This window comes from Triticum aestivum, chromosome 7B (genome assembly GCF_018294505.1).
Source record: "Triticum aestivum cultivar Chinese Spring chromosome 7B, IWGSC CS RefSeq v2.1, whole genome shotgun sequence".
NCBI classification, from domain to species: Eukaryota; Viridiplantae; Streptophyta; class Magnoliopsida; order Poales; family Poaceae; genus Triticum; species Triticum aestivum.
The window spans coordinates 575,469,077-575,541,165 of NC_057813.1; the positions used below are offsets into that span (position 1 = coordinate 575,469,077).

The window sequence follows — 72,089 nt, forward strand, 5'->3', positions numbered from 1 at the left end:
AACAGGGCGGACAATCCGAACAACCAATCCCCGGGAAAGATAATAGCCCGGACGACCTCACGCCAGACAAATTGCTGGAACATCAGAACCTCCACCAAAGGCTCGTTGCCACTGCACGTAGCCTGAGAAAGCAGAAGCGGAGGCTCAAGACAGCGGAAGATGCACTCAGGATCAGATGGGGCAAAGTACTCAATACCGCACACAAGTACGGCAGTAGTCGCCACACAAAGAGCTATCCGAAGCGGAAACTACTACCGGAATTTGACGAAGAGGCCATAAAGCCCCCACAGTCAAAAAATAAGGAAGCCACAAGGTCGGATAGACGACCCTACGATCAATCTCACGCATCAAAGGACGCCGCACTCAATATGGCGCGTGATCCGTCCAAGAATTCGCATCAGAAAACTGGCCCAACCAGATCCATCTATAGGCCAAGAAAGCAAGCTCCAGTGAGTGATGCAACGCAAAAAATACCCGAACATCGCGGCACGCCTAAATACAGGGGCGCCGCACACCCCCTATGTTTTACCGATGAGGTGCTGGACCATGAATTCCCAGCCGGATTCAAGCCAGTGAACATAGAAGCATACGACGGAACAACAGACCCTGGAGTCTGGATCGAGGACTACATCCTCCACATACACATGGCCAGAGGAGACGACCTCCACGCCATAAAATACTTACCCCTTAAGCTCAAAGGGCCAGCCCGGCATTGGCTTAAAAGCCTTCCCGAAAACACCATGGGAAGTTGGGAAGTGCTTGAGGATGCTTTCCGGGCAAATTTTCAAGGGACCTATGTCCGACCCCCGGATGCAGATGATCTGAGTCATATAACTCAGCAGCCCGGAGAGTCAGCCCGGAAGCTCTGGAACAGATTCCTTATCAAAAAGAATCAGATAGTCGACTGTCCGGACGCAGAGGCCCTAGCAGCTTTCAAACATAGCGTCCGAGACGAATGGCTCGCCAGACACCTCGGCCAAGAAAAGCCGCGAACAATGGCCGCGTTAACAAGCCTCATGACCCGCTTCTGTGCAGGAGAGGATAGCTGGTTGGCAAGAAGCAGCACCAGCGACCCGAATACGTCCGAACCCAGAGATGGGAACGGGAAGCCGCGCCGTAACAAAGAACCGCGCCGGATAAAGGACAACAGCCCGATGAGCACGGCAGTAAACGCCGGATTCAAAAGCTCTCGGCAAAATCAGAAAAAGCCGCCCCCCAAAGACGATAGGGACGAGCTATCCAACCTCAACAAAATTTTGGACAAAATATGTCAAATCCACAGCACTCCGGGGAGACCTGCAAACCATACCCACAGAGATTGTTGGGTCTTTAAGCAGTCCGGCAAGCTCAACGCCGAACACAAGGGGCTCAACACACCAAGCGAAGATGACGATGCACCCCACAAGCAGAACACCGGAGAACAAAAGAAGTTCCCACAAGAAGTCAAGACAGTAAATCTACTTCATGTGACAAAAGGGAAGAGCAGAACGGCACCTACGAAGACACGCGCCGTACAGCCAGCCCCGGAGGAGCAACCCCACTGGTTGTTACAACCAATCACCTTCGATCATCAGGATTACTCCAGAGGAGACCAGAACGCAGGCTGGACTGCCTTGGTCGTAAATCCAATTATTAACGGACTCCAATTTACAAACGCCCTTATGGACGGCGGCAGCGACTTGAACCTGTTATATCAGGACACAGTCCGCAAACTCGGGGTAAACCCAGTTATAATCCACCTCGGCAACACTTCCTTTCAAGGAGTAACGCCAGGCCCGGATACCCCAAGTATGGGTTCCCTTACGTTAGAAGTCACGTTCGGATCACCCGACAACTTCCGAAGCGAAAAGCTAACATTCCACATCGCCCCATTCGTAAGTCGCTATCAAGCGCTACTGGGACGTGAAGCTTTCGCCCGCTTTAACGCAATACCGCATTACGCATCCCTTACACTCAAAATGCCCGGCCCAAAGGGCATCATTTCATTACAGGGGAACATAAATTGACCCCCAAAGTACGGGCAAGGGTGCGGCTGCCTAGACAGCCGCCCACAAATCCAGCCCTACTATCCCGGACACGGCTAGACGAGTCCGGCGTCAACATGCTTAATAGCCGCATACCCCCGTGCAAGGGGCTCCGTGTGCTCACGCCCGGAGACAATACGGCCCACCTCCTGCTCCAACTATATTTTATTTATTTCGATATAGATTTCTCGCACGCTTATTTTTTACTAAGTTCCTCTCTTTCGCAGACGAACATCGTGCTACGCCCGTCCAGGATACGGCACAACGGAGACACAGGCGCAGACGTGCAGCAGGGACCCGTTTCAAGGATTCTTTTCAGATTAAGACCCTGCGTAAACCTTTTTTACTGTCTCTTGTTGATAACATCCCCCGGTTTTCTCTATAGCCGAGGAGGAGGCTGGCGTCTTGGCATGTGGCCACGCCAGAATTTTTGCACATACCTGGACACTAGGGGCTTTTTTACCAAGGGCTCTATTTCGGCCCGTCTTCATAAAGACCGAATACCTTAGGGAGTGTTCGGCGTCGCGAGTTTGGCCCTATATGCATCAGCTCCGAATCATGTCTTTGGTCAAATGTTGGGTTTGCCCGGCTCCTGTGTTTTGCTGCCTTACGTTCCGTTATATCGGCTAACGCGGCACCAGGAGAACTACTGCGATTGTGCCCCGGTTCGGCCAGGTGAGCACCTCAGTAGAGAAAGCCGAAAACTGACTGTCATGATATAGCGAGAGACTGGTCAACCACTCGATGACTTTCGGAATCTTTAGGATTCCCCCGCATTAACGAAGGGCCGCTTCCCGGTCAGGCACACTCGCGCCCCGAATTCGGGCGAGCGCGGTGCCCCTAGGGGCTATTCAGTAGCCCCACTGTCAAACTCCTATGGCTAAGTGAAAGTGATAAAGCATTATAGTCCGGTTGCCTAGTTCGCCGCGCCACCACCTCCTTTGTAGGACCAAGACGTTGGATTAAGTGTGAAAAGGCGCCTTTTTGCGAACACCCCCGCATTCTATGCGTGGGGGCTGAAGCCAACGACTGCCATCTTTCAGGTTATATACAAATATATACATTAAACGGCCGCACAGGAGGCATCATGATTCTTGCAAGCACAAGTATAAAAAAGCTTTTTTCATAAAAACAAAATTCGTTTTACAAATAGTATAAGCTATTCGAACACAACATCCTTCGAGCACTGCGACTCTATTATACGAGCGCCAGGAAGAACTTCCTCAAAATAGTGCTTGGCAGGTACTCGGCTTTCGTCCGAATCCTGGGACGCAACAATACTGGCCTTCATATCTGCCCAGTATGTTTTGACACGGGCAAGAGCCATCTGTGCGCCCTCTATGCACGCCGACCTCTTCATTGCATCAGCATGCGGCACCGAACCAAGGAACTGTTGCACCAAGCCAAAATAACTCTTCGGCTCCGGCTTCTCCGGCCACAGACGACTCGCAACATACCTCATGGCGAGTCCGGATAATCTGTTCAGCTCCGCCCAGGCGGCTAAATGGTCGGATACTGACAGTGGGCGTTCTGGATTGTGGTACTGCGACCAAAAAAGCTCTTCCAATTCATGGTCACCTCGGCTGCGGAAGTGTTCGGTCGCGTCCGCCGCACTTGCGGCCAAATCCAGATAAGCGTTTTCCGCACTCCACTGCCGGTCTAATGGAACATAATTGGGGTGTCCGAACTTCATCCGCAGCATATAAGGCTTTCCAACCGTGATATCTCTGGCCTGACGCAGCTCCTCCTTCATCGCTCTCATGGCAGAGCGAGTATCCTTGGCTTCGGCAGTGATCTTTTCAAGGTCCTTCTGAGCCGCCCTATCTTCTTGTTCAAGAAATTTACAGCGGTCGGTAGCATCCTTCAATTTTATGGCCATCTCGGCTATTTCCTTCTTGCTCTGGCAGTGGGCAGCCTGTTCGGCTCTTAGCTCTTCAGCCGCTTTAACGGCAGCCGCATCACTTTTCCTTGCTTGCTCCTTCGCGCGAAGGTTCTCCACGGCAGTAGCACCATCTACATAATATATATATATATAAGGCCCGAGCATCAAGCTCCTATTACTGGGTGTCTTTTGAACATACCTTGAGCCTCGTCTAGCCGCTTATTTACAAGCGCGATGTCGGCATCTGCTACGTCAAGTTGCCGCTTTAGTTCGGCAGATTCATCAGGTCGGCTAGCCACCAAACGCCTCGCCACCTTCATGGAATAGGCGACATATTATACCTGGGGTTATGATCCTCTGTGCGCCGTCACTCGTGACGACACACAGAGTCTCAGGGGCTACTATTCATACAGGGCACATTTAATATGCGGCTCTACCAAAAGGTACACCTTTTTACATACCTCAAAGCCTGTTAGTAAACTCCTGGCAGCCTCGTACAATCCGCTTTCCGCGGATGAAATCCTTCCAATCACCGTATCCATCAACATACGGTGTTCTTCTGAGATGGACGCCCTACCAAGCAGATCCTTCAGCCCCTCCGCCGGCGCGCAAGAGGGTGCCGGACTAGTCTGACGACCTTTTCCAGGGTCCGGACTTGAAAAAACCCTCCGGGACGATACCTCGGGGTCGCCAGCCTCGTGAGACGGTGGAACAAGGGGAGGCGTTTCGCTCTCTATCATCTCTGGACGAAGATCCCCTGAAGATGAGCTCTGCTGAGAAGGGTTGAGATCCGAACTGCAAGATAATGTTTCGGTTATTTTTCTCAGGAATAAAACATGAGTGTGATTCATTATGGAACCCCTCCCTTCACTTACGCCTCGGGGGAGAGCGGGTCCCCTTTAGGGGGCGTTTCGGCTGGGGGGTTCTCCGGTGCCGAACCCTCTGACGAAGATTTCTTTCCCTGTTTTGAGGTTATCACCTCTGGGTCTTCAGAGGTAGTCCTTTTCTTTCCCTGGTCGGGAGAATTTTCGATTCTTCCCTTCCTAACGGCCTCCTTCGTGGAGGCGGTAGCTCCTTGGTTCCCCCTTCGCCTTCCGTCAACGGCGCGGCCTCCAGCATCCTGGTTAGCATGGGATTCGGCACGGTCTCGGGCCGGGGGGCTGGACACCTGATAAGCTTTGCCTTCGCCATCCACTCCTGTTTAGAGGACAACTCTGCTAAAGGTATATTTGATAAAAATATGGATGGTGTATTCAAATACAGGGCTACTTACTTTAGCATCCGGGCAATTGCAGCTCAGACCCGCGTCTTCAGACAAATCCGTACACCTTGCTTGTGATCCGAAGAACAATTTGTACATCTCCATGGGTGTCATTCCCATGAAATGTTGTAGGACTCGTGGTCCCTCCGGATTGAACTCCCACAGGCGGAGAGGTCGACGTTTGCACGGCAGTTTGCAGGGCAGTGTGCATTGATATCTCTTTCTAGAAGATCTCGAATACGGCCCTGCAGCAAGGGCACGTCTTTGAGCGGCCCCCAGATAAGTCCTTCATTAACCCATGACGCCAGCCGTGGTGGGGGACCCGAGCGAAAAGTAGGTGGTGCCACCCATGTGGTACCCCTTTGTGATGTAAAACCAGTCCCATTGTCATAGGCCGAGCTCCTCTTGAAAAGAGCCTTTGGGCCATGGAGCATCATCCATCTTGCTTATTATAGCCCCTCCGCACTCAGCGTGCTGCCCCTCGGTCATTTTCGGTTCCACTTTGAAAGTTTTTGGCCACAATCCGAAGTGGGGGGTGATATGGAGGAAGGCCTCGCACACGACAATGAATGATGAGATGTGGAGGATGGACTCCGGAGCTAGATCATGGAACTCCAGCCCATAGTAAAACATAAGCCCCCTCACAAAGGGATCGATCGGGAAGCCTAGCCCCCGAAGGAAGTGAGATGCGAACACCACGCTTTCACCGGGCTGGGGAGCGGGAATAGTTTGCCCTTGAGTAGGCAGTCTACGCGAGATTTCGCCGGTTAGATACCTGGCATCTCTTAGCTTTCGCACATCTTCTTCCGTAATGGAGGAAGGCATCCACCGGCCTTGAAGGTCGGAGCCAGACATCTTCGAAGGTCTGAAGCACCTAAAACTAGAGCTTTGGGTGTTGGAACTCGAAGCGAGGGGCGGATTTGATTGGTTTGAGAACAAGGGAGCCGGGCCTTGGTTCCTTTATAAAGGAGGTGAATACCAAGAGCCCTCCCCGTAACCGTTTGAGACTCGCTTTCAATTAGGGAGTCATACCTAAGTCACGGTTGGGTTACCCACGCCCGTATTGATGAGAATCCCGGAATAAGGGGACACGATCTCTGCTTTGACAAGACGTGCCAAGAAAACCGCCTCGCTAAACGCGCTGAGGTGTAACAGTAAAATGAATAAAAGCCTGGCCGTGGCATGATGTCACGCTGCGGAATACGTCAGCAGATTCGATTGATGCAAATATCATTCTCTCTACGGTGGAATGTGGAACTTATTTTGCAGAGCCGGACACTACCCTGGTGTTCAACATCTTCTACGGAATATTCGGAGGAGGAACCCGCCTTGCAATGCCGAAGACAACTTGCGCGCCGGACTCGTCGTCATTGAAGCCTGGTTCAGGGGCTACTGAGGGAATCCTGGATGAGGGGGTGTCCGGATGGCCGGACTAAGACCTTTGGCCGGACCTATGAAGATACAAGATTGAAGACTCCGTCCCGTGTCCGGATGGGACTTTCCTTGGCGTGGAAGACAAGCTTGGCGATACGATATGAAGATCTCCTCCCATTGTAACCGACTCTGTGTAACCCTAGCCCTCTCCGGTGTCTATATAAACCGGAGAGTTTTAGTCCATAGGACGAACAACAATCATACCATAGGCTAGCTTCTAGGGTTTAGCCACTCTGATCTCGTGGTAGATCTACTCTTGTACTACCCATATCATCAATATTAATCAAGCAGGAGTACGGTTTTACCTCCATCGAGAGGGCCCGAACCTGGGTAAAAACATCGTGTCCCTTGTCTCCTGTTACCATCCGCCTAGACGCACAATTCGGGACCCCCTACCCGAGATCCGCCGGTTTTGACACCGACGTTGGTGCTTTCATTGGGAGTTCCTCTGTGTCGTCGCCTTTAGGCCCGATGGCTTCTTCGCTCGTCAATCGCGATGTGGTCCGGGATGAGACTTTTCTCCCTGGACAGATCTTCGTATTCGGCGGCTTCGCACTGCGGGCCAACTCGTTTGACCATCTGGAGCAGATCGAAAGCTACGCCCCTGACCATCAGGACAGGTTTGGGAATGGGAAGAATTTCTAAAGGCACATTATCCAGAATGGTTTTTCCAAGCAACCGAATCTTGAGGACTAGATTCATTCTAAGTGGGAGAGGTTTGTGACAGCCTGGTTTTTGCCCTCTCTTCTTTACCTGATTCTGAGTTGATTTGGAATTGATTTTTGGAGTTTTGAATCTTTTCATAATGGACTTAAACACTTGGGTACCCCTTGGCTTTCACCAAAGTGCATCATTTCCCTCTCTAACCCCATTCCCTCTCTGGTTCTACCCAAAAAGATATTGGGAATATTTGTCTTTAAAGAAAAATATTCATTTCCCTCTCTTAAACCCTAGCTAGCTCAATGTGCTCCAAAGCAACCCCAATTTTTATGGCCCATAAAAATCTGAGAAAAATCCCAATTATTCTTTGAACCCTAGGGCACCTTTCTGAGCAAAAAATATTTCGTCACTTTTTGGAATATTTTAGCTACAGAAAATATTTTCTATTCTGAGCAGAAATGGTAGTTTCTACAGCAACTACCATTTTACTTGCTCTTTTGTGGCTGATCTTTCTTGTGCTTCATCACCTTAGTAAATGGTTGCTAACCTCCAAATGCCAGCCCCCAACTCCTAGTAGATTGACCTCAGTAAACTCTCAAAGTTACTGTCCAGGAACTTACCTAGCGTATGAAATCTTTTCTACTGCACCTGAGACCAAACCCAAGCATGGTAACACTCAAAACTACCACAAACAACATGTCAGACATGAAGTTTGGGCTTAGGTCGGCCTGAGGTCATAGTTCATGCGGGAAACGCGTTCGTCCAGGCGTGCTGGCATGCAACCGACGCGCTCTGAGGGCCGCCCAAGCCTCTGTTTCGCGCGTGCTCGCCGCCCTGCCTGCCTGAGCATGCCAAACCGTGCCACCATCATCGTCCGAACCCCCTTAATTCCCCTTGGCACTCGCCGACGCCAGAGCTCGCCGTAGCGGGCACGGGCGCGGTCCGGCCAACGCAACAGTGCGGTGTGCACTATGCTCATCGCCTTCCTCTCGCCCCTGTGCTCGTCCCCGTCCGCCCACAGTTCCCGCGTGAGCTGCGTCTTCTTCTCCCCCTCTCTCTGACGTTGTTCGTCATTGGGCGACGTGGCCAGGTGTCCACCGGTAGAGCCCGAACCATCCTTGTCGCTCGGCTATAAATAGAGTCATCCCCAACCTCCTCGAGCACCAAACACCTCTCCCACACACTCCACAATCGCGTAGATAGCTATAGCCCGGCCGGGCAGCCCGCGGGCAGCCGTCCCCGAGCTCAAGCTCGCCTGCGATCCCCTTGGGTCATCTTCGTAGCTCCAGCCCCTCCCAGGCCAGGGCAACCCTTCCAGGGCCTCTTCCACTCTCCGGTGGTGCTGTTACGCCTGTTGGAGCCCCAGGAGTCTCCTCCGTTTAACGTCGTCTTCGTCTCCGGTGACCTCCGCACTCTGCCTCCGCTTGAGAGGTCGAATCCGACAATGTCCGACCACCCCTAGCTACTCTACGGGTATGGGCACGTGCGCCTCCGTCTCCTCTCTTGATCCCCCCCTCTCGTTTTGACCAAGGAGCCCTCGTTGCCGGCGTGCACTCCGGCGAAGCTGCGCCGCTCTCTGTTTCCCTCTCTCTCTCCCCCTCACCTGACTAGTGGGGCCCACTAGTCAGCCAGTCTGTACGCCCGTGAAGCGGTACGAGTGGTGGCGCCCCGAGGCTTTTACGCCTTCGACGTCACCCCCCCAGTCTGTTATTTAAATTCAAATTTTCCAGAGAGCTTCAAACGGCCAAAACTCTTTAACCACAAGTCCAAATGAATTTATTCTTTTTGCATTGTGTTCCTTGTTCAAAAATCTAGCAGCTCACAAAGATGGGAATTTTCCTTGCTGTCTAGATTTTTTGGTGAATTTCAGAAGGTTTATTGATATTTTCTTCTTGTGTTTAAATTTATTTTCAGAGGGTGAGGCTTGTCTTGAGGATCACTAGGAAGCTTGTGAACCTCATTTGCACTAAGACAAGCCAGAACAACATTTTCATGGTGTCATTTCAATATTTGTGAGTTTCTTACTTGAACAGATGATTTAGTCCTTGCATTTAAATCATTATGATATTTATATTCTGTTAATTGCTTGTTTCGGGTAATATGCTTGATTTACAGCAAGTATGAAGTTAGTAAAGAAACTAGGATATATTTTTGAGTGATGGAAGAATAATATGGTTATGATGATAAATAGTTAGTAGAGTTATTTTCTTGCATTAATAAATATGGTAAAAGTTACTATAAAGATCATGTTAAAGTGAGGTTTTACCTAAACCAGAAAAGTTTCATGATGTGATTGATGTTGATGCTTAGAGTGGATATAGTTGACCCAGTCATTCACGTTGTTATGTGATGCATATGTTAGTGTTGCATGTCATGGCATTATGACACCGGTTATTTTTCACTTTAAGTTGAACCTGATAATAATACAACTTGAAGATATTGTTGACCGAGTCATGGTGCCACTGAATCGAGTTTTTTCCAGTGCAACCACATTTGCTGGTATGGGACAACCTTTATTATTTCCGTTGTCATGCCTCTTGTCAGTGCCTCCAACTAGGGAAGGTTATGGGCGTGCTTGCCCTGGCCCGGTAATCAGACATAACCTTGTGTGCCCACTATTGAGTTTTCAGTACCGGGTCCCCGAGTGGGATCGTTTATGTTTTGGCCACGATAGTGGTCGTGGTGTCTTTCGTAGACACGGGGCCACCCATGACTAGCCCAGTGGGGAGTGAGTCTTAGTGGACGGGAGAGTGTCATGGCAATGGAGGGGTTTCATCGGAATGCCGTTGGTCCACCCGAATGGGAGTGCGAGGCCATGGGTTCCGTGGTGTGGGCACAATGTGCTACCTCTGCAGAGTGTATTAATCTATCGATATTCGAGTCCACGGTTACGGACACGCTCGTAAGTAGGTCACACCATGGGTCAATGTTTAATAAATCTTGCACACTAAGTTATAAACTTTGCACTGTTGATGATGTCGTAAAGATCATCTTGGGTTTTAAAACCCAATGCTGGTCGTGGTTGTGATCGCCGCAAGGGTCACCGTTTAAGACCAAATGTTGGTTGTGGTTGTGATCGTCGGAAGGATCACGAGATATCTTTAGTCATGACCACGAGGGTGGTACATTAGTTGGTAAGTCAGTCCAAGGGACTGTTTTCACAAGGGTATGATCACAGCATGAGGGTTATGTTGTCGCATTATTATGAATTGATTAATTGTCCTGACATTGTCTTGTCATTATGTTTATGCTTGTTGTGAGCTTGCAAGTACATTCAATGTAATGACCTCGCGTGTCATGCCAGATTTCAGGAAAGTCTCGTTGGAAAGGAGTGTTGTCCGAGTCTAGATCGTGTCCACATCGGTGTCCCTGTGCTATGGAGTTTCCGCTACGACGTTGTTCCACTGCCGCGTAGTTGTGATGATCGAGGCCCCTTTATGTTCACTAAATAATGTACATATTGTTCGGCCACACCGTGTGTGTCGTTTGGCCTCGCTATCTGTTGTAATATAAACTTTGATCCGCTAGCATCAATAAGGCGGTTGTTTTTCTGTACCAAGATGTTGTGTGTTACCAGAAGACATGGTCTTTGGGCTGACAATGCAAGGTAAACCGGTTGCTCTGAGCCGGGGTGCCACAATGTGGGACCAAACAACCACTGAGATGACATATGGGCACCACCAAATTGACATGCAGGACCCACACCGACCTGACAAGCAGGCCCCACCACCGACCTGACAAGCAGGCCCCACCACTTACCTGGTGAGCGGGACCCATAATGCAAGGCCTGAACCAGAAAACTACATAATAAAAGAAATATGAGGTTGTGGGAATCAAACCCACGCCCTCGTCCACCTGCTAGCAGTTCCAAACCACTGCACCACCCCATTTTACGTGAAACAAGGTAAGAGGGATTTCTTTTGTAGTCTCACTGTCCGCGTTGGGCCAAAGCCCATTTCCAAAAATGGGATCTCCTATATCGCACGCTCTATTTCCTACTCTCCTCTCTTTTGGGAAGGCCCGTATACGGTGCCCTGTTTTCTTAATTTATATTGGTCTTTCTTGATATTTTGTTTTTTCAACAAATGATATATGAAAAGAAAATGATTGTGTATTCAACAAATGTTATATAAATTTAAAAAATTGTTTTCAAAAATTATTCACAACATTTTAGAAAATGTTGAGAAAATTGAAAAATATTGGTTAATTACAAAAAATATCAATTAATAAAATGCTTAGGGATTCAAAAAAAGTTTATGCATTGCAAAAATATTCATCAAACCCCAAAAATGTCCATGAATTTAAAAAATGTTTAACATGAACGAGTTGGCTATTTATACATGAAATATTTTCTAATATTTTTCAATTGGTGTGGTCCAATTCGAAACAAAGATTTGGTAGGTTGTTCACCAAAACACATGGCTTTCAAGACACAATGTGAAGGTTTCCCAATTTTTTGATTTTTTTAAAAAATTCATGCCCGTTTCAAAATATTGTCAAAACGGCAGGCATGACCTTTCCTAGCTAGTTGTTCAATCTTGGAAAACTTTTGATGTTTCTCTAATTAAAGAGATACTTATGTACGCAGAAATGAATTTTGGAAAAAATAAAGAGCAAACTATGAGGCAGTTGCACTTCAAATTTGACCCATTTCCTACTAAATCGGCGAAAATTTGTCATTTCCACCAGAGGTGGATCAAAGCTTTTGATACCCAACCATTTTTTCAATTGTGAATTAAATATGGCCTAGTATTTTATAAAACTGATTTGGTCCAATTTTGCAACAAATATATGGCAGGTCTTTCACAAAAAACTCATTTTGGGCACTCAAAAAATGGAAAATCGATTTTTCGTCCAAAGGAAATGAAAACTCCCTTAGGCAACACTGTTTGGAATTCCAAGATGTACCCTTATGCACAATATGAGATCATTTGGACAAACTATGCCATGAATGTGGCCATAAGATTGATCATTTGGCTTGAAAGCCGTGAATCTTCACACATGATAGCTCATTTCTGAGAACACTTTTTTTAAATAATTGCCGTATTACAATTTTATTATTATTCCTGGTAACTTGGTGACATACAATCACACAATGCGAAGGTTTCCCAATTTATTGATTTTTTTGAATTTTTCGTGCCCATTTCAAAATGCGGTCAAAACTGCAGGCATTACCGTTCCTAGCTAGTGGTTCAATCTTGGAAAACTTTTGATGTTTCTCTAATTAAATAGATACTTATGTACCTATAAATGATTATTGGCAACAATAAAGAGCAAACTATGAGGCAGCTGCAGTTCAAATTTGACACATTTCCTACTAAATTAGCGGAATTTTGTCTTTTTCACTAGAGGTGGATCAAAGCTTTTGACACCCAACCATTTGGTCAATTGTGGATTAAATATGGCCTAGTATTTTATAAAAATTAATTTGCTCCAATTTTGCAACAAATATATGGTAAGTCCTTCGAAAAACTCATTTTGGGCACTCAAAAATGGAAAATTGATTTTTCGGCCAAAGAAAACGAAAACTCCCTTCGGCAACATCGTTTGGCATTCCAAGATGCACCCTTGTGGACAATATTAGGTCATTTGAACAAACTGTGCCATGAATGTGGCCATAAGATTGATCATTTGGCTTGAAAGCCATGAATCTTCACACATGATAGCTCATTTCTGATAACACTTTTTTAAAAATAATTGCCGTATTACAAGTTTATTATTTTTCCTGGTAACTTGGTTACATATAATGACACAATGCGAAGGTTTCCCAATTTTTTGATTTTTTTGAATTTTTCATGCCTCTTTCAAAATGCGGTCAAAACTGCGGGCATTACCGTTCCTATCTAGTGTTTCTATAATAAAATAGATACTTATGTACCTAGGATTGATTTTTGAAACAATTAAGAGCAAACTATGAGGCAGCTGCAGTTCAAATTTGACCCGTTTCCTACTAAATCGGCGGAAGTTTTTCTTTTTCACTAGAGGTGGATCAAAACTTTTGACACTCAACCATTTGGTCAATTGTGTGCTAATATGGCCTAGTATTTTAGAAAATTGATTGTATCCAATTTTGCAACAAATATATGATAGGTCCTTCACAAAAAACTCATTTTGGGCACTTGAAAAATAGAAAATTGATATTTCATCCAAAGAAAATGAAAACTCCCTTAGGCAACATTGTTTGGCATTCCAAGATGCACCCTTGTGCACAATATGAGATCATTTGGACAAACTATGCCATGAATGTGGCCATAAGATTGATCATTTGGCTTTAAAGCCATGAATCTTCACACATGATAGCTCTTTTCTGAGAACATTTTTTTAAAATAATTGTCGTATTACAAGTTTATTATTTTTCCTTGTAACTTGGTCAAATATAATGACATAATGCGAAGGTTGATTTTTTTTAAAAAAAATTCATGCCCGTTTCAAGATGTAGTCAAAATGACGGGCATTACCATTCCTAGCTAGTGGTTCAATCTTGGAAAAAATTTGGCGCTTCTCTAACATTATCTATTTCTGTACCTAAAAATGATTTTTGGAAAAAATCATGAGCAAACTATCAAGTACCTGTAGTTCAAATTGACCTGCTTTCTACTGAATTGGCGGAAATTTATCTTTTTCATGAGAGGTGGATCGACTGTTTTTGAGACACAACTAATTGGTGAATTATACATAAAATATGGTATAATATTTTCTAAAAATTATGCGGTACAATTTTGAAACAAATACATGATAGGTTCTTCACAAAAAACTCATTTTGGGCACTCAACAAATAGAAAATGATTCTTTATGCAATGAAAATGAAATCCCCCAAATCAACATTGTTTGTAATCCCAAGATACACACACGTGCACAATATTGATTCATTTTAACAAACTATAGGTGGATAATATGTTGAATGTTTGCCCTGAATAAGAGGATAAAAAGTATAAGAAAAACAAAAGAAAAAATATTACACAACCTTAATTCTGATTGGTGGAATCAGCTATGACATGGATCGATGACATGGCGGAGATTTGTCCATCCATACAGCCATCCACCCATCCATCCAACCCACTGCAACCCCTCCCTGATCCAGATCCTACCTTAGCCTCCTCTTCTCTCCCCGATCTAGATCCAACCGACCTCTCCCCCTCCCCGCTGCCTCCCATCCACACGCCGCATCGCCAAAGCCCTCCTCCAAATCCCTCAACACGCTGGACAATGTGCTGCCGGCCCCAAGAAGGCCGCCAAGCTGCTCTCCATGGTGCCCGCCGTCGCCGTCGCCCGCTCCCCCAAAGCCCGCATCGCCGGCTTCGTCACCAGATTCCTGTAGCACCCCACCAGTCGTCGCCTTGCCCGAAGAGCTCACACGCCCCCCCTCCGCTCCCGGCATCGTCGTCCCTATAGAGAAGTGGATCCTCCCGCCGCAACATCCCGCCCGATTCCGGTGTCCTTCGGCGGCGCCCAACACACCACCGTGACCCCCTCCCCGCCATCTTCCTCCCTTGCACAAGCCGCTTGAATCCTCCCACAGGTATGTTGTCTAGTAGATAAGTGAATCGATGGGCGTGGATGTGTGTGTGTGTGTCTGTGTGTGTGTGTTTGTGTGTGTGTGTGACATCGAGGTTTCCTGTAGGTCGGCAGTGGCTGGGCTGGAGACACTGCTTCCCCTGCACACTGCGGTGGCGTCAGTGCACCTCATGTCCTGCATCACCATCGACTCCACCTGCTGGTGCTCCATCTCCCAAGGTACTAAACCCACGCGGCTACCCCCCCCCCCCTTTCAGTTTTTCTGCTTACCCACGCTTACATTAGCTGGATGTGTCAGTCTCAAATTAACTTATCCACTAAAAGCAACCCCATAAAATCTTGGAGTTTTGACACTTACAACTAAGTACAAATGTCGGTGTGTGGTATTGCGTTGTGATGTGGAATAGACGTGGGTGTTATGAATATTGGTTATTGTTGACATGCAAACCTGCACACAAGAGAGTGAATCCTATTGATACTCATGGATTATGAGTTTCAATATGGAATGTTGTGTTACTGTGGAGGGATTCAGTGATCAACATGCATAATAGTTAAATATATGGTGGTGAGAAGTATTGTTCAATCTTGGTCGATACTGGATCGCCTAGTTTATAAACCTTTATATCTGTGAGTGATATAATGATCCGTTACACTACAATGATATGATTCTAGAACACCTTGAGGCTAGCTGTTCGTTAGTGCCTGCTGGTCGTTACTATCACTCTTTTTACCCGTTGGTTAGTACCTGTTGGTTGTTACTATTGCTGAAAGTTAGTGTTTAACATCTATCGCTTTAGCGCCAAGCGACTAAACAATGTTTTGTTTCTAGTCAGTTATGATGATTCGCCCGCTTGTATCCATTGTCCTGAACTATCCGTGTATTAGTTCATTTTTGGTTAATTTTATAGTATGTAGGACCATGTGTTTTTTGGTTAATTTTACTGTGTTGGATTTGGAAGCGCAGGCGACCTCATGGACAGCAGCGACGATGACGATGATGAGTAGGATGACCAGGACATGTGCGACCCCACCCCTGAGCCCAACGAGCTCGACAAGGACATACTCGAGTCCGACCTCGAGCTCGACAAGGAGGGTGTCGTCCAACCCGACCATGATGACACACCACACAAGGTCCCTGCTCTGCTCTGCCTGCCTCATTTAATGCCTCACCACCACAGTAGATGTTCTTTTTTTCTTCTGTAATTTACCATCAATGATCTGTTGTGGCCTAATTTCTATGAACTAGTATGATTCGTTCGCATAGTTGGCCAGCTCCACACTAGTTAGTGCTCCTATTCTTGCCCCCGTGGTGGGTGGGATCACAGGGACTGACAAGATGCAGGGAATGTGCCAACTTCTTTTGGCACAATCTTGCTACCTTGCCATAGATGCCTACACTGCTACCTTATAGCCCAGGATTTTGCTGCTTTCTTCTATAATTTTTCACCCTCCACTGCCCTGTTCTAGTCTAGCTCTTTTATTATCACCTTACAACCAAGGACGTTCCTTTTTCCATCTTCAATAATTCGTCAAGCTCATTGCCTTGTTAGTGTTCTAGGATAGTTGTTCCTATAATCATGATACCTTGCTCTAGATTGTTGTTACTTTACAACCTAGGACTTTGTTGTTTTCTTCTGTAATTTATCACATTTCATTGCCCTGTTCTAGTCTAGCTCTATTATTATCAAGGATGTTCTATTTCCTTCTATGATTTGTCAAGCTTCACTGCATTGTTCTAGTCTGGTTCTTCATAATCCACTTACCAGCTTGCTCCAGCAATTACTTGTTCAATACAGCAGTCCCTCTCTGCTCTTAACACATCACTTGATTGGAGTGAACTGAATTGTGACAACCTTGCTTGGTAGATGGGACACTCTTCCTTGAGGTGACCGAGGAGAGCCGTGACGCCTCCCAGGAAGCAAAGGGCCACGCAATGGAAGCAATGTCAGAAGGTAGTGCCCTTTGCATTGTTTTCTACCCCTGTGCTAGCTTGCATCAGCTCTCTGTTCCTTTGTTTTCTAATCTGAAGGTGTTACTACTTGGCAGGGAAACTGGAAGAGGCCGTTGAGCATCTCACCAAGGCTATACTGCTGAATCCAACCTCGACAATCATGTACGGTACCAGAGGTATAAATGATGCGACTGCCGCTTATGCATTCTTTCCTCTTGTTGCTGTACAGAAACATTCCTTGTGTCAGTTGAATCCACTATCAGCAAGCATTCATGTATGAATTACATTTACTTACTACCCATGTGACTAGCAGCACCTGACTGGGTTGTGGAATCCTTGTGTTTTGTGCAGCATCTGTGTTTGTGAAAATGAAGAAGCTTGTTGCTGCCATCCGTGATGTGAACGCTGCTCTAGAAGTGATGATTATTTCCCCCTTCTGTCCCTTGACATTCTATCTTGATTCTGAGATGCTAATGAGGGGTGGCGGTTCTTTATTCTAGATTTTGTATGTTCTATTTTGATTTTGCATCGAAGGGGAGCCTTGGCGCAGTGGTAAAGCTGCTGCCTTGTGACCATGAGGTCATGGGTTCAAGTCCTGGAAACAGCCTCTTACAGAAATGTAGGGAAAGGCTGCGTACTATAGACCCAAAGTGGTCGGACCCTTCCCTGGACCCTGCGCAAGCGGGAGCTATATGCACCAGGTTGCCCTATTTTGATTTTGCATCCCTATCAATGACTCAAACATGTTGCTTTACCTACATATCCGAGGATATTAAACCACTACCATCTTATTGAATTATTTTCTGTGCTCAGTTATATCTACAACCATTCTGGTATTGTTAGTTATGGGTTATTTGATTCTATTCATATAGCTAATCTGCTGATATTGTGCATAAAATTCCAGGATCTTTATGTGTACGTTCTGGCTGTAGTGTGCTCTCATGTTGTACATGCCCTTATGTTTAGTAAGATTAAATTTCTACTCTTAATGATGAATGATTGAGTTTTAAAATTTGAACACATACTTTCTGGTCCTTTAGTGTTTAAAACTGGTAATTATGATGCATTGGTCCATATGGCCTTGTTTTTTATGCATATGAAGTAGTTGTTAGGCCTTGATCTCAACCTCTCAAGTTTATGTTCCCTGGTGTGTAGGTAACTTGTCATTTTTATTGGCAAGCCTGTAATGAATTTATTAGAATCTTGCTCCTATTGCTGTGTACAGTATGTAGCAAACAGGTCTATATTAGGAATTATAATGTAGAAGTATAGAAATGATAAATTCAAGCTTCTGCTATATAAATTTGGCTTTTGGCAGGTAATCCTTTTCCGACCGGCACTATGGAGAGGACCCTGAAGCCTGGTGTGTTCCTCAAATCGGGCCACTTGAAGCTTTCAAAGGGCACCATGGTGCGTTGCAATGTCATGGACCACTCGAGGAGGAGAAAGTATCTAGTCTAGTTACTACACTTGTAGAGCTTGTGGCTGTGATTACCATTGTATCCAAGTTATATGATGTAACAGACTTATTTTGGCTATTATTTGAAGTATTATGTGTGATTTCTATCTGTTCTGATTTGAATATTGGTTATTTATTTACTGGTCAATTGAAAACATGGACCCACATATTAGGGGAGCGACTACAATAGAAAAAGGTCCACAGGTGCAAAAATAGAAAAAACAAGTCTGGGCCTTCTGATCCTGGATGAACGGTCCAGATTCTAGTGGACGGATCTGAGCGCATAGGTACTTGGTTCTTTGCAGAAAACTCCCTTGCTTCTACTCGTTTTGCAGTAACGTGGTTGGGCCTTCTCTTCTTCCTAAGAACACAGCAACGCGAACCCCAATCCCCAACGCGTAGCCGCCAGCTCCAGCTTGGCGACGGTGGCAGCGGGCCAGATCCGGTGTCTAGCTGGGCGATTGCGCCCGGTGGAGGTCCAGATCCATCCACGACCGTCTTGTTGCCGGCGTTCTGGCTGCCCCGGCGGACCTCCTCTGTCCGAAGCTGAGACCTTGTGCGGGCAAGTTCTCCAAGGTCCTCTGCTGCGACCTCCATAGAAAACTCTCATTCCATTCTTTCTCCTACCCCAATGAGCCCATTCTCCACACGTCGCCTGCACCCCCGCATCTAACTCCACCATCTGGGAACGTCGTAGAAGAAATCTCCAGTCTTCATGTATGCTTGTCTGAAAGGTTGATACACTAATTTTCATACTTGATTCTGTAGCATTTATTTAGGAAATCACTGTTGTTCAACTTTTACTGCAAACTGTGCATGCCATCTACTCCTCGCAAACAAGAACATAATACTATGGACAAAATTTTACACTGTAAAGGGAATTGTGCTTGGAGTTCAGACTGAAAGTGCGAAGTATTCTGTAACGAGACTTGTGCTTGGAGTTCAGTCTGTAAGTAATCTATGGAGTAAAATTTCATACTTTCAGACTTGTGCTTTGACGGTCTGGAAGTACTTCTGCTTGTACCAAACTTCATACTTTCAGACCAACAGTCTGAAAGATAACATTCGCAAAGATGACAATCTAAAATTACTTGTGCTTGTACCAAAATTCAAACTTTCAGACTTGTGCTTGGACAGCCTGAAAGTGCCAAATTTTACACTAACTTGGACAATGTGAAAGTCTGAAAGTACCGAATACTTGTGCTTCAACATGTCATCTACGACATACATATTATTAGTACTTCAAACTTCTTCGGCGTAAAGAGTACTCGCAGTACATAATATTATTTAGAAATCATTTTGGTTCAACTCTTACTGCAAACTTCAAGCACAATTCTGTAGCATATCAACTTTATTTAGGAGGACATGATATTTTGACATATATATCTGAAAGTGCTCTTGCTTTAAAATAGTGCTTGGAGCATATGTTGTATCCTCTATGATAAGATTAAAAAATTCTGGATCTTTGGAAATGATATGAATGGCAATCATATGAACATTTTGTGAAGGTATATATTTTAATCGTGAGTAACAGTATCTTGGAAGCTTACAGAGATTTTTATGTTTTGAGGTGATTAAGAAGTCAGATATTTGGATTTGGAGTGAAATGCAATTTCTGCTCTGCATATGATGGATAGATCAAAGCTCGTCGACTAGTACTACGTTCGTCCTCCGCTGTTTTGTTGCTGCATCTCGAACTGAAAATGGAAGGAAGTGGTGGGACGTCGCCTTTAGGAGAGCCCACCGTTCCAGTAATCCCAAACTATGTACCAACACTGTCAGGTGAGAAGGCACAGTCTAAAAAAGCAGTAATATCGTGTCATTACCTAACTTTTTCGTTAATCCCTTCTTTGATGTTTTTTTGCTGAATATCTGTTTGCAGTTGTGGAATCGGCCAATAGTGTCCAAAATCAAGATTTCAGTGATGCTACCTCACAATGTTTTCGAGTCGACGAGTCGACGGGTCGCTCGGGGGGAGCGACTCTAGACTAGTCGTGACTAGTCTAGACTCACGGTCGACGAGTCGACATGGCGACGAGTCGACATGAGTTAAGCAGTAGGTACTAGGTAGTAGGGCATTAGGTACATTAAGTAAATGCAACCAGATTCAAATGCAAGGAAATAAGTTCAACACTTCAAGTCTTCAACACCAAAACATGAATGGCAGATTAAAATGCAAGGAAATAAGTTCAACACTTCAAATCTTCAAGCAATCAAGCCTCAAGCTCCATGTCTTGAAGCTGAAAATCAGTGTCTTCATCATCTGGTGATTCAGCATCGTCTTCATCACTGCTCTCCATGTCTTTGTCATATTCTGCCGCTTCTAATTCAGCCCTCAACTCTTCATCATGCACAACCAGCCTTGTTCTTGCGTTGTTCCGAGTGTAGGTGATATAAGGGCCTATGGGTCGTGCAATAGGCTCGCTAGGATCACCACGAGCTCTCCTAGGATAGTTGCGGCCTGCTAGAGAAGTTGATGCACCCATGGCTTCATCAACCTGAGACCAAAGTAGTGGTGTTTCACCGTCCATGACTTGAGCTTGATCTTCATGTACCATTTCAGCATTGATATCAACCCATTCATTATCCCATTCAAATTCTTCTAGGACAAGTGGACTAGATTTCTTTGCTTTAGAGCCTTGCTCACGCAGATTCTGAAACCTAGCTTCCATTTTCCGGTTGTACGAGACATATGATAGCTTGTTCAATCTCTTGTACTCTAGACGGTTTCTCCCTTTGGTGTGGATCTGCAAGCACACAAATATGTGAGAAGCTGCTGCAATTAGCCTATCAAACCAGCCAGATGCTGCTGCTACTTACATGAGCAAATACACTCCAATTGCGCTCGCAGCCAGATGCTGAACAACATAGACTAATGATTCGCTTTGCAAGAGTTTGGAGGTCAAAAGCAAGGCCACCATAAGCATTCCACCAAAGAACTACAAAACCAAGAAGTCCCACATTAAAGAGAAGGCCACAATAACCAGCAATTAGTGGAGTAACTGAGCTGAACAAGAAGACACAAGCTGCCATAAAATTTATACTTACGTGGTCCAGAGGTGTTTCTTCATCCTAATTAGTGCACATACTCACAATTGTAAACCCCCCAGCAAGGTGTTTCTTCATCCTACAAGGTCCAGAGGTAATTTGCTTGCCGCACAAATTACATTGCAGCAACAATCTCTTGTTAAGATCTGGCCAGAATGCATATTTCCATGCTGGATCCTTGCTCTTTGTTGGCCTCCTCTTAGGATCTTTGAATGGGTCATAGTGCTCATCAGCTTCTTCTGCAGCTTGAGCTGATCGAACAACTTGGGATATCTCTGGCTGGGAGGACATGGTGCTTGCTGTGAATCTATGATAGAAGGAAAGATAACTCCACTTAGTTGTTTTTCTCACCAAATCAAGCCCTAAGCTAACTAGCAGAAACAGTACTTACCAGGGGAGGAGTGGAGGAGCACAAGAGCAGCAGCATTAACCGGGGAGGAGTAGAGGAGCGCAACAACAGCAGCATCAACCAGGGGAGGAGTGGAGGAGCACAGCAGCAGCAACAACCAAAGGAGGAAGGGGAGGAGCACAGGGAAGGAGTGAAGGCAGCCGCCAGGGAAAGGGTTAGGTCAGGGTGAGGGGGGATGGATCGATCTATATATTTCCAGTGCTGGGATGGGCTGATGGGCCAAAAAACTGTTGGGGGCCCAAAATAACTGAGTCGTTCGACTCACTTATGGCGACTAGTCGTGACTAGTCGAGACTAGTCGCTCGAGTCGCTCGACTCATGCGAGGAGTCGAGTCGCCAGCCCGAGGCGCTCCTGCTCTTGCGACTCGACGACTAGTCGCGACTAGTCGCTCGACTCGAAAACAGAGCTACCTCATTTGCAGAAATAAATTCCCCAATGCTTCTCATTCATGGTGCGAGTACACCAAAAAGGAAACAAGCCTTCTCTCAAGAGGTACCAATGCCGGTCACAGCTTGTTATACCCACTAAATAAGCATTGCATTTGTCACTTGCCTCCATCAACAGAGGTAGATGAAAGTTATGTGAGAGCATATCATCATGTGAAACAAATTGCGCAACTGAAGAATCTTCATCTTTTCAAAAGAAAAATAACCATTTTGTGGTTCACTTGTTATAGGTAATATTGTTCTTCTCGAACTTATGACTGCTCGTGAGTGATTAAACTGTCCAGTGGCTTTCTCTGTCCAGCATAGACGCATTTAGGTTGCGTTTTGCAATGAATTTGTCTCTAATTTTCCTTCCATGTGGTTTCTGCAGCAAACAATCAAATGGTATTGTTGATGCATATTCATTTCATTAGATAACGATGATTAAAAAAATTAAGTACGAACGCATGACACTTGCATGGACCTGTGCTAACTGAATCTCGTTTGTTAGGTCTGACTTCTCCCAGCACAAGAAGATCGATAAGCAAGAGGCACTAGTACTGGAGGCAAAAGGCTGTAGCTTTTCTGTTGTGTACCAAACAGAGCAAACTTGATGCAAATTCTGATGGCAAGCTTGTTCAGCAGACAGCGGTGCTTACTTTAGTCCTGCATACTCTGTGTTGTCTGTGATGTACCAAAAATGGTCCTCTCATGTTATGTAACACTTTATATGTATGTGTGTCGTCTCTGTTATGTTCTGTTCTGTCTGGGATAGTGCAATTTAAAATGTATGCGTAGTTATGGTTTAAAGTGGATGGATTAATTTTCTCATGTCTCAAAAATTTGTGATGTTCTCATACATTTTAGTGACGAACATGCTTGGATTTCTTGCATGATTCTGAATGTAGCAGAAGCTACTAATGAAATCAAATATATATATATATATATATATATATATATATATATATATATATATATATATATCAAATTTCATACAGTACATATGCAATATTTTCTGGACCCGGTACAGATTTGAGAAATTGTCTTATTTATGAGGGACAGAATGTTTGATATATCAGAAATTTGGGGTGGTTATTGCAAAAGTTACCTTCCATATGTAAATACTAGTAGGGGGGTTTGAAGAAATGTACACTTACAACCCTCCCACTCAATCTGTACCAATCATCTTCGATCCGATGGCCATGGTTCGTTTTTCTATTCTTTCACCGTACACCCGTTTTCTATTGTAGTCGCTCCCACATATTAGAACCTAACAATAGGGACCCATTTGAGTACTGGACCCATCTAAAAAAAACTAAACCGTTGAGCCAGAAAGACCTCAGCACAAAAACAAAAAGGCTGAAATATTGGGTCAGGCCCATATAGCCGACCAGAATGACAACAAAAATGATAATTAAAAAGGCTGAATTAATGGGCTCGACCAATATAGACACCGAATTGGACCGGGCTGATAATTATTAACGACCTTTTCATTTGGTCGCAATTTTTCCACGTCAGCTAGCCACGTCGGATCCAACGTGGCCTGGGCAAACAGCTAGCGACCAAAACAGAAGGTCGTAGGATCAGTGACCTTTTGTTTTGGTCGTTGCTTTCAACGACCTTATCACAAAGATGGTCGTTAATTTCCATTAAAGACGGTCAGCTTTTGACCATGTATTTTTGGTCACAAAAAGGTCGCAAATGGAAAACAATGACCATTCAGCGACAAATAGTGATGGTCGCAAGTTGACATATTTCTTGTAGTGACGCTAAATGTTCGATGACGATATAGCATTATATGAGTTATGTGATTTGGTGACCGAATGTTATTCCGAGTCCCAGACGAGATCACGGACTTGACGAGGAGTCTCAAAATGGTTGAGAGGTAAAGATTGATATACATGACGATGGTATTCGGACACCGGAAGTGTTTCGGGGGGTACCGGATACTTATAGAGTCACCGGGAGGGGTTCCGGGCACCCCCGACAAAAGATATGGGCCTTATGGGCCAAGAGGGGAAACACACCAGCCACAAGGGGCTGGTGCGCCTCCCATATGTGCCGGCCTAAGGAGGAGAAGGAAAGGGGAGAAGGGAAAGGAAAGAGTGGATTAGGATTGCCACTTCCTTCCCTCTCCCCCCTCTTTCCTTCCCCCTTGGGGGAACATGGCAGGAGGGAGGCGCAGGGCAAGGCAGGGCCCCTAGGGGGCCGACGGCCAGCCCTAGGGCGCGCCCTGGTCTCTCCCCTTCTCCTCCCACCTATATATATATGTGGGAGGGGCGCGCCTAGCACAACCCCAGATCAATTGTTAGCCGTGTGCGGCGCCCCCCTCCACCGTTTACACCCCGGTCATATTTTTATAGTGCTTAGGCGAAGCCCTGCGGAGATCACTTCACCATCACCGTCACCACGCCGTCGTGCTGACGAAACTCATCTACTACCTCGACGTCTTGCTGGATCAAGAAGGCGAAGGACGTCACCGAGCTGAACGTGTGCATAATGCGGAGGTGTCGTGCATTTGATACTTGATTGGTTGAAGCGCGAAGAAGTTTGACTACATTAACCGCGTTGTGAAACGCTTTCACTTACGGTCTACGAGGGTACGTAGACACACTCTCCCCCTTGTTGCTATGCATCTCCATGGATAGATCATTGCGTGTGCGTATAATTTTGTTTTTGTTTTCCATGCAACGATTCCCAACAATGCATCCACGACGGCGGTCGAGCGAACTCTAAAGGCGGGGGTTATAAGGTGAACCCCAAATCCTCTTCTTTTCTTAAACTTCATGCATTTTGGTTCTGATTTGGGGATTTGGTTTTGTAGGGTTTTAAAATAATTGGGGATAGATGTTCTAGGGTTTGGATTACGGTCGAAATTGAGGGAAAGGGCGTTTTACTTAATCATAGATTCCACTCCTTCTAATTGGTTAATGGGATTTAATCAGTGCTAACTACTAACAAAAAACTAGACGTGGAAACGTGGCATAGTTAAACTAACAGAGCATGTTAATGATCATAGATCTCTAACTAGCACTGATCTAGTAGCAATATAGACCTTAACTGAAACCTCTTAACCCTAGACATTAAACATTCACTTTAATGGAGGACAACTTAACCTTAATCATGAATCGGTAGACTTAATACTTTGGTCATTAGCACATAACCAAGATCAACACCTTAAACAGATCATCTTTAGGGGTCTAATCTAGGATTAATTAGTTCAAGATACCATTGTTAGGAATGATCCATTAGGATTGACGTGATTGGATCTGAAGCCTAAGAACAATTAGATCACCTAAAACATAATGAATAGATAGGTACATTATGATCTTACCAGCAATGGAAGCAGCCATAGGTGTAGTCGATGCGAAGTGTCGTGTCTTCTTGATGCAGGCGTGATGCAGGCTGAGGGTAGACAGTTGCAGCGGGTTGAGGCGTCCCTCTGGGCACCACATGCACTACCCTAGAACAGAGGCAGAGCTTGGAGATGATCTTCCCATCGTGCAGCGGTCCTCCAGATCAGTTAGAGTTTTAGGGATGTGGGAAGAAGGAGTAAACCATACTTGAATTAGTAAGATCGTAGGTGCCGGTTGATCCCCCATCTAATATGTGTGCGCTGGCGAAAGGGGACCAAAATCTTAGTTGGTTAGGGTCGCCCACCGAATCAAGGTGCAATAGTTGAGATTAGGGTAACATATGTTGGTGTGCGACCTCTCTCCTCAACGTTATCTTTACTTTTGAGTTTTGAGATTGCTTAATCAGTCGACTGAGTCCCGGTCGATGCTATATTCGGGAGATCTTACGTGGAGATCCATGTAAATTATTCTTCTATTTTTTTGTTTCTTTCACTTAACTAAGACTTGGCTAAGTATCGATGGACTGAAATCTAGCCACACCCTTTCAATTTATCTATTCAGCCTATTGGGCCTTAGATTAATATACCAATAAAAACCCGACTGCTGCGAACCAACCTGTTGGATGGTTAGAGGGACTGTGGTATCCCCAGCCCATCAGGGTTTAAATCTTGGTGCTCGCATTTATTCCACGATTTCCGGCGATGCGCATTCAGTGGGAGGAGACGTTCCTGTAGACGACGAGGTGCCTACGGTGACTTCGTAAATTTCAAGATGCTATGGCGGCTCAGTCTTTCGGAGGTGCTCATAGGGGTAAGGTGTCACTACTAGGAAAAGGACTATAGATGAAATTGACACTAATGGCGCACCAGACATGTGGTGCGCCATTACTATATACTAATGGCGCACTATGTGTTGGTACGCCATTAGTGTCCAAATACTAATGGCGCACCACATCGCGGGTGCGCCATTAGTAATTTTTTTTGTCAAAACTACTAATGGCGCACCGTGGGAGTGGTGCGCCATTACTAGTTGAACTAGTAATGGCGCACCATGCCACGGTGCGCCATTAGTAACTTGGCACCACTTCCACCGAATGCACCCCCCCCGGATCGCCTTTTCAGTTTAAAAAAAAAGAAAATGATGAAAATGTCAAAAAAATAAAAGAAAATAAGTTTCCCATGTGATATGTGGTCTAGTTGTTGGGAAAATTTGCAAATATGAATTTCGACTTCATTTGCAAAATCTCTCGAGAATTTGTAAAAATGGGCATAACTTTTGCATACTAACGGATGAAAAAGTTTTTTATATGAAAAATCATCTACTCGAAAAGTTACATCCGAATTTAACCGGGGAAACCCCGTTAAACATTTTCAAAATCCTCAAAAACCTAACAGAAAAAAGATACGGGGCTTTTAAGATCTGGAGAGGCAAAAAAATTCAAAAAAATAATTCAAACTCACTAATGGCGCACCTGCCCATGGTGCGCCATTAGTATCTTCCCGCCTTCAAATTTTAAAATAAGTCAAAAAAATAAAAAAAAAGTTACTAATGGCGCACCTGCCCATGGTGCGCCATTAGTATCTTCCCGCCTTCAAAATTCAAAATAAGTCAAAAAAACAAAAAAAGTTACTAATGGCGTACCGGCCCATGGTGCGCCATTAGTATCTTCCCGCGTTCAAAATTCAAAATAAGTCAAAAAAATAAAAAAAAGTTAGTAATGGCGCACCTGCCCACGGTGCGCCATTACTATGTCGTATATATGGCTGGGCGCACCTCCTCCACTCCATCTCCTCCTCTCCTCTCCTCCACTCCTTCTCCTCCTCTCCGGCGACCTCCTCCTCCTCTTCGGCGACCTCCTCCTCCTCTCCGGCAACCTCCTCCTCCTCTCCGGCGACCTCCTCCTCCTCTCCGGCGACCTCCTCCTCTCCGGGAACCTCCTCGTCCCTCCTCTCCTCCCCTCCCCTCCCCTCACGGTTTCTCCTCCCTCCTCTCCGGTGAGCTCCTCCTCCCTCCTCTCCTCCCATTCCCTCATGGTTTCTCCTTCCTCCTCTCCGATGCTTCGGTGAACTCCTCTCTGGCGACCTCCTCCTCTCCGGCGATGTAGGCGAGCGCCTCTTCGGTGACCTCCTCCTCCTCCTCTCTGGCGAACTCCTCTCCGGCAAAAGAACACAGCAAAAGAACGTACAAGATCCAAAAACAGAAACAAAATTTGAAATAATATCGTGCCAAAAAACGAGCAAAAAAAACTAGCAAAAAATGGGCAAAAAAATCACGATCCAGATCCAAATTCAAAATTCAAAAATAGCAATGGCGCACGGTGGGGGTTAGACGGTGCGCCACTACTATTTTCCCGCCTTCAAAATTCAAAAATACTAATGGCGCACCGTGGCCTATACTAATGGCGCATCAGTGGCCTATACTAATGGCGCACTATGGTCTATACTAATGGCGCACCAGTGGTGCGCCATTAGTATACCAGATACTAATGGCGCATCAGTGGTGCGCCATTAGTAAAAATTACTAATGGCGTGCTAGTAATGGCGCATCAGTGATGCGCCATTAGTAGGCAAAACTGGTACGCCATTAGTAGGCCTTTTCCTAGTAGTGTGTGCGTGTGTGCGTTCATAGGTGTAAGTGTACGCGCGTGTATATGAGGGCTTGTGTCTGTACTGATGTTAAAAAAAATACCCGACCCCTTGCATGAAGAGTTCGCTATCTCAAAAATCAATCAGCAACAAAACCATTTTTAGTAGGTGCCGTGCGCGGTTGCAAGCGGCTCCACGATGACCAGGATCGACTCTCGTCTCACTTTATTAGGTGCGGCCTATGGCACGGGATGTAGCAGACTACTCACCTTGGTCGACTTTAACCCAGGACCAGGATGGACGCCGCCTACTCGTCGCCGATGCACATCGTCCTCTTCCCGTGGCTTGCGTTCGGTCACATGGTCCCCTTCCTCGAGCTTGCGGAGCGCCTGGCGGCCCGCGGTCACCGCGTCTCCTTCGTCTCAACGCCGCGCAATATCAGCCGCCTCCCGCCCGTCGTGGACGTCCACCTGGTGGCCCTACCGCTCCCCCACGTAGACGGCCTCCCGGAGGGAGCCGAAGCCACCACCGACCTCCCGCCCGGCAAGGCCCAGCTCCTGCAGAAGGCCGCCGACGGCCTCGCCGGGCCATTCGGCGCCTTTCTAGACGACGGCAAGAAGCCGGACTGGCTCATCGTCGACACCTTCCACTACCTAGCCGCCGCCGCCGCCGCCCGCCGGGGCGTGCCGTCCGTGATGTTCCCCATTTTCTCCTCCGCGTCGAGCGCCCTATGGGGCGTGCCGCGCGTGTCGACGGCCGTTGACCCTAAGGTGGGGGCGTCGCTAGCGCAGCGCTTCTTGCTAACCCACCAGAGCTGCAAGATGGTGGCAAAACGGTGCTGCGTGGAGTTCGATCCCGACGGCGTGCCTCTCCTGCCCGCCATCTTCGGCAAGCCGTTCGCCCCTCTCGGCCTGCTGCCGCCGCCTCTGAGGTCCAACGGAGGCGACGACACGCTCGTGTCGTGGCTCGACCGGCAGCCGGCGAAGTCCGTCCTCTACGTCGCGCTGGGAAGCGAAGCGCCGCTGAGCACGGAGCTAGTGCACGAGCTAGCCAGCGGCCTGGAGCTCGCCGGGACGTCGTTCCTCTGGGCCCTGAGGAAGCCCAGCGGCGTCCCCGACGACGCCGTCCTTCCTCCGGGCTTCCAGGACCGCACCAAGCACCGCGGGCTCGTGGCGATGGGGATGGTCCCGCAGACCAGGGTGCTGGCGCACGACTCCGTCGGCGCGTTCCTGACGCACTGCGGGTGGAGCTCGGTCATCGAGGCGATGCAGTATGGACGCCCCCTTGTCATGCTGCCATTCTTCGGAGACCAAGGACCGATTGCTCGGCTCATGGAGGGGAGGAAGGTTGGATTGCCGGTGCCAAGGAACGGAAAGGATGGATCGTCTTTTGAGCGGGAAGGCGTCGGGTCTGCGGTCCGGGCCGTCATGGTGGAGGAAGAAGGTAGATGTGCCTTTGCCGCCAATGCCAGGAAGTTGCAACAGGTTGTCGCCGACACTGCAAGCCATGAGCGCTGCATTGATGGCTTCCTTCAGCAATTACGATTCTACAAAGAGTAGTGACGGCGCGTTCTTTTCTGATAGCCGGCCCTATTCAAGAAGGGTACTACCGGGTCATATAACAACAAAATAAAATGTGCTGTATCACCGTATCGTTATCCTATGATTTTCACTTGATCATTCATGTCAATATTTAGTTATTAAAGTAAAATATTTAATAAAGTAACAATATTTAGTTATTAAATAAAAACAATTACTCCCTCCGTTCCATAATGTAAGACGTTTTTTGACATCTGACATTATGGGAGGAGGGAGTAGCACTACAGGAAAATTCGGTTTTCCCGTGTGTTAGCCTATAAGCCGTGCACTATTTTTCGGGCACCCGGCTTATGCACCTCGAAGCCGAGTCTGGGAAACAAAACACCCGGCAAACAGGAAGAACTCGGCTTATGGTCACCTATAAGCCGAGTGCTGCAAAAAAAACTCTCGGCTTATACGAAGCACACGGTATCTACTCGAAAAAGCACCCGGCCTACAACACACGCTCGGCAAAGACAGAGTGCCACGTGTCCGCAACGGACGTGGCTGACGGCGCCGTCACGGAGCATCATGTAAGCCGTGTGTCCGACGCAGGCACTCGGCTAACAGGACATATAAGCCGTGTGCCCCAGCAAGCACTCGGCTTACAGGACATATAAGCCGTGCGCCCCGCCTAAGCACTCGGCTTATAGGATATATAAGCCGTGAGCCCGATGAAAGCACTAGGCTTACATATTTGCGGATTTTTTTTCAACCCATAACATTTATGCAAAATTGATTTAAGATGGTTTTCATTGCATTTATATTTACTACTTAATTAGTATTATTATTCTCCCCTAGTAGTTTTCATGGGTCTTATTTGTAAAACACTAAATTTAACGCCACTTTAATATTTATATGACTTTCGACCCCTAGCGTGACCATATTATGATGACATGCAAAAGCAACTACTGAAACTTCACTCTACGCTGAGTGCTTTGCTCTTCATCTAGAGCCAAAACACGGGCACTCGGTAACCTGAAGTAAGGCATGGAGCCAAGGTAATTTTGCCCCCCTCCCTAGTGGCCGGGCCCGCCCCTCCCTCGTCTGCAAAAGGCCTACGGATGTCGCAAAGACATCACATAGGACTTTACATGCCGCTTCTGGGCATGATTTCATGTGCCGCCTTGCAGATCTGCAATTTCCAGCGTCGAAACCCTAGCAGTGGAATAAATGTCTCAAATATTCTAGGAGGGTCTGAAAATTGCGGGGGCCTGACACATGTCATTCGATTGCCTCCTTTGAGAGCACGATAAGTTTCGATGCCAATGGAGCAACATGGCCCACATTTCCTTCACAAATCGGACTCGTTCCCTCTCGGTACCTAGAGACTACAGCGGAGACGGTGTAGTTTACGAGTAGCCGGAGGTGATCCCTACTCGAAACATGCCCAAACTTTTACCACACCCTACAGGGGCCATGTTATGACACCGTGCCAGCTCCCGAGGATTTCCGGCATCGTACGAGTTTTCGAGGATTTAAACGGTTGGATCAGGCATGGCGACGAGGTAATTTTGCCCCCCCCCGGTGGCTGGGCCAGCCCCTCCCTCGTCTGCAAGAGGCCTACGCATGTCGCAAAGACACCACATACGACTTTACATGCCGCTTCTGGGCATGATTTCATGTGCCACCTTGCAGATATGCAATTTCCGGCCCCGAAACCCTAGTTGTGCAATAAATGTCTCAAATATTCCAGGCGGGTCCGAAAAATGCGGGGGCCTGACATGTGTCATTCGATGGCCTCCTTTGATAGCATGACAAGTTTCGAGGCCAACAAAGCAACATGGCCCACACTTCCTTCGCAAACCCGACTCGTTCCCTCTCTGTACCCAGAGACTACATCGGAGATGGTGTAGTTTACAAGCGGTCGCAGGTGACCCCTACTCGAAACGCTCCCAAACTTTTATCACACCCTACAGGGGCCATGTTATGACACTGGGCCAGCTCTCGAGGATTTCCGGCATCATACGATTTTCCAAGGATTTAAACGGTTGGATGAGGCATGGCCCCGAGGTAATTTTGCCCTCCCCGGTGGCTGAGCCTGCCCCTCCCTTGTCTGCAAAAGGCCTACGCATGTTGCAAAGACATCACATAGGAGTTTACATGTCGCTTCTGGGCATGATTTCATGTGCCGCCTTGTAGATCTGCAATTTCCGTCGCCGAAACCCTAGCAGTGGAATAAATGTCTCAAATATTCTAGGCGGGTCCAAAAAATGCGGGGGCCTGACACATGTCATTCGATCGCCTTCTTTGAGAGCACGATAAGTTTCGATGCCAATGGAGCAACATGGCCCACACTTCCTTCACAAATCGGACTCGTTCCCTCTCGGTACCTAGAGACTACAGCGGAGATGGTGTAGTTTACGAGCAGTCGGAGGTGATCCCTACTCGAAACACGCCCAAACTTTTACCACACCCTACAGGGGCCATGTTATGACACCGTGCCAGCTCCCGAGGATTTCCGGCATCGTACGAGTTTTCGAGGATTTAAACGGGTGGATCAGGCATGGTGACGAGGTAACTTTGCCCCCCCGGTGGCTGGGCCAGCCCCTCCCTCGTCTGCAAGAGGCCTACGCATGTCGCAAAGACATCACATAGGACTTTACATGCCGCTTCTGGGCATGATTTCATGTGCCACCTTGCAGATCTACAATTTCCGGCCCCGAAACCCTAGCTGTGCAATAAATGTCTCAAATATTTCAGGCGGGTCCGAAAAATGCGGGGGCCTGACACGTGTCATTCGATGGCCTCCTTTGATAGCATGAGAAGTTTCGAGGCCAACAGAGCAACATGGCCCACACTTCCTTCACAAACCTGACTCGTTCCCTCTCTGTACCCAGAGACTACATCGGAGATGGTGTAGTTTACAAGTGGTCGCAGGTGAGCCCTAGTCGAAACGCTCCCAAACTTTTACCACACCCTACAGGGGCCATGTTATGACACCGTGCCAGCTCTCGAGGATTTCCAGCATCATACGATTTTTCAAGGATTTAAATGGTTGGATGAGGCATGGCCCCGAGGTAATTCTGCCCTCCCCGGTGGCTGAGCCTGCCCCTCCCTCGTCTGCAAAAGGCCTACGCATGTTGCAAAGACATTACATAGGAGTTTACATGTCGCTTCTGGGCATGATTTCATGTGCCGCCATGTAGATCTGCAATTTCCGGCGCCGAAACCCTAGCAGAGGAATAAATGTCTCAAATATTCTAGGCGAGTCCGAAAAATGCGGGGGCCTGACATATGTCATTCGATCGCCTTCTTTGAGAGCACAATAAGTTTCGATGCCAATGGAGCAACATGGCCCGCACTTCCTTCACAAACCCGACTCGTTCCCTCTCGGTACTGAGAGACTACAGCGGAGATGGTGTAGATTACGAGCAGCCGCAGGTGAGGCCTGCTCCAAACACGCCCAATCTTTTACCAGAATATTGGCGCGATATTTTAAAGAATGGAAATAATGAATAAGGGGAGAGGGTATCATTTATAAGAACAATTAAATAAAAATATAATAAAAAGTATTATAAAAATAAAAATATAATGAAAATAAAAAATAAAAATACAATAAAAATATCAAAATAAAAATATAATAAGTATCATAAAGATACAATAAAATGAAAACACATAAATTATTAAAAGTAAAACTAATAAACTTTTTTTATTAAAATAATTTTTTTATAAACCGTGTATTTTTTTTTGACACTAGGCTTATCGTGCTGCACCAGGCTTATAGTGAGCGCGGGACTTGGCCAAAATAGACGCGCGCATAGCTTATTTTGGCCCAATTATCGACCCTCTCCCCACTGTCTCTCCCAGCGCCTCCCCTGTCTTTCCCCGTGCCTCCCCTGTCTCTTCCCCGCGTCGCCGCTCACCCTCCACCCACCATCCGCCTCGCCCCCACCCCCGGCGCCGGCGCACAGATCCCCCCCCCCCCCCCCCCCCCCCCCCCCCGCGCCCCTCACCAAGCATGGGGAGCCCTGAGCTGGCCGTCCCATCGGCGCCGCAGCCCATCCCCGTTCGCTAGGGTTGAGGCTCTCCGGCCATATCCGCCGCCCGCCCTCCCTCCGCCAACGCACAGGTCTCTCTCTCTCTCTCTCTCTCTCTCTCTCTCTCTCTCTCTCTCTTTGACAGGTCTTGGTTCACCGCTGCTCTGTTGGCTGCTCCAAGTCCGGCTGACAGGTCCGGCTGCTCCTCATCTCCGCCTCGCCAGCCGGCAGCGCAGCCCCCGCCGCCTCCTCCCCCACTCTCCCGTCAGCATGGTCCACGGCTCCCGGATCTGAAGCAGCCGCACCGTGCTGCCGCGGTGCACAGCAGCAGGTTCCCAAGACAACCCTCGCCGTCCCTCTGACTGTCTCTCTCTCTGTGTGACTGAACCCAACACAACCCTCATTCGCAGGTCGCAGCTAGCTAGGCATCAGCGGCACCGGTCACCGGCGGCAGCGTACATCACCGGCTGCAGCGTACATCACCGCGCGCGGCAACGGACGCAGTACACACTCATCCCCTTTTTTTAACTTCTCAATTTCATACAGTCTTGCAGGTCAGGATGTCAATGGACAGCTCGCTGGGCATTGTGGGACTTGCCCGCTCTGACCACCACTTATGTGGGATTATGTCATAGTCCAGTTAACTTTTTTGTGGCGTATGTAGTGTTCACATAGTACCACGTATTCACAGAGCAAACTGACACGAATATACTACTTACAATATAGTGCCATTAGTATGGGCCTAATTAGTAACACCTCTGATTATTCAGTACAGAGCAAACATAGTACAGGAAATTGGCAACTCTAAATCTCTAGATTCAACATTTATCTACAACTTAGATTATCAAAGCTGAACCCAATGGACATGATTATGGCTATCAAGATGTAATGGAGAGTGACCAATCTGCATCAATGAGGTGTTTGAAGTCTGAACCTTTCATCTACCTAGAAGGGAATGGCATGCAATGAGGTGTCCGAAGTCTGAACCTTGCTCCATATCATTTAGTTCTCAGGTTACTGCAACCTGAATCTGCATCAGTCCTCACCGTCTACTACTCCGACGACGTACGACATCCACCGGTCCCATCTTCCAAGTCCCATAGGCTGCATCGCAGCAGAGGGGGAGAGGCATATGAGCGCTAGAGGAGCAGAGCAGAGGTACCGTGAAGTCGTTGCCGAAGGCCTCATCTGAATTAGCTCCGGCGACGACGACGTCGGCTTTGACGTCAGGCGCAACTGGGACGGCAGATCTTGTCTCACCGGCTTTTCTGGGCTGTCCATTTGTGCCATTTATTTTTGCTGGACGTCCACCAAGGCCATTTGATCTTTTTTTGCTGGGTGGCACATGTGGGACTAGTGGGACCCAACGCCACTTACATCCTGACTTGCAAGAATGCCAGTAGTCGCGGCTGTTCTTCTCTTAGTTTATAATGCTGCATAATACACAAGTTTTAACACATCTATCAACTAAGCCAAGTTTTAACCTTTGAGAGAAACTATCAAAGGACCATTGGGATTTCAGGATAAGAAATGAGCAAGTAGCCTTGTACAAACGAAAAACAAGTTCCAACAGCACTTCTAAATTTGATTCGTGTTGCTGCAGCCACTCAACCCAAAGACCAATCCACAAGGGAAAGTTTTTTTTGCAGCTAGCTAGGCCTTTAATTTGTGGCTACCAGCAACCAAGATTTATCTATCACATCACATTTGATTCATTGGTCCCTGCCTGGATATGTAAGATTCTTGGAGCAGTATAGAACTAAAGGGATGCACAAATGGGCAACCTTCAAAGCCTGTACAGAAGTTCAGTGACATGAATATTCCTCTATGCATGATTTTATAATTTGCTATATGCGTTTGAGATTAGGCTTTTGTATTTTCTTTTGAGAAAAAAGGGAAAAGCTAAGTAGCTAATAAATGGTATATTAGAAAGGAGTGGCCAGAGCACATATTTGTTATTGTTATGGAAATACAAGTTTTGCCACTGTAAATACAAAAGGAGTGGGCAGAGCACCTATTCTGCATGTGAATTATGTTTAGTCCCAGTTTGCAAGTTTTGCATGTGGATTATGTTTGATCCCAATTTTCACTTTATTGCAGGACATGCATTAGTTTGACGTCGAGACCGTTGTCGCGGAGCTTCTTGCTGGACGGAAGACCGGCACCGAACACGCTTCGAGGGTAAGAATCATTCGCCTCGTAGGATTTATGTATATGTAAATCATGTAGCTAGCTAGTCGCGTACCTATGCGTCTCCCGTTCGAAAGAGTTACATTATTTATAAATATGCAATCTTTGTATATTTATAATAGTAACTCTTTCGAATTGTCCAGCGTTTTCCACGGACAGCCCGAGGATGTGTAGGCTGGCTTCATTTTTATGCTCTACTCCGATCCGATACAGGATTTCGGCAGCGTCTTCCCATTGTTCTCTGAATGCACATTCTCTCGGCTTGTTGCTGAGACGTGTATTTGGAGAACAACGGGGAGGTGCTGCCGAAATTCTGTGTGGATCGGAGTAGTGCATGAAAACGAAGCCACCTACACATCCTCGGGTGGGATTAGGACCTATCCTTACCTATTAGATAGTTTGAGTTCATGCCGTAAAACATGAATAATTGTAATTAATTGAACTAATACTGGATGAAACTACTGTGTGGTAGGTGGATCTTCACCTGGCCAAGCAAGTCCAGTGACACCCACTACGGTTCATGTCGCTTCGACCTCCCCGCAACAATGATCACTAGTCGTCCATGTTTGTCCATTGTTGATGCTTGCGTCTTCTCGTTGCTTGTGCTTCTCAACTTAAAACTTGTGCATTGTTGATGGTAGAGTCCACAAGCGTCGATGCTTATATTGTACATACTTCCTAGCTTCTATTTGAGCCTTATATGTTGATGCTTGTTAACTCTTTTTCCTTATCCATCTTTTCAACTTATCTTTAGAAACTCATGCGTGTGATAATGGACTTATAGGTTTGCATTGTGGATGGCGTTGACGGTGGGCATATATGCTGCGGTGGAGCTCATTGGTTCATGCTTGGTGTGAACTTGGAACTCATGATCCTTTAATTTGTGAACCTCTGGTTGCATATGTATGTATGTTGTTGTGAACCTTCGTTGGATATGTATGCACTGTGTGGACCTGAAACTTACGGTCCTTTCGTTTGTGATCTTTTGTTGCATACGTATGCATATGTGGACTCTGCACTCATGTACGGCTGGATATATGTATTACTTGATATATGTTTGTTGGTCATGGTCATGTACTGCTGGATACATATATTTGTTGGATATATGTGCTGCTGGATAGATGTACTACTATATATATGTTGTTGCTGCTCCCTGAAGTGATATATGTGCTGCTGGATAGATGTACTAGTGTATATATGTTGTTGCTGCTCCCTGAAGCGCCTGTATATATGTTATATGGACTATAAGCCGTGTAGCCCAGCACCTGGCACCCGGCTTATAGCCTATAAGCCGTGTAGCCCAGCACCTGGCACACGGCTTATAAGCCATATGGCTGTGGCCAACACATAAGCCGTGTATCCCAGCACCTAGCACCCGGTTTATACACCATCTGGACACATGAGCAGGCTATATAAACCGTGTACCTCAGTTAACCGGCACCCGGCTTATATATGTATATAAAAACCGTGCTGTTGTCTGCGGAACTCGGCTTATATAGTAACCGTGCGGTTTGCGGTTGCACCCGGCTTATATATAAACCGTGTGTTCGCGGTCGCACCCGGCTTATATATAGACCGTGCGTCCGCGGTTGCACCCGGCTTATATATAAACCGTACGTACTGAGGTGCACTCGGTTTATGTTTAAAACGTACCCTGACGACGGCACTCGACTTATATAGACGGTGACACGTGGCCGTTAACATCAGGCTACCGTCATGTTACTTTATTAAACCGAGAGCCCTGTGAAAATACTCGGTTTATGCATAAGCCGGGCTTTTTCGGTCCGGCTCTCGGCTTATATGGTATAAGCTGATCGACTGTAAACCGAGTGCTATAAGTCGGGAATTTTACTCGGCTTATATATAAACCGAGTTTAAATCGATGTAAGCCGAGTGTATTAGGTACACGGCTTATAAGTTTTTCCCTGTAGTGTAGTTATTAAAGGAAAAAATATTTATTTTTAATCTATTATTATTTGGTGCATTTTTAATGATTTTTGAGACTTTTCATTATCAAAGTAATAATATCTATTTTGATGTTTTTTAGTATTTTGATGCTTTTTTATTTTTTGAAAGATTTATTTTTAGACAACAAATATTTATTTTGAATCTATAATTATTATTGGATTATTTTTATTTATTTTTATGCCTTTTTAAATTGTTTTTGTATCTTTTTTATTATTTTCTGACACTGGCCTATTTGGCCTAGCCCAACATTGCGCGGACGCTTCCCAGGCAAAACCAAAGGGCCCACGTCCAACTCGCCCCACTAACCCACTCGAGTCATTCCCCTTCGAAGACGCCTCCCTACTCTCGATCCCCTTTTCTGCCGACGGTGGTTGCCAACCGATTCCGGCCATTTCCGGGGGCCTCACGTACACATATGTGCCTCACCCTCTCAATGTCGAGTGAAACTGGTCCATTTGGATTTGCTTTTGATACGAGGTGTTATCCGTATTCCCAACGCTAGGGTTTTGGCGATGGCAACAGAGACGACATCAGGCGACGGTGATGAGGATCCTTGTCTACAACCCAGATGAGCATCTCATCCCTTCGATTTTTGCTATATGTCGTTGCCAAAAAATGGCATTTTGTTAGGTCATGGCCACTGTAATTTTGCTCCGGCTTTGGTCACCCTTGGCTCACTGTAATTTTGATTAGGTCATATGTAAACATATTGATAGAAATGGCATTTTTAGAACTGTGTTTGCTCTAGGTCATGGCCATGGCATTTTTAAGAATTGTTTAAGTATTGTTTGCTTTATGTTATGGCCAGAAAAGACCAAACTAGTCCAAAGATCATGGTTATGGCATTTTGAAGAATTGTTTGCTCTAGCTCTAGGTCATGGCCAAAAAGACCATGGCATTTAGAAGAATGGTTTGCTATAGGTCATAGACAAAACAGTGCCAAGATTTTAGTTGCATTTAGTTCAATATACATTGCTACTATCCCGTGACACATTTTTTTTTTGCGGTTGACCCGTGACATATTCTTGGCCTTTGGGGTTCCCAATATGTCAGCTTCTTTGGCATGGGCTCCAGGTGTTTTCCTCTATTCTGGAGTGCCCTTGGTGCTGCTTTTAATACACTGTTTAGCTCCAAACTTTCCATCGTCGTGTTTCGAATGTGTGCGCTCTGCTGCTGTGTTCACCGTAGCGTCAGATGTGTTAATATTTGTCCTTTTGTTGTCCAATACTTGTGCTGGCAGGAACTTTATGTGAATTGCTTGAAGCTACAGCACCATTAGTCCGGATTGATGACAAAGTTGAATCTGTCACTTATGAGATACGTAAAGCTAATCAAGCTATTGACAACCATGCACTGTTTCAGGTTCATCGACTACAGGATTGGCACTTTTCGAGATATGTGCTTATGTGGTCTTCTCATGCAACAAGGCCTCCCCGCTCGAGCACTTATCATTCTAGTTGTGCAGCTGGGCAACAACCTCTTCTGCGAAAACAACAACATTGGAAACATTGTTATCCGATGTTTCTTGTTGTTTCATCAATAGGTTTCCGTTTGTGTCCTCCACAAACACGGCTTCAACACTTGGGGGACATCAGTTGTTACCTCATTGGCTTTTGTTCTCTTGCTATTGGCATTAGCAGCATCATTGCTGGGTAGCTCCATGCAATCTGGGTGAGAGCCTGATTTCTCTTTTATCTGGTTCTCCTATGGTTCACCCTATCTGTCATCTTGTGGCTTCGGACGGGCAATACCCACGTGAGGAGCTAGCTCTAGATCAACGCAAAGAACTGAGCAACCTCTCATCATTATTGCTAATAGTGAGTGTATCGCCCTGTCTTGATGTTATCGGGCGGTCCGAAAGGTTTGCCGCAGCATCCAATGATGATCTTTTGCGGTGGTTGATAACCCACAAATATAGGGGATCGTAACAGTTTTCGGGGGTGGAGTATTTAACCCAAATTTATTGATTCGACACAGGGGGAGCCAAAGAATATTTGCAAGTATTAGCAGTTGAGTTGTCAATTCAACCACACCTGGAGAACTAAATATCTGCAGCAGAGTGACTAGTAGCACAGTAATATGATTGTTTGATAGCGATAGTAATGATAGCAACCGTGACAGTAACAGTAACAGTAATGGTAGCAGTTTCGTAGCAATTGTAACAACAACAGTAGTAGTAACTTAGCAAAGATCACTATGTGAAAGTCGTAGGCATTGGATCAATGATGGGTAATTGTATTGGATGACATTAAGGACAGTAAAACTGAACCTAATCCCTGGCCTCTCATGTCATTAGCGATATCAGCCGTCCGATTTCATGTCAGAGTCATTTCTGGTCGTCGGATTGGATTGTTACCACTAAATGGGCCGACTGTCCTGAAGGGCAGCTACTCCGCTGGAAAAATCACAGCATTCTGGTTAAGTGGGCCGGCCAACCGAGTGAAGCCCACATATCCATCCAACCGTACGAGAGACCCTTTCACCCATCATCTCTCACACTGCCTCGTGAACCCTAACGGAGGCACCCAGTCTACAGGGGGCCGAAAAGCATGGCGCGGCGGCGGTGTCGCCTCTCCTCCGATCCCGACCTCGCGTGGCAACGCCTTCCGCCGCTTATCAGCCCGCCCAGTGCGTTGCCACCTCTCCATTGACCCCTGGTGGTGCGAGCAGGATGGTAAGTTGTTCTCTCACCATGGTTTGGCCTCCTGCCGCGATGTATCTCTGTGCTCGAGCTGAGTCCTGATAGCTACTGGCCCTCCCTCTTGTCCCTCCTCACATCCGCACACAACACACGCAAGGTGGATTCAATTCAATGGGACACACAGGAAGCAGAGGAAAAGCAGAGTAGTATAGGTTCAGAGAGAGAGAGAGAGAGACAAGTTTTCTATTTAGGCAAAGAATGATTTTCTTTTTGTTTTGTTTTTTCCGCTGTAACAGATACAACAATTGAGCTAAGCAACGAATGCCCACTCTTATTTATACACGATTTTAATCACTGCTAGGGACCGACTTGGCTGCAACATATGCAGTCAATACACTAATCCTAGACTAGCCAAACCTGAATTGTCCACGAACACACACAGGCTGCAAGTCTAAAATGCACACAATCACATGACAGTGTTCACATTGCACTAACAACTGTTTAACTACTGTCAGGTTTAAGCCAACAAGGCCACTATGCCAAGATCAGTTGTAGCCACTTAAGCTCAGCAGTAATGTCCTTTTCTTTGGGTGAGGCAAAATTTGTGCTGGATTTTAGAAAATAGAACATTCTTGACAGTGATAACATGAGATCTGGTCATGTAATGTGGTTCTTCTAATCAAGGAAGCCATGACTTGTGAGGATTAGTTATGCTTTATTGATGTTTCTAGATGTGGGCATAATTATGATCATAAGTTTGTAACTTTAACCTTGTCAGTACGTAACATCCGTAGCATATGAATAACAAAGCTCAAAGTTCTAGAGGTAAATATCTCTTTTGTTATATTTGCGTGACACTAGTTTGGACTTCCAATTCTTTCCACCTGCTATGTTTACTTTTTATATCATCTATCAATTCTTAGAATTGTCATCTCCTCTAGCTAACTTTTGTGGGCAGGTATAGTTTATACAAGTTTTAAAATGTGCGGTAGGAATAGTTTTTGCCATCTTGTGACCCACAATTGGCAACTAATGTCAAAACCATCACTATTACTTTGTAACCGAGTCAAATTATCATTTTGTCTTAATGATAGAACAGAGAGTTGAAGCTATCTAAGTATACCCAAGGGATGTGAAATTTACATCAAATGGTTCAAGAGCTGGCACCTCCCCCACGCATGCTCATTGCAGCATGGGAAGGCCATGCGCGACGGCATTGCTGCTGGGGAAATCAGTGACGAGGGTGGCTGGGAAAAACAAAATCATGGTGTGGAACTGAATTTATTCTAGGTATGTTTTTTCCGCTTCTCAAGTCCATCTCAATCCCTGTCCATATTTCCTTACTTTTTCTCTGGATTCTATATAGGTTAGGTCAATGAGGGTTTATAACTTGGTACAAAGTTTCGCGAGGACTCAGCTTCTTGGGATGCAGAAGGGAAAGTTAAGTTGATATGTCTTAATTAATGAAAAACATGTCAAGAGGAACACGTGTTCTTATATAGGTACTATTTGGGAGATGGTCAGGTACTGTAGGTTGTATAGTTTATATATTTGGGTGATGGTTCTATCATGCGTAGTTAAAACTTGCCTATTGACAAACCATCACCTACTGCAAATGACGCATGGGTGTTGCAGATCATGCATCATGGGTATTTGCTTCTAATATGACGATTCAATCATTCTACTTTTGGTCCAATGGCAAGGATACACTGACTCTGATTCTTTTTTGAGTTTCTGTGGACATTGCTTGATCTGGATTACGATAAGAGATCAATTGTTAAGGTTGTACCGAACCACGTATTTACTACTGAGCAGTACTATAGTCTCTTAGTTATGCTTTTAAAAGTAAATTTCATGTCTACCAATGATTAGAGATTTTAGAAAACCTTAGGCAGAAGCTTTCTTGCCAAAGAAAGGCCCTTCAGAAGCTACTACATGTATATGCTCACATCTTGCTTACTTTATTTTTGTAACTTCTTGCGGTTTATTTACATGTAAGCTTTGTTATCTACTTAATTAGTTATTTGTCTTCTGGATTGTACAAATGACTTTAGCTGATATGATGTACACATCTTCACATAGATTGTTCCAAGACACCTGAAAACCATTAGTCAATCTAGACATCAGAAAACAAAGATGAATCATTTATATTTACCCTTTATTTTGTTGAACATAAGGATAATCATGGATGGTTTTCTTTCCTTGTGGAAATTATTATGATGATCATTCATCAAAGGTGCACACATGCATGATTTTCTTCTTATAAAGCATGTTCATTGTAGTCAGGTGATGTTGTTTAAGTTAAAGTGAGAGGTATTGCGTCAATTTATTTTTTGACCTTTTCATTTAAGGTAGCCATAAGCTACAAATGGACATGTAACATTGTATGCACAAACTTCTATGAAATAACTTTTGTCGGCCTATTTTATGCTTTTGAATACTTTATAATTCAACTATGTTTACCTTTTGTCTCCTTGCATTTATACTTTTATAGAAATTCCTATATTTTTTGCCCAAATAGATGGGCGCAGCAACACGCGCCAATAATGATCTAGTTCATCATATAACAGTCACAACCTAGAGCGACACAAAACTAGCTCTAGTTCATCAATGTAATGTAAGCATGTATTTCGTATATAGTTATACGTGCTTGCGATAAGAACTTGCATGCCATCTTTTGTCCTACCCTCCCGTGGTAGCGGGGTTCATAAGGAAACTAAGGGATATTAAGGCCTCCTTTTAATATCGAACCGGAACAAAGCATTAAAGACATAGTGAATACATGAACTCCTCAAACTACGGTAATCACCGGAAAGAATCCCAATTATTGTCACCTTGGGGTACGCAGATCATAACACGTAATAGGTGCGTATAACTTGCATGATAGGATCAAGAACACAAATATATTCATGAAAACATAAAGGGTTCAAATATGAAATCATGGCACTCGGACCCTAGTGACAAGCATTAAGCATAGCAAAGTCATAGCAACATCAATCTCAGAACACAGTGGATAGTAGGGATCAAGTCCTAACAAAACTAACTCGATCATGATAAATCTCATCCAACCCATCACCGTCTAGCAAGCCTACGAAGGAATTACTCACTGCCGGTGATGAGCATCATGAACTTGGTGATGAAGAAGGGTTGGTTGTGATGATGGAAACGAACCCCCCCTCTCCTGAGCCCCGAACGGACTTCAGATCTGGCCTCTCGTTGAAGAACAGGAGGTGGTGGCGGCTTTGTATCGTAAAACACGATGAAACTTTTTCACTTATTTGTGCAGAAATGTAGGGAAAGGCTGCGTACTATAGACCCAAAGTGGTCGGACCCTTCCCTGGACCCTGCGCAAGCGGGAGCTACATGCACCAGGTTGCCCTTTAAATAGGAATTTATAGACTTGAGTTTAGGGTCAGCAGAGCCACGTGGGCCTCACAAGGCACCATGCCGCGCACATGTGGCTTGTGGGCCACTGGGGCTCCCCTCCTATGGGTCTTTGCTCCAGTATTTTTTTATTTATTCCATAAAAAATCTCCAAAAAGTTTTGTCCAGTTCCGGTAAGTTCTATTTCTGCACAAAAACAACACCATGGTAGTTCTGCTGAAAACAACGTCAGTCCGGGTTAGTTTCATTCAAATCATGCAAATTAGAGTCCAAAGCAAGAGAAAAAGTGTTAGGAAAAGTAGATACGATGGAGGCGTATCAACTCCCCCAGCATAACTCATAGTTTGTCCTCAAGCAATTCACTTGACAAACTAAAAGTGATAAAGAAAAACTTTTATGAACTCTTTTGTTCTTGTGTCCATATATATGCTTAAATAGTACCCAAGCTTTCAGCAAAGATCATAACTAACCATGCAAATGACAACTCTTAGAAATTATACTCACTCATATCAATGGCATAATCAACTAGCGGGCAATAATAACATATCTCAAATGCCAACACTTTGTCAAAACAATCATGATATAATATGAAAACATGGTATCTCGCAAGCCCTTTCTGAGACTGCAAAACATAAATGTAGGGCACCTCCAAAGTTCAAGGAGCATCTAAAGATTGTCATTCATGTTAGAAGAGATTAAATCATGATGCACATATATTAACTATACACAATGCATAAGAATGACAATAGTGCTCTCAGGACTAGTGCTTGGTTGAGAAGGTGAGGACTAAAAAATAAAAGTAAAATAATGTAAAAGTAAATAGATAGGCCCTTCGTAGAGGGAAGCAGAGATTTGTGATACGTGTGCAAGTATCTATAATTTTTTATTGATGAATGTTATTATAGTATCAATCTTGGATGTTTTATATACACTTTCAAGCAATTATATATCATTTTGGGACTAACCTATTAACTTAGTGCCTAGTGCCAGTTGCTCTTTTTTGTCTATCTTTGGTTTTTCAGAATATTAGTACCAAAAGAAGTCCAAATGCCATGAAACTTTTTGGAGATTTTTTCTGGCAATAAGAGACCCTGGAAGCTTCAAGAGGGGACAAGAAGATGGAGCAGTGGCCCATGAGGCATCAGGGCGCGCCTAGGGGGGTAGGGTACACCCTGGTGGCTTGTGGGGTCCACGTTGCTCTATTTGACCTAACTCTGAGGAGTCCATGAAATACTTTTTCTGTCGCCGCAAGTTGTTCTTCTTGATAGACCCCATTTGGAGGCCTTTTCCGGTACTCTGTCAGAGGGTGAAATGACCATGGAGGGGCTCTACATCATCCTTGCTGCCCTTATGATGATGCTTGAGTAGTTTACCACAGACCTACATGTGCATAATTAGTAACTAGATGGGTTCTTTTCTCTATTTGATCTTCAATACAATGTTCTCCTTGATGTTCTTGGAGTTCTATCTGATGTAATCACCTTTTGCGATGTGTTTGTTGGGATCCGATGAATTGTGAGTTACAGCAATGGATCTATCTATGAAATATTATTTGAGTTTTGTTTGAACTCTTTTATGCATAATTGTTATAGCATCATATTTGTCTTCGATCTATTGATTTGGTTTGGCCAACTAGATTGATTTTTCTTGCAATGGGAGACGTGCTTTGTAATCGGTCCGATCTTGCGGTGCTCAATCCCAGTGATAGGAAGGGACATGACACGTATTGTATCGTCGTTATAAAGGGTAAAAAATGGGGTTTATTCATACGTGAGTTTATCTTGTCTACATCATGTCATCTTGCCTGAGGCGTTACTCCATTTTTTATGAACTTAATACACTAGATGCATGCTGGATAGTAGTCGATGTGTGGAGTAATAGTAGTAGATGCATGCAGGAGTCGGTCTAGTTGTCTCGGACGTGGTGCCTATATACATGATCATTGCCTTGGATATCTTCATAATTATTTGCTTTTATATCAATTGCCCAATAGTAATTTGTTTACCCACCATATGCTATTTTGAAGAGAGAAGCCTCTAGTGAAAACTATGGCCCTCGGGTCTATCGTTTAGCATATATAAAACCAAAAATACCTTGCTGCATTTTTATTTTATTTATTTTATTTTGTATTTTTGTCCGATCTATCTATCAAATAACATACAATTTAATCTTGCTCCGTTGCTCGTAACCATCGAGGGATTGACAACCCCTTGTTCGCATTGGATTGCAACGATTTGTTGTTTGTGTGCAGGTGTTGCCAAAGAGGTGTTGCTTGGTTCTCCTACTGGATTAATAAGCTTGGTTCTTAACTGAGGGAAAAACTCACCGGTACAGCGAGGTGCCATACAAACGGTTTTAACCCCTTTCCGTGATGACATTTTGAACCATCGCCAAGTGAGTGACTACGATAGGCACTAAAAAAAGACACATCCGTGACATTTTGGGCCAAACGAAAAAAAATTCTGTCATACTTATGACACTTTTAAGAAGATAATTATGACAAAACCCTGTATCAACATAGATGTGGTCGGCTCCTACTTCTATGACAAAAAATCATGACAGAAAATGGGCTTTTCGTCCTGGGCGGGCCGGAAACGCACCTGCATGACATTCTTTGGGGCGTCCATGACAGAAAAAATTATGGTAGAAGCGAGGTCGAGGAAAATTTCGGGGACTTCCCGGTTACGGTGGGTGGTCGGGGCCGAGAGATGCATGGAGGTTTGCATGTTTCTGTCGTACACATACGTGCGTGTGTGCGAGGTGTTGCGCCCTAACTGAACCCAAGCGAGGCATTGGCTCTAACTGAACCCGAGCGATTGCACTAGCTATGTTACTGAACCACGATCAATCCCTTGTTGTTAAATGAACCCGAGTGATTCCTTCGCTACTGCTGCTAACTAAAGCCGATCGAACCTGCTGCCTCTTGATGAACAGTGAATGTGGGGGTTGGTTGAATGAGTCGAGACAAATGTGGATGGGGTTGGATGAACAGTTCCTGGTGGGGGTTGGATGAACAGGATCCCGTGGTAGTAGAGGTCGTTTCCGCTGGATGAATAGGACCCCGATCGAGGAGGTGTGGGTGGATGAACAGTAGCTAGTGGAGGGAGCCCGCGGAAGACAGGTTGAGCAGGACCTCGTGGAGGGGCTGGTTGAACAGGACCCCGTGGAGGGCTGGTTGAACAGTAGCCGATGGAGGCTGGATGAACAGGACCCCATGGAGGGCTGGATGAATAGTTGCCGGTGGAGGTGGGAGGAAGTCAACGATGGATGAACAGTAGCAGGTGGAGGCTAGAGGAAGTCGATGGTGGATGAACAGTAGCCCCTTGGAGTCCCGTTTTGCGGTACGCCACACCCCTCCTAATGAAGAAGACCCCCATTTCGACCGTAGGAGGTCGAAGAGAAGTCTGTTTCCTCCATTTTGCGGTACACCACAACCCTCCTTACCAACATGACCCTGTTTCGACTGTAGGAGGTCGAAGAGAAGTCTGTTTCCTCCATTTTCTGGTATGCCACACCCCTCCCGGTGAACAGGATCCCGTTTCGACCATAGGCGGTCGAACAGAAGGTCGTTTCCTTCGTTCTGCGGTACGCCAGGCCTCCTTTCGGCTGTTCCGTCCAAGCCGGTTGGCTCCTGATGAACACGCGACGCATTCTGACCCAGTCTGTTGCCTCTCGATGAACAGGACGTGTTTCGACCAAGTCATTTGGCTCCCGGCGAATGCTATGTCTTGAGCTAGCGTTGGTTTTCCCCGAAGAGGATAGGGTGATGCAGCAAGTGTAGCGTAAGTATTTCCCTCAGTTTTTGAGGACCAAGGTATCAATCTAGTAGGAGGCTCCTCAAAAGTCCCTCGCACCTACACAAACAAACTGAGAACTCGCAACCAACGCAATAAAGTGGTTGTCGATCCCTTCACGGCCACTTGCGAAAGTGAGATCTGATAGAGATAGTATGATATATTTTTGGTATTTTATAAAATAGATGCAAAAAGATAAAGATGCAGATAAAAGTAGATTGAAAGCAAATATGATAAGAGATAGACCCGGGGACCATAGGTTTCACTAGAGGCTTCTCTCGAGAGCATAAGTATTACGGTGGGTGAACAAATTACTGTCGAGCAATTGATAGAAAAGCGCATAGTTATGAGATTATCTAGGCATGATCATGTATATAGGCATCACATCCATAACAAGTAGACCGACTCCTTCCTGCATCTACTACTATTACTCCACACATCGACCGCTATCCAGCATGCATCTAGAGTATTAAGTTCATAAGAACAGAGTAACACATTAAGCAAGATGACATGATGTAGAGGGATAAACTCATGCAATATGATATAAACCCCATCTTGTTATCCTCGATGGCAACAATACAATACGTGTCTTGCAACCCTTTCTGTCACTGGGTAAGAACACCGCAAGAACCCAAAGCTAAGCACTTCTCCCATGGCAAGAAAGATCAATCTAGTAGGCCAAACCAAACCGATAATTCGAAGAGACTTGCAAAGATAACTCAATCATACATAAAAGAATTCAGAGAAGATTCAATTATTATCCATAGATAAATCTGATCATAAACCCACAATTCATCGGATCTCGACAAACACACCGCAAAAAGAGATTACATCGAATAGATCTCCACAAGAGAGGGGGAGAACATTGTATTGAGATCCAAAAAGAGAAGAAGCCATCTAGCTAATAACTATGGACCCGTAGGTCTGTGGTAAACTACTCACAACTCATAGGAGGGGCAAGGATGTTGATGTAGAGGTCCTCCATGGTCGATTCCCCCTCCGGCAGAGTGTCGGCGAAGGCTCCAAGATGGGATCTCGCGGATACAGAAGGTTACGGTGGTGGAAATTGTGTTTCATGGTGCCCCTGGATGTTTTCGGGGTCCGTAGGTATATATAGGAGGAAGAGGTACGTCGGTGGACGCCCGAGGGGCCCACGAGATAGGGGGGCGCGCCCTACAGGGGGCGCCCTCCTGTCTCGTGGAGGCTCCAGTTGTTTCTTGACTTGCACTCCAAGCTCTCCGGATCTTGTTCGTTCCAAAAATCACGTTCCCGAAGGTTTCATTCCGTTTGGACTCCATTTGATATTCCTTTTCTTCGAAATACTGAAATAGGCAAAAAAACAGCAATATGGGCTGGGCCTCCGGTTAGTAGGTTAGTCCCAAAAATGATATAAATGTATAAAATAAAGCCCATAAACATCCAAAAGAGGTAATATAATTGCATGGAACAATCAAAAATTATATATACGTTGGAGACGTATCAAGCATCCCCAAGCTTAATTCCTGCTCGTCCTCGAGTAGGTAAACGATAAAAAGAGAATTTTTGATGTGGAATGCTACCTAGCAATGTAATTTTATTTAATGTGGCATGAATGTTCAGATCCAAATAATACAAAATAAAAGTTCATATTGAAATAAGAAATAGTAATACTTCAAGCATACTAAGCAAAGTAATCATGTCTTCTCAAAATAACAAGGCCAAAGAAAGTTATCTCTACAAAATCATATAGTCTGGCTGTTGCTCTATGTTCATCACACAAAGTATTTAATCATGCACAACCCCGATGACGAACCAAGCAATTTTTTCATACTTTAATAATCTCAAACTCTTTCAACTTTCACGCAATACATGAGCGTGAACCATGGACATAGCACTATATGTGAAATAGAATGGTGGTTGTGGAGAAGACAAAAAGGAGAAGATAGTCTCACATCAACTAGGCGTATCAACGGGCTATGGAGATGCCCATTAATAGATATCAATGTGAGTGAGTAGGATTGCCATGCAACGGATGCACTAGAGCTATAAATATGTGAAAGCTCAATCAAAAGAAAACTAGTGGGTGTGCATCCAACGTGCTTGCTCATGAAGACCTATGGCATTTTGAGGAAGCCCACCATTGGAATATACAAGCCAAGTTCTATAATGAAAAATTCCCACTAGTATATGAAAGTGACAACATATGAGACTCTCTATCATGAAGATCATGGTGCTATTTTGAAGCACAAGTGTGGAAAAAGAGATAGTAGCATGTCCCTTCTCTCTTTTTCTCTCAATTTTTTCTTTTCCCCTTTTTTTCTTTCTTTTTTTTCTTTGGCCTTCTCTCTTTTTTGGCCTTTCTCCCCTTTTTTTTCTTTTTTTTTTCTTTTTTTAAAGTCCGAAGTCTCATCCCGACTTGTGGGGGAATCATAGTCTTCATCATCCTTTCCTCACTAGGACAATGCTCTAATAATGAAGATCATCACACTTTTATGGATTTACAACTCAAAAATTACAACTCAAAGCTAGAACAAGATATGACTCTATGTAAATGCCTCCGGCGGTAATACCGGGATATGCAATGAATCAAGAGCGACATATATGAAGATTGATGGTGGATTTGCCACAAATACGATGCCAACTACATGATCATGCAAAGAGCAATATGACAATGATGAAACGTGTCATAATAAACGGAATGGTGGAAAGTTGCATGGCAATATATCTCGGAATGGCTATGGAAATGCCATAATAGGTAGGTATGGTGGCAGTTTTGAGGAAGGTATATGGCGGGTGTATGGTACCGGCGAAATTTGCACGGTACAAGACAGGCTAGCAATAATGGAAGGGTGAAAGGGTGCGTATAATCCATGGACTCAACATGAGTCAAAAGAACTCATATACTTGTTGTAAAAATTTAGAAGTTATCAAAAACCAAAGCACTACACGCATGCTCCTAGGGGGATAGATTGGTACGAAAAGACCATCGCTCGTCCCCGGCTGCCACTCATAAGGAAGACATTCAATAAATAACATTGTGCTCCAACTTCATCACAAAGCGGTTCACCATATGTGCGTGCTACGGGAATCACAAACTTTAACACAAGCATTCTTTAAATTCATAATCACCCAACTAGCATGACTTTAATATCACTACCTCCATATCTCAAAACAATTATCAAGCATCAAATTGATCATAACATCCAATTCACTTTCTATGATAGTTTTTATTATACCCAACTTGGATGCTCATCATTCTAGGACCAAATTTGTAACCATAGCAAATACCATGCTGTTCTAAAAGACTCTCAAAATAGTATAAGTGAGCATGGGAGACTAGCAATTTATATAAAATTAATCCACCACCATGCTCTAAGAGATATAAGTGAAGCACTAGAGCAAAAACTATCAAGCTCAAAAGATATAAGTGAAGCACATAGAGTATTCTAGCAAATTCTAATCAAATAGGCTTCTCCCAAAAGGTGTGTACAGTAAGGATGATTGTGGTAAACTAACAAGCAAAATACCAATATAATACACGACGCTCCAAGCAAAACACATATCATGTGGCAAATAAAAATATAGCTCCAAGTAAAGTTACCAATGAATGAAGACGAAAGAGGGGATGCCTTCCCGGGGCATCCCCAAGCTTAGGCTTTTGGCTATTATTGAATATCTTGGGGTGCCTTGGGCATCCCCAAGCTTAGGAAGTTGCCACTCTTTATTCCATAGTCCATAAAAGCTTTACCCAAAACTTGAAAACTTCACAACACAAAACTCAATAGGAAATCTTATAAGCTCCGTTAGTGAAAGAAAACAAAACCACCACATAAGGTACTGCAATGAAATCATTATTTATTTATTATTGTGTTAAACCTACTGTATTCCAACTTCCTTATGGTTTATAAACTAATTTATTAGCTATAGATGCATTGAAATAAGCAAACAACACACGAAAAACAGAATCTGTCAAAAACAGAACAGTCTGTAGCAATCTGTAACTAACGCAAACTTCTGGAACTATAAATATCCTACAAAAATAGGATGTACTGGAAACTTTGTTTATTGATCATCAGCAAAAAGAATCAATGCAAAATCACGTTTCTGTGATTTATTGATTTTTTTCTCGTGAGCACAAAGTTTCTGTTTTTCAGCAGAATCAAATCAACCATCATCATAGTTTATCCTATAGGTTCTACTTGGCACAAACACTAAAAAAAAGATAAAAACAAATCTAAACAGAAAGTAGAAATTTTTTTAACACTAAGAGGAACAAAAACAAAGGACATAAATAGAAGTGGGTTGGCTCCCAACTAGCGCTATCGTTTAACGCCCCTAGCTAGGCATAAAAGCGAGGATAGATCTAACGAGTGCCATCTTTGGCACTAAATTCATAAGTAGCACGCATGATGGATTCATAAGGTAATTTGACTTTCTTTCTTGGAAAGTGCTCCATGATTTTATTTAAGGGAAATTGGAATCTAATGTTCCCTTCTTTCATATCGATAATCGCACCAATCGTTCTAAGGAAAGGTCTGCAAAGAATAATAGGGCAAGAAAGATTGCAATCTATATCAAGAACGATAAAATCTACGGGCACCAAATTTCTATTTGCAATAATAAGAACATCATTGATCCTTCCCATAGGCTTTTTAATGGTGGAATCCGCAAGGTGCAAATTTAAAGAGCAATCTTCAAGATCATGGAAACCTAGAATATCACATAAAGTTTTTGGAATCGTGGAAATACTAGCACCCAAATCACACAAAGCAAAACACTCATAATCTTTAATTCTAATCTTTATAGTAGGTTCCCACTCATCATTAAGTTTTCTAGGTATAGAAACTTCCAAATTAAGTTTTTCATCATAAGATTGCATCAAGGCATCAACATATGTTTGGTAAAAGCTTTGTTTTGACTATAAGCACGAGAAGAATTAACAACGGATTGCAACAAGGAAATACAACTTTTTAAAGAGAAATTATCATAATCAAATTCCTTGAAATCCGAGATAGTAGGTTCAACATTATTAGGAGTTGAGTATTCTCCAATCTCTCTTTTACCAAATTTAGCATTAAGATCTAAAAACTCCGAATTCTTAGGACGCCTTCTAGGCAAGGTTGATTCGTCATCAGTCCCATAATCATCAAAATTCATATTTCAAAACATAGATCTAATAGGAGACGCATCAATAACTTTAAGATCCTCATCATTATTTTCATGGAAACTAGAAGAACACGCTTTTATAAAGATATCTTTCTTAGCACGCAATCTAGCGGTTCTTTCCTTGCACTCGTCAATGGAAATTCTCATCACTTTGAGAGACTCATTGATATCATGCTTAGGAGGAGAAGGTCTAAGTTTAAGAGAATCAAGATCAAGCGAAAGTCTATCAACATTCCTAACCAAATCATCAACTTTGAGCAATTTTTCTTCAAGCAAAGCATTAAAATTCTTTTGAGAAATCATAAATTATTTCACACTATTCTCAAAATCAAAGGGCATCTTATTAAAATTACCATAAGAATTATAGTTGTAATTTCCATAATTATTAGAGGAATTACTAGGGAACGGTCTAGCATTAAAGTTTCCTCTATAAGCATTGTTTCCAAAACTATTCCTACCAACAAAATTCACATCCATAGATTCATTATTATTCTCAATCAAGGAAGACAAAGGCATATCATTAGGATCAAGAGGAGTATTTTTAGTAGCAAACATCTTCATAAGTTCATCCATCTTTCCACTCAAAACATTGATTTCTTCTATAGCATGCACTTTTTTACTATAAGTTCTTTCGGTGTGCCATTGAGAATAATTAGCCATAATATTATCAAGAAGTTTTGTAGCATCTCCTAACGCGATTTCCATAAAGGTGCCTCCCGCGGCCGAATCTAAGAGATTTCTAGAAGCAAAGTTCAAACCGACATAAAATTTTTGTATGATCATCCATAAATTCAAACCATGAGTAGGGCAATTGCGAAGCATCATTTTCATTATTTCCCAAGATTGGGCAACATGCTCATGATCAAGGTGTTTAAAATTCATAAGATCGTTCCTAAGAGTGATGATCTTAGCGGGAGGAAAATACTTAGAGATAAAAGCGTCTTTGCACTTGTTCCAAGAATCAATACTATTTTTAGGCAAAGACAACCAAACTTTAGCACGATCTCTAAGTGAAAACGGAAATAACTTCAATGTGAAATAATGTTATCCGTATCTTTCTTCTTTTGCATATCACACAAATAAACAAAATTGTTTAGATGGGTAGCGGCATCTTCACTAGGAAGGCCGGCGAATTGATCTTTTGTAACATCCCAAATTCTTAATTTGGAATGTTATACATAGTTCATTCATGCATATCATATTCTATTTCTTTTTCCGTTTTGAAATCCTCGAAATCCTGAGCAACTCAAGTACCCTCGGAGAGAGTTGGGGATTCTTCGGTCTCTTATTTGGATTTTCGTACAAAATAATGAAACGAGGATTTTTGATTTTAATTATTCTTTCTCCGAAAAATATTTTGTACCAAAAATAAATGAGAGGAGATAATATGACTTCTCCAAAATAATTGAAATATTGGAGGAAAAATGTTAAAATCATTTATTTGATCTTAGTTGATTTTATTCAGATTTTATTTGCATTGGAAAAATTTGAACGTTTTCCAAAATTGCATTTAGGGCCAAGAAAATGTTCACCTCGTCCTAAATATTTCTTTTAGACGGTGAAATTTTATTTTGGTATTTTTAGATATTTATTTTTCTAGGATTTTTCTAAATTCCGGCGAAATTTATATTTTTTTTAAAAAAACTTGCGCCCGTGCCCGACCAGGCCCAAGGCCCCGCCAGGCCGGCGCGCCTCGCCGCCGCCTTCCCCGCGTGTGCCACCGTGCGCCGCACAGACGCCGAGAGGAGCCCGAGCCGGACTCCTCCCCGGTCGCCCCCTTCCCCAAGCCGGAGCCGTCCCCCTCCTTAAATACCACCGCCCCGCCGCCCTCACCACCACCCGCCGCCACCGCCGCCGCCGCCTCTCACCCGCCGAGCCGAGCCCGAGCCACGCCGCCGCCGCCCGCGCCCTACCTGAGCCGCCGCCGCCGCCCTCCGCGCCACCCCGCCTCTCGCCGAGCCCCGCCGCCCCTCACCGAGCCCCGCCGGAGCTGCCCGCCCTGCCGGACGACCTCGCCGGAGGTAGCCACCCCGCCGCCGTTTTTTTTTGAGAAAAACTCCCTTCGTTTTTTTTGAGAAAACCCTAGTTCGTTTTTTTATAGTTCGGTTTTATTCTTCGGTTTATTTACTTAGCGAGCGTTCGCTCGTTCATTCGTTTTAACGAACGTGTTCGTCATTTAGTTTCTGCTAACGAACGTTCGTTCGTTTAGCCGTTCGTTGTTTTTCTTTTCTTCGGATTTATTCCACGATTATTTTGATCGCGATTTCTGATCCGATGTTCGAACCTATTTATCTCTTCGCTCGTTAGTCGGAATCAGGTGATTCAAAAGCCTGGAGTTTCGTCTCAAAAACCTCTTTCTGCTTAATCAACTTAAACTTAGTTTTGGTACTGTAAAATTTAACCCTAGTTCAGATTAGTAAACGGATCTTATTTCTTTCGTCGTTTGAGTTTCGTTGCTCCGTTTGATTTGATTCTTTTTGTGAACCGAAGTTCTTAAGTTGAACTCTCCGGTCAAACTATTTTATTTGGCGTTTTACTGGTGCATCTTTGCTTGTTGCTTATGGGTGTTATTGTTTGTTTGCGATAGAATTCCCGGAGTGTGAAGCGTGTTACTACGAGTCTCTAGGATTCACGGATCGTCAGCAAGGCAAGTAACATATTGATCATACTCTTTTCATACCCAATTTTATGCATTAGTTTCAACCCTCAAACATTGCATGGTTAGGAGTTGATAACATGTGGGTATTGGGAAGTAGTTGATGAGGTAGAACCTATTGCCCTGTTTATTATCAAACCCTTGGGAGTTACTTCTATGTTATGCTTATATTTCTATGCTATGCTCGTAGACGTAGTTTGGGTTTGAGTGTTTTCCATGACAGATGTGAGATTGTTAATTAATGGTTTAATCTAAGGTGGCAACTTTAATACACATCTGGGTGGATTGAGGCACCTGGGGATACCAGTGATTGCCTGTTTATTTTTGGAAATCCCGGGGTTACCGTGTGATTTTTCCTATGGACCGCCACCCAGGCTCAAAGGGAACTGAGATGAATCATGCTAGAAACTTCCGTGTGCAGCCACAAGCTATTATGGGCTCTAGCATAGTTGAGTAAGTTACGTGAAGCTCTTGAACAGGTAGATCGGCAGGTAGTGGGTTTTGTAGGTTTGGTATGGTCTACCCGGAGTAGAGAGTTAATGTTTCGGAAAGACTATGTCTCGGTCATCCGTTTCTCAAACACCGTGCAGTGCGAGAAATCAACGGAGGCGATCGAGTCTTGTGGGGAAAGTGCGCAAACCTCTGTAGAGTGTACAATCTAATCATGGTTAGCCGTGTCCCCGGTTATGGACGATTCTGAGTATCTAGTACTTGAAGCTTCTTATGTATCTCATCACTCTTAATTAATATTGTTGGATTTTTAATCACTTTAGTTGGGATTGAGTTGGGGTTACCTTCTCAATGTTGTTCAACTACCATGATAATTAAATAAAATTTATTCCTTTGTAGTAGGAAAAAATTGGCTTTATGCAAAACTATAACCATAGAGCTTTCCACCAGCCATATATGCATGTAGTGTTAGCATTGTTCTATTTTCATTCTACTGTGTTATATTGCCAGCATATTCCATGTGCTGACCTGTTCTAGGGCTGCAACATATTATGTTGCAGACTTTTCAGACGAGGAGTAAGGTTCGTTAGGTCGTTGCCGTGTAGCTCAGCTATGCCGTTGGAGTTGATGGACTCACTTTATCTTCCAAGCCTTCCGCTGTTTTCGCATTAGATGGCCTTAAGCCATATTATTATAATAAGTTCTCTTTTGGAGACATCCGATGTAATAAGTGTGTGATTGCTACTCTGTTATAAATCCTTCGAGTACTGTGTGTGTCAGCATTACTGATCCAAGGATGACACTGATGCACAGAGACTTAACCGTCTGAGGTCGGGTCGCTACAAGATGGTATCAGAGCACACGCTGAGTGTAGGACACGACCACTAAGACAAACTATAGGTCACTCTTCTCTACTCATTTCTGATTTCTCTTCTCTTTTTCCACTCTTTAGGATGCCGGAGATGAAGAACCAGTTTGCGCAACCAGACGAGGATACACCTTTTGGACGCCACTTGAAGGAAGTCACTAGATACTTGAGCATTGGGATACCCAGTTTCACCGGGACGTACAATGCCACCCTACCAGAAGAGGAGCGCTGGATGATTCAAGTACAAGTACCAGGAAGGACGTTTTCGCCAACTTCTAAACCCATAGAATTTTCTTTTGATGCACCAACCTGGAGCCTAGGCAAGAGCATGGCAGCTCATATTACCATGGGACGCATTGGAGAAGTCTACAATAAGGAACTCAAGGACACCATCTATCAAATATGTGGGCGCCGAGACGAGCAATGGGAGATGATCAGCACCAAGAAGGATAGATCCACTGCAGCTTTTATCCAGGAGCAAAACCAGCACATTCGATGACAGGAGAACTAGATGTGCGCAGACATGATGGAGTTGAAGAAGGTAAAGACTAGGATCATCGAGCTGGAGGAAGAACTCAAGTTCACCCGCGACGGATATGAGGAGGAAATCAAGACACTACTGGAGAAGAACGACGACTCGGTTAAGAAGATCGGAGTATTCATGGGAGGACCAGCACCAGAAGACGAAGATGACGACCCCACTTGTCCGGACAACTACATCATCATCGACGACACTGATTCTGATCCTAGTGATGATGATTATGAAGATGAAGCTGGAGCCGACATTATGGAATCTTCCACCGATCAAAATTTTTAGATGACCACCATATACTAGTAGTATTTTTCCCCATGTAATAGATCACTTTTGCGCTAGTTCTAGATCGTTGTAAGCCCTTGCTTGATTGATTGAGTGTTATGATTGTGTTTGTCTCATGTGCATATGGGTAGTGCTTTCTCACTAGACCTTTCTTCTATTCTAATCTCTTCCCTCTAAAACCCCTCAGATGCCTCCGAGACGTGACACCGGTTTTGCTTTCCCGCCGGAGCTCACCCAGTTGATCCAGCAGCAGAATACCTTGATGCAATTGCTAGTTCAGAACCAGGGCAACAACAATAACAACAACAACCCTCCACCAGCAGACAACCTAGCCCGCTTCCTAAGGTTACAACCGCCGGTGTTTTCCAGTAGCACCGAGCCAATAATAGCTGATGATTGGCTACGCCGTATCGGAAGGGAGTTGACCACCGCTGGATGCACAGATGCGGAGAAGGTGCGTTTTGCCGCACACCAATTGGATGGACCAGCAGCAGCATGGTGGGAGAATTTCACAGCCACCTATCCTATCGACACGGTCACATGGGCACAGTTTCAGCAGGCTTTTCGTACTGCCCATGTTTCCACTGGAGCTATGCAGATGAAGAAGCGGGAGTTTCACAATTTACGTCAGGGGAACCATACTGTAGGTCAGTACGTGGATGATTTTAGCAAACTATCGCGCTATGCCCCTGATGATGTGGCCACGGATGCCGCGAAGCAGGAGAAGTTTATGGAAGGGTTGAATGATGAGATGAGTATGCAGTTGATGGTGGCAACTTTCAACAACTACCAGGAGTTGGTAGATAAGGCCCTTATGATCGAAGGGAAGCAACAACAGATTGAGAGCCGTAAGAGGAAGTATGGTCAGGGGAAGTATAACTCAGGAGCTCAGCATAAGCCTCGCTTAACCCCAAATACGGGAGGGCTTGTTCATGCATGGAGGTCACAACCACACTGGAGGAGGATCGCATAATCACAACAGTGGTAAGAATGCGAATGGGAACGGAGCTAACACCAATCAGAATCGCCCCAATCCAGCCACCCCCTCCAAGAGAGACCTGAGTCAGGTTACTTGCTATAAGTGCGGAAAGACTGGGCATTATGCGAATGATTGCCCTGATGGAAGGAATGGAAATGGAAACGGGAGTGCCGGAAAGAAGCCTAATCCGTTCAACAAAGGACAAGTGAACCACGTTAATGTGGAGGAAGTTGAAGAGCAGCCGGATGCGGTAATAGGTAAGTTTTTGGTTCAGTCATTTACCGCAATTGTTCTTTTCGATACTGGCGCATCGCATTCACACATATCAAGGGGATTTGTGGAAAAGTTTAAATTACCAACCCAAACTCTAAGGACCCCTCTTTTAGTAAGCTCGCCTGGAGCTGAGTGTATGGCTAGCCGGTGGTGCAACCAGATACCCTTAACCATTGGAACACATGTTTTTCCGTCCGACCTAATCATCTTGGAGTCACAAGGATTGGACGTGATATTAGGTATGTCTGGATGTCAAGGTATGAAGGAAGTATTGACTGTGCTAGCAAGTCAATTTATCTTACCACCCCGGAGGGAAAAAGGTTTAAGTATGTATCTAGGCATGTGCCTAGGAGGAGCCAAGTAAACGCCCTCACGGGAGTTGTACAGGAGGAAGTACCTGTAGTAAAGGATTTTCCGGATGTTTTCCCTGAAGAGTTACCAGGTATGCCACCGGATCGAGACATCGAGTTTTTGATAGAGCTATTGCCAGGTACAGGGGCAATATCCAAGAGACCCTATCGGATGCCAGCAAATGACCTGGAGGAAATTAAGAAGCAGATCAAAGAGTTGTTGGAGAAGGGTTACATTCGTAGAAGTTCATCACCTTGGGGAGCCCCAGTACTTTTGGTGGAGAAGAAGGATAAATCCCCGAGGATGGTTGTTGATTACCGAGCTCTGAATGAAGTAACGATAAAGAACAAATATCCACTACAATTGATCAATGACCTGTTCGATCAGCTGCAAGGAGCGAAGGTGTTTTCGAAGATTGATCCGCGATTAGGATACCATCAGTTAAAGATCCGAGAGAAGGATATACCAAAGACAACATTCACTACGCGGTATGATTATATGAGTATACGGTCATGTCGTTTGGACTGACAAACGCCCCTGCCTATTTTATGAGTATGATGAACAAAGTGTTCATGGAGTATTTGGACAAGTTTGTAGTAGTGTTTATCAATGATATCATGGTATACTCGAAAAATGAAGAGGAGCACAAGGAGCATTTGCGGTTAGTTTTCGAGAAACTCAGAGAACACCAGTTATACGCCAAATTCAGTAAGTGTGAATTTTGGTTGAAGGAGGTTGGATTTCTTGGGCATGTTATATCAGGAGAAGGTATAGCAGTGGACCCCAGCAAGGTTCAGTCAGTCACTGAATGGTTGGCACCCACTTCAGTTGGCGAGATCCGCAGTTTCCTTGGACTTGCAGGGTATTATCGGAGATTCATTGAAAATTTTTCCAAGCTGGCAAAACCAATGACTGAACTATTGAAGAAGGACAATAAGTTTATATGGACAGAGGATTGCGAGGCAAGTTTCCAGGAGTTGAAGAAACGCTTGACTACAGCCCCAGTGTTAACATTGCCCGATATTCATAAGGAGTTTCAAGTGTATTGCGACGCCTCTTGTTTGGGACTGGGATGTGTGCTTATGCAGGATGGTAAGGTTGTTTCATATGCCTCACGACAACTAAAGCCTCATGAGTTGAACTATGCCACATATGATTTGGAATTAGCAGCCGTAGTGCATGCATTATAGACATGGAGACATTATCTTATTGGAAATCGTTGTGATGTGTACACGGATCATAAAAGTTTGAAGTACATTTTCATGCAAAAGGAGCTGAACCTTAGACAAAGGAGATGGTTGGAACTTATAAAGGATTATGACATGAAGCTACACTATCACCCGGGAAAGGCCAATGTTGTAGCCGACGCCTTGAGTCGGAAGAGTTATGCCAATATGCTTGAGAGCAAGGGTTTGCCCAAGGAGTTAGCTGAGGATATCATGGAACTTCGATTGGAAATTGTTCCAAGAGGTTTTGCGGCAACATTGGAGGTTCAGTCGACCTTGTTGAACAAAATTAGAGAAGCTCAGAAGGAAGACCCAGAGATTGCTGGAATAAAGGAGAAGATGAGCGAAGGAAAGGCCAAAGGTTTTCGCGAAGATGAGCACGATACCTTGTGGTTTGAGAACCGGGTTTATGTACCCAATAACACTGAGATCAGGAAGTTAATACTTTAGGAGGCCCATGACTCACCATACTCGATACACCCCGGAAACACCAAGATGTACTTGGATTTGAAGGAACGTTTTTGGTGGACTGGTATGAAGAAGGATATTACCGAGTATGTAGCCGTGTGTGATGTATGTCAGAGAGTGAAGGCAGAGCATCAGAAACCCGCCGGACTGTTACAGCCAATGCCGATACCCGAATGGAAGTGGGATAAACTTGGTATGGACTTTATCACCGGACTACCCAGGACCAAAGCAGGTTATGACTCAATATGGGTAGTAGTGGATCGTTTGACTAAAGTGGCTCACTTTATTTCGGTGAAAACTACCTATACAAGTGCCAAGTTGGCCAAGATATATATGACCCGAGTTGTATGTTTGCATGGAGTTCCGAGGAGCATCGTATCAGATAGAGGTACTCAGTTCACTTCAAAGTTTTGGCATCAGTTACACCAGACCTTGGGTACAAGATTGGAGTTCAGTACAGCCTTCCACCCACAGACTGATGGTCAGACTGAGAGAGTTAACCAGATACTGGAAGATATGTTAAGAGCGTGCGCGCTAGATTATGGATCTAGTTGGGATGACAATTTACCTTACGCAGAATTTTCATATAACAACAACTACCAAGCCAGTTTGAAGATGGCACCGTTCAAAGCTTTGTATGGACGCAGATGCAGGACCCCGTTAACGTGGGATGAGGTAGGAGACCGGCAGTTGTTCGGACCAGACTTGATCAAGGAGTCTGAGGAGAAAGTTAAATTGATTCGCGACAGACTGTAGGTAGCTCAGTCAAGGCAGAAAAGCTACACAGACTCGAAACGCAAGGAGGTAACTTATGAAATTGGAGACAGAGCATATCTGCGAGTATCACCCTTGCGAGATGTGAAACATTTTGGAGTTAAGGGTAAATTAGCCCTGAGATTTGTAGGACCGTATCGCGTTTTGGAACGGATGGGAGAAGTTGCCTACAAGTTGGAATTACCCGAAGGACTATCCGGAGTTCACGACGTGTTCCACGTCTCACAGCTGAAGAAATGCCATGCAGAGATGGCTGATATACCATTAAGAGATACCGTACCATTGGAGACAATTAAGCTAGACAATGATTTGACCTATGAGGAGAAGCCAGTGAAGATTCTTGAGTTTGCCAGCCGAGTAACTCGCAGTAAGGTCATCAAGTTCTGCAAAGTTCAGTGGAGCCACCATACGGAGGATGAAGCCACCTGGGAAAGAGAGGATGATCTTCGCAAGGACCACCCGCACCTATTTTCTGACCAACCCGAATCTCGAGGGCGAGATTCATCTTAAGGGGGGTAGGTTTGTAACATCCCAAATTCTTAATTTGGAATGTTATACATAGGTCATTCATGCATATCATATTCTATTTCTTTTCCGTTTTGAAATCCTCGAAATCCTGAGCAACTCAAGGACCCTCGGAGAGAGTTGGGGATTCTTCGGTCTCATATTTGGATTTTCGTACCAAATAATGAAACGAGGATTTTTGATTTTAATTATTCTTTCTCCGAAAAATATTTCGTACCAAAAAAAATGAGAGGAGATAATATGACTTCTCCAAAATAATTGAAATATTGGAGGAAAAATGTTAAAATCATTTATTTGATCTTAGTTGATTTTATTCGGATTTTATTTGCATTGGAAAAATTTGCACGTTTTCCAAAATTGCATTTAGGGCCAAGAAAATGTTCACCTCGTCCTAAATTATCCGGCAGAATTTATTTATTTTTTCTAAAAAAAAACTTGCGCCCGCGCCCGACCAGGCTCAAGGCCCAGCCAGGCCGGCCCGCCTCGCCGCCGCCTTCCCCGCGCGCGCCGCCGTGCGTCGCACGGACGCCGAGGGGAGCCCGAGCCGGACTCCTCCCCGGCCGCCCCCTTCCCCAAGCCGGAGCTGCCCCCTCCTTAAATACCGCCGCCCCGCCGCCCTCACCACCACCCGCCGCCACCGCCGCCGCCTCCCGCCCGCCGAGCCAAGCCCGAGCCGCGCCGCCGCCGCCCGCGCCCTACCCGAGCCGCCGCCGCCGCCCTCCGCGCCACCCCGCCTCTCGTCGAGCCCCGCTGCCCCTCGCCGAGCCCCGCCGGAGCCGCCCGCCTTGCCGGACGACCTCGCCGGAGGTAGCCACGCCGCCGCCGTTTTTTTTTGAGAAAAACCACCTTCGTTTTTTTGAGAAAACCCTAGTTCGTTTTTTATAGATCGGTTTTATTCTTCGGTTTATTTACTTAGCGAGCGTTCGCTCGTTTGTTCGTTTTAACGAACATGTTCGTCGTTTAGTTTCTTCTAACGAACGTTCGTTCATTTAGCCGTTCATCGTTTTTCTTTTCATCGGATTTATTCCGCGATTATTTTGATCACGATTTCTGATCCGATGTTCGAACCTGTTTATCTCTTCGCTCGTTATTTGGAATCAGGTGATTCAAAAGCCTGGAGTTTCGTCTTGAAACCCTCTTTCTGCTTAATCAACTTAAGCTAAGTTTTGGTACTGTAAAATTTGACCCTAGTTCAGATTAGTAAACGGATCTTATTTCTTTCGCCGTTTGAGTTTCGTTGCTCCGTTTGATTTGATTCTTTTTGTGAATCGGAGTTCTTAAGTTGAACTCTCTGGTCAAACTCTTTTATTTGGAGTTTTACTGGTGCATCTTTGCTTGTTGCTTATGTGTGTTATTGTTTGTTTGTGATAGAATTCCCGGAGTGCGAAGCGTGTTACTATGAGTCTCTAGGATTCACGGATCGTCAGCAAGGCAAGTAACACATTGATCATACTCTTTTCATACCCAGTTTTTATGCATTAGTTTCAACCCTCAAACATTGCATGGTTAGGAGTTGATAACATGTGGGTATTGGGAAGTAGTTGATGAGGTAGAACCTATTTCTCTGTTTATTATCAAACCCTTGGGAGTTACTTCTATGTTATGCTTATATTGCTGTGCTATGCTCGTAGACATGGTTTGGGTTTGAGTGTTTTCCATGACAGATGTGAGATTGTTAATTAATGGTTTAATCTAAGGTGGCAACTTTAATACACATCTGGGTGGATTGAGGCACCTGGGGATACCAGTGATTGCCTGTTTATTTTTGGAAATCCCGGGGTTACCGTGTGATTTTTCCTATGGACCGCCACCCAGGCTCAAAGGGAACTGAGATGATTCATGCTAGAAACTTCCGTGTGCAGCCACAAGCTATTATGGGCTCTAGCATAGTTGAGTAAGTTACGTGAAGCTCTTGAAGAGTTAGATCAACAGGTAGTGGGTTTTGTAGGTTTGGTATGGTCTACCCGGAGTAGAGAGTTAATGTTTCTGAAAGACTATGTCTGGGTCATCCGTTTCTCAAACACCATGCAGTGCGAGAAATCAACGGAGGCGATCGAGTCTTGTGGGGAAAAGTGCGCAAACCTCTGCAGAGTGTACAATCTAATCATGGTTAGCCGTGTCCCCGGTTATGGACGTTTCTGAGTATCTAGTACTTGAAGCTTCTTATGTATCTCATCACTCTTAATTAATATTGTTGGGTTGTTAATCACTTTAATTGGGATTGAGTTGGGGTTACCTTCTCAATGTTGTTCAACTACCATGATAGTTAAATAAACTTTATTCCTTTGTAGTAGGAAAAAATTGGCTTTATGCAAAACTATAACCATAGAGCTTTCCACCAGCCATATATGCATGTAGTGTTAGCATTGTTCTATTTTCATTCTACTGTGTTATATTGCCAGCATATTCCATGTGCTGACCCGTTCTCGGGCTGCAACATATTATGTTGCAGACTTTTCAGACGAGGAGTAAGGTTCGTTAGGTCGTTGCCGTGCAGCTCAGCTATGCCGTTGGAGTTGATGGACTCACTTTATCTTCCAAGCCTTCCGCTGTTTTCGCATTAGATGGCCTTAAACTATATTATTGTAATAAGTTCTCTTTTGGAGACATCCAATGTAATAAGTGTGTGATTGCTACTTTGTTATAAATCCTTCGAGTACTGTGCGTGTCAGCATTACTGATCCAGGGTTGACACTGATGCACATAGACTTGACCGTCTGAGGTCGGGTCGCTACATCTTTCATAACAAGATTCAACAAAGCAGTATTGATTTCACAAGACTCAACATCATTAAGAGGAGCAATTGGATTACTAAGGAAATCATTATTATTGGTATTCGAGAAACCACACAATTTGGTATTATCTTGCGCCATGGCAACAAGTAATCCAACACACAAGCAAACAGAAAAACGACAAGCAAAAAGAGAGGAGGAGATTGGGAAAGAGAGGGCGAATAAAACGACAAGGATGAAGTGGGGGAGAGGAAAATGAAAGGAAAATGGCAAATAATGTAAATGCGAGGGAGATGGGTTTGTGATAGGTACTTGGTATGTCTTGACTTGAGCGAAGACCTCCCCGGCAACGATGCAAGAAATCCTTCTTGCTACGTCTTGAGCTAGCGTTGGTTTTCCCCAAAGAGGAGAGGGTGATGCAGCAAGTGTCGCGTAAGTATTTCCCTCAGTTTTTGAGAACCAAGGTATCAATCCAGAAGGAGGCTCCTCAAAAGTCCCTCGCACCTACACAAACAAACTGAGAACTCGCAACCAACGCAATAAAGGGGTTGTCAATCCCTTCACGGCCACTTGCGAAAGTGAGATCTGATAGAGATAGTATGATATATTTTTGGTATTTTATAAAATAGATGCAAAAAGATAAAGATGCAAATAAAAGTAGATTGAAAGCAAATATGATAAGAGATAGACCCGGGGACCATAGGTTTCACTAGAGGCTTCTCTCGAGAGCATAAGTATTAAGGTGGGTGAACAAATTACTGTCGAGCAATTGATAGAAAAGCGCATAGTTATGAGATTATCTAGGCATGATCATGTATATAGGCATCACATCCATAACAAGTAGACAGATTCCTACCTGCATCTACTACTATTACTCCACACATCGACCGCTATCTAGCATGCATCTTGAGTATTAAGTTCATAAGAACAGAGTAACGCATTAAGCAAGATGACATGATGTAGAGGGATAAACTCATGCAATATGATATAAACCCCATCTTGTTATCCTCGATGGCAACAATACAATACGTGTCTTGCAACCCTTTCTGTCACTGGGTAAGAACACCGCAAGAACCCAAAGCTAAGCACTTCTCCCATGGCAAGAAAGATCAATCTAGTAGGCCAAACCAAACCGATAATTCGAAGAGACTTGCAAAGATAACTCAATTATACATAAAAGAATTCAGAGAAGATTCCATTATTATCCATAGATAAATCTGATCATAAACCCACAATTCATCGGATCTCAACAAACACACCGCAAAAAGAGATTACATCGAATAGATCTCCATAAGAGAGGGGGAGAACATTGTATTGAGATCCAAAAAGGGAGAAGAAGCCATATAGCTAATAACTATGGACCCGTAGGTCTGTGGTAAACTACTCACAACTCATAGGAGGGGCAAGGATGTTGATGTAGAGGTCCTCCATGGTTGATTCCCCCTCCGGCAGAGTGTCGGCGAAGGCTCCAAGATGGGATCTCGCGGATACAGAAGGTTACGGTGGTGGAAATTGTGTTTCGTGGTGCCCCTGGATGTTTTAGGGGTCCGTAGGTATATATAGGAGGAAGAGGTACATCGGTGGATGCCCGAGGGGCCCACGAGATAGGGGGTGCACCCTACAGGGGGGCGCCCTCCTGTCTCGTGGAGGCTCCGGTTGTTTCTTGACTTGCACTGCAAGCTCTCCGGATCTTGTTCATTCCAAAAATCACGTTCCCGAAGGTTTCATTCTGTTTGGACTCTGTTTGATATTCCTTTTCTTCGAAATACTGAAATAGGCAAAAAAACAGCAATATGGGCTGGGCCTCCGCTTAGTAGGTTAGTCCCAAAAATGATATAAATGTATAAAATAAAGCCCATAAACATCCAAAAGAGGTAATATAATAGCATGGAACAATAAAAAAATATAGATACGTTGGAGACGTATCAGCGAACATGATGTTGTTTCCTCCATTCCGACCCAGCCGGTTAGCTGAAGATGAACAGGGCAACATCACCGCCGTTTGTTGCCTCTCCATGTACAAGAGCACTGGCCGTCCGTATGCATGAGTACGTGTTTCGAGAGCCCGCTCATATGTATGTATGTGGCCGTATTTTTATGCGTGTGGCTGTATTTACGTGTACATGGTTTAGACGGGACATCATGAACTGCTACATGGGGGGGCTCTACTATGACATGTGCCACTAGTTACTCGGCCATGGTTCATGGTTGCAGAGCGACCAATCGACCAGTATGTGCATACACGTTCGCGACAAGACAGACAACGCTACATACGCTTTGACCATGTGGGTCCCAGCTGTCATGGAGGATAAGGAGGCACTTCCTTGCGTGCGAAGATATAGCTGCTGGGTACGAGCTGTAGGGGAGGAATCATTTTTTCCGTAATAAGGACGCACTTCCTTGCGTGCGAAGATGTAGCTGGTGGGTCCCAGCTGTCAGGGGGAGAAAACATTATTTTTCAGGGTAAAAAGGATGCAGTTGCATGTGGGGAAACGTAGTAATTTCAAAAAATTTCCTACGCACACGCAAGATCATGGAGATGCATAGCAACGAGAGGGGAGAGTGTTGTCTACGTACCCTTGTAGACCGAAAGCGGAAGTGTTATGACAACACGGTTGATGTAGTCGTACGTCTTCACGGTCCGACTGGTCAAGCACCGAAACTACGGCACCTCCGAGTTCTAGCACACGTTCAGCTCGACGACGTCCCTCAAACTCCAATCCAGTGGAGTGTCGAGGGAGAGTTCCATCAGCATGATGGCATGGTGACGGTCTTGATGTTCTACCGTCGCAGGGCTTCGCCTAAGCACCGCTACAATATTATCGAGGTGGACTATGGTGGAGGGGGGCACCGCACACGGCTAAGAGATCCAAGGGATCAATTGTTGTTGTGCCTAGACATGCCCCCCTGCCCCCGTATATAAAGGATCAAGGGGGAGGGGGCGGCCGGCTAGGAGGAGGCGCGCCAAGGGGGGAGTCCTACTCCCACCCGGAGTAGGACTCCTCCTTCCCTTGTTGGAGTAGGAGAGAAGGAAAGAGGGGGAGAGGAGGAAGGAAAAAGGGGCTGCACCCCTTGTCCAATTTTGACCAGAGGGGGGCTGTGCGCCTCCTTCCTTTCGGACCAGAGGGGGGCTACGCGCCTCCTTCCTTTCGGCCTCTCTCCCCTATTCCCATATGGCCCAATAAGGCCCATATACTCTCCGGCGAATTCCCGTAACTCTTGGTACTCCGAAAAATACCCGAATCACTCGGAACCTTTCCGAAGTCGGAATATAGTCGTCCAATATATAGATCTTTATGTCTCGACCATTTCGAGACTCCTCGTCATATCCCCGATCTCATCCGGGACTCCGAACTCCTTCGTTACATCAAAACACATAAACTCATAATATAACTGTCATCGAAACCTTAAGCGTGCGGACCCTACGGGTTCGAGAACAATGTAGACATGAACGAAACACGTTTCCGGTCAATAACCAATAGCGGAACTTGGATACTCATATTGGCTCCTGCATATTCTACGAAGATCTTTATCGGTCAAACCGCATAACAACATACGTTGTTCCCTTTGTCATCGGTATGTTACTTGCCCGAGATTTGATCGTCGGTATCTCAATACCTAGTTCAATCTCGTTACGGGCAAGTCTCTTTACTCGTTACGTAATGCATCATCCCGCAACTAACTCATTAGTCACATTGCTTCCAAGGCTTATAATGATGTGCATTACCGAGAGGGCCCAGAGATACCTCTCCGACAATCAGAGTGACAAATCCTAATCTCGAAATACGCCAACCCAACAAGTACCTTCGGAGACACCTGTAGAGCACCTTTATAATCACACAGTTACGTTGTGACGTTTGGTAGCACACAAAGTGTTCCTCCGGTAAAAGGGAGTTGCATAATCTCATAGTCATAGGAACATGTATAAGTCATGAAGAAAGCAATAGCAACATACTAAACGATCAAGTGCTAAGTTAACGGAATGGGTCAAGTCAATCACATCATTCTCCCAATGATGTGATCCCGTTAATCAAATAACAACTCTTTGTCCATGGCTAGAAAACATAACCATCTTTGATTAATGAGCTAGTCAAGTAGAGCCATACTAGTGACACTCAGTTTGTCTATGTATTCACACATGTATCATGTTTCCGGTTAATACAATTCTAGCATGAATAATAAACATTTATCATGAAATAAGGAAATAAATAATAACTTTATTATTGCCTCTAGGGCATATTTCCTTCAGTCTCCCACTTGCACTAGAGTTAATAATCTAGTTCACATCACCATGTGATTTAACACCAATATTCACATTTGTATGTGATTAATACCCATAGTTCACATCATCATGTGATCAACACCCAAAGGGTTTACTAGAGTCAATAATCTAGTTCACATCTCTATGTGATTAACACCCAAAGAGTACTAAGGTATGATCATGTTTTGCTCATGAGAGAAGTTTAGCCAACGGGTCCGTGACATTCAGAGCCATATGTATTTTGCAAATATTCTATGTCTACAATGCTTTGCACGGAGCTACTCTAGCTAATTGCTCCCACTTTCAATATGTATCCAGATTGAGACTTAGAGTCATCTAGATCGGTGTAAAAGCTTGCATCGATGTAACTCTTTACGACGAACTCTTTTATCACCTCCGTAATCGAGAAACATCTCCTTAGTCCTCACTAAGGATATTCTTGAACGCTGTCCAGTGATTTACTCTTAGATCAAAATTGTATTCCTTTGCCAAACTCAGAGCAAGGTATACAATAGGTCCGGTACACAGCATAGCATACTTTATAGAACCTATGACTGAGGCATAGGGAATGACTTTTCATTCTCTTTCTATTTTCTGCCATGGTCGGGTTTTGAGTCTTACTCAACTTCACACCTTTGCATCAGAGGGAAGAACTCTTTCTTTGACTATTTTATTTTGAACTACTTCAAAATTTTGTCAAGGTATGTACTAATTGAAAATCTTATCAAGCGTCTTGATCTATCTCAATAGATCTTGATGCTCAATATATAAATAGCTTTACTGAGGTCTTTTTTTGAAAAACTTCTTTCAAATACTCCTTTATGCTTTCCAGAAAATTCTACTTCATTTCCGATCAACAATATGTCATTCACATATACTTATCAGAAATGCTGTAGTGTTCCCACTCACTTTATTGTAACATGCTTCACAGCAAGTCCGTATAAAACTATATGCTTTGATCAAGTTATCAAGGCGTATATTCCAACTCCGAGATGCTTGCACCAGTCCATAGATGGATCGCTGGAGCTTGCACAATTTGTTAGCACCTTTAGGATTGACAAAACCTTCTGGTTGCATCATATACAACTCTTCTTTAAGAAATCCATTAAGGAATGTTGTTTTGACATCCATTTGCCAAATTTCATAAAATTTGGCAATTGCTAACATGATTCAGACATGCTTTTAAGCATCGATACGAGTGAGAAAATCTCATTGTATTCAACACCTTGAACTTTGTGAAAAACCTTTTTCGACAAGTCTAGCTTTGTAGATAGTAACACTACTATCAGTGTCCGTCTTCCTCTTGAAGATCCATTTATTTTCTGTGGCTTGCCGATCATCGGGCAAGTAAACCAAAGTTCACACTTTGTTCTCATACATGGATCATATCTCAGATTTCATGGCCTCAAGCCATTTCGCGGAATCTGGGCTCATCATCACTTCCTCATAGTTCGTAGGTTCATCATGGTCAAGTAACAGGACTTCCAGAACTGGATTACCGTACCACTCTGGTGCGGATCTTACTCTGGAAGACCTTGTAGCAACTTGATCCAAAGTTTCATGATCATCATCATTATCTTCCTCACTAATTGGTGTAGGAATCACTGGAACTGATTTCTATGATGAACTACTTTCCAATAAGGGAGAAGGTACAATTAACTCATCAAGTTCTACTTTCCTCCCGCTCACTTCTTTCAAGAGAAACTCCTTCTCTAGAAAGGATCCATCTTAGCAACAAATAACTTGCCTTCGGATCTGTGATAGAAGGTGTACCCAATAGTTACCTTTGGGTATTCTATGAAGACGCACTTCTCTGATGTGGGTTCAAGCTTATCAAGTTGAAACTTTTTCACATAAGCATAGCAGCCCCAAACTTTAAGAAACGACAACTTTGGTTTCTTGCCAAACCACAGTTCATAATGCGTCGTCTCAACGGATTTTGATGGTGCCCTTTTTAAAGTGAATGCAACTGTCTCTAATGCATAACCCCAAAACGATAGTGGTAAATCGATAAGAGACATCATAGATCGCACAATATCCAATAAAGTGTGGTTTATGACATTCGGACACACCATAATGCTGTAGTGTTCCAGGTGGTGTGAACGGTGAAACTATTCCACATTGTTTTTATATGAAGGCCAAACTCGTAACTCAAATATTCTTCTCCACGATCAGATCGTAGAAACTTTATTTTCTTGTTATGATGATTCTCCACTTCACTCTGAAATTCTTTGAACTTTTCAAATGTTTCAGACTTGTGTTTCATTAAGTAGATATACTCATATCTGCTCAAATCATCTTGTGAAGGTCAGAAAATAACGATACTCGCCACGAGCATCAACACTCATTGGACCGTATACATCGGTATGTATTATTTCCAATAATTCACTAGCTCATTCCATTGTTCCGGAGAACGGAGTTTTAGTCATCTTGCCCATAAGGAACGGTTCGCAAGCATCAAATGATTCATAATCAAGTGATTCCAAAAGTCCATCTGCATGGAGTTTCTTCATGCGCTTTACACCGATATGACCCAAACGGCAGTGCCACAAATAAGTTGCACTATCATTATCAACTTTGCATCTTTTGGCATCAATATTATGATTATGTGTATCACTACGATCGAGATCCAACAAACTATTTTCATTGGGTGTATGACCATTGAAGGTTTTATTCATGTAAACAGAATACAATTATTCTCTGACTTTAAATGAATAACCGTATTGCAATAAACATGATCAAATCATATTCATGCTTAACGCAAACGCCAAATAACATTTATTTAGGTTTAACACTAATCCCGAAAGTATAGGGAGTGTGCGATGATGATCATATCAATCTTGGAACCACTTCCAACATACATCGTCACTTCACCCTCAACTAGTCTCTGTTTATTCTGTAACTCTTGTTTCGAGTTACTAATCTTTAGCAACCGAACAGGTATCAAATACTCAGGGGCTACTATAAACACTAGTAAGGTACACATCAATAACCTGTATATCAAATATACCCTTGTTCAC

The 72,089-nt window shown here is 44.5% G+C and overlaps 1 protein-coding gene and 4 long non-coding RNA genes across 7 annotated transcripts; 4 read left to right on the forward strand and 1 right to left on the reverse strand.

Annotated features, from left to right (window-relative positions):
* Positions 1-14,312: 14,312 nt before the first annotated feature.
* Positions 14,313-22,900, forward strand: LOC123156245 (uncharacterized). 2 transcript variants are annotated; one of them, XR_006477927.1, is made up of 8 exons: positions 14,313-14,780; positions 14,883-14,995; positions 15,741-15,907; positions 16,642-16,728; positions 16,823-16,903; positions 17,079-18,920; positions 19,766-19,968; positions 20,069-20,277. It is a non-coding gene; the product is annotated as an uncharacterized lncRNA (long non-coding RNA). The 2 variants fall into 2 exon arrangements; XR_006477928.1 differs by lacking the exon at positions 20,069-20,277 and adding an exon at positions 22,581-22,900 and having other exon boundaries at positions 17,079-19,968.
* Positions 20,953-22,587, reverse strand: LOC123156246 (uncharacterized). The gene is made up of 3 exons (XR_006477929.1): positions 21,626-22,587; positions 21,235-21,541; positions 20,953-21,125 (listed from the first exon to the last, which is right to left on the reverse strand). It is a non-coding gene; the product is annotated as an uncharacterized lncRNA (long non-coding RNA).
* A 5,352-nt stretch (positions 22,901-28,252) lies between the features above and the next one.
* Positions 28,253-29,689, forward strand: LOC123160031 (putative UDP-rhamnose:rhamnosyltransferase 1). Its single transcript, XM_044577851.1, has one exon. The coding sequence runs from the start codon at positions 28,307-28,309 to the stop codon at positions 29,567-29,569; it is 1,263 nt and encodes a 420-aa protein (XP_044433786.1). The 5' UTR covers positions 28,253-28,306; the 3' UTR covers positions 29,570-29,689.
* Positions 29,690-33,516: 3,827 nt separating this feature from the next.
* On the forward strand, positions 33,517-36,877 carry LOC123161604 (uncharacterized). The gene is made up of 4 exons (XR_006480756.1): positions 33,517-33,898; positions 33,978-34,070; positions 35,668-35,748; positions 36,542-36,877. It is a non-coding gene; the product is annotated as an uncharacterized lncRNA (long non-coding RNA).
* A 3,326-nt stretch (positions 36,878-40,203) lies between these two features.
* Positions 40,204-42,050, forward strand: LOC123162040 (uncharacterized). 2 transcript variants are annotated; one of them, XR_006481006.1, is made up of 3 exons: positions 40,204-40,399; positions 41,461-41,656; positions 41,733-42,050. It is a non-coding gene; the product is annotated as an uncharacterized lncRNA (long non-coding RNA). The 2 variants fall into 2 exon arrangements; XR_006481007.1 differs by having other exon boundaries at positions 41,466-41,656.
* The last annotated feature ends 30,039 nt before the right edge of the window (positions 42,051-72,089 follow it).

What these genes read in the sequence shown, in the direction of transcription:
- LOC123160031 (XM_044577851.1), top strand. Translation starts at nt 28,307, where the DNA reads ATGGACGCCGCCTACTCGTCGCCGATGCACATCGTCCTCTTCCCGTGG.